Raw genomic sequence first — 72089 nt, forward strand, 5'->3', positions numbered from 1 at the left:
CCGCTCCCATACTCACTTCTTCGATACCCTGGAAGAGGTCTTTAAATGGACAGATGAAACGGTATGAGTGAAAGTACACACAACGCCAGGTCGGGAGTCGGACTCCTCATCGAGCGAAGTGGCACTGAGGGGGCCCAGGGGCCAGCCACAGAGGGGCAACAGACATTCTAGATTCTGGAGATGCTCCCTGTCCGGTGGAGCCACTTCCCGGTGGGGGCCATGCCCCTGAGAAACAACTATTGGAACCCTAATGCTTGTTGTCAATGTATTACTGTGGTGCTTATTCTTTGCCGAGTTGGTAAACGTTCTGATGTATATTCATTAGGGCAGTCAATATGTGGGCTGGGTCCCCACCTGTCTTGTGCTAGTAGGGGGCACGCCCGAAAGAAATAGGCTGTAAGTTGGTGATCCATTGGCTGGGGCGGCCCTTGTCTCCCTGTTGGGGATCAGGAGCTAACCCTGCCGCAACAGATACTTCAATGTTTATGAGGTATGGGGTGGGGGGGTTTGTTGGAGGGGTAGTTTGAGGATCTAAGTCGCACCTTCACTAGGGGTTCACTGTACTATTCACACATACCGCCACAGCCTTCCATCCACATTATGGCAATTCCCGCCCCGTATGGGTAACTGACCAGATAGAGGTCAGGTGACCACGGGCACCCTCCGTATCATCAGCTGGAACGTGCGGGGGGCCTGGACAAAATGAAATGTGGGGCCATACTTCATCAGGCAAAAAGGGCTAAAGCTTACATTCTCATGCTGCAAGAAACTCACCTAATGGGTACGAAGGCCCTATGCTTGCAGCGGTACTGGTTTCAGCAGGTCTTCCATGCAGGATTCACGAGGGGCTTGAGGGGAGTAGCGATCCTAGTGCACTGCAGAGTCCCATTCATACATGCAAAACAGTGGATTGACACCTGTTTATACGGGGTACGATTGAGGATGATCCCCTGGTGCTGGGTTGTGTGTATGCTCTTTAGTGGTCTCCGGTGGAGAAGATACTCACTTTATGGGCGGATATGCCTGATGTGATTTCCATGGTATACATTATGGATGTATCTAAGGACAGGAGTGGGATTGGGGGTAATCGGGCTGTGGCCCACCAACGAAACTATACTCCCTGGTGCTGAGTCTTGACTGGGTGGGTGTGTGGTGGCGCGTTCATGGTGATCGACCAGAGTTTACGTACCTCTCGGCGGTCCATAAGTCCTTCTCGAGGCTTGTTTATATATTTGTTCCCCGGGGGGCAGCTGGTTGGGTGGAGTCGGCTGAGATTCTCTCCCATGGCCTCTCGGATCATTCCCCAGTGTCCCATATGGGCAGGGGGCGACAATCATTCCGGTGGCACCTCTTGGTGTGCATCTACAGAAGGAATGAGGCTATCGTGCAATATCTAACCTCCAACGAGGGGTCTGTCTCAGAGCACTGAAGCCTACCTTACGGGGAGTAAACATAGCCTGGTACGCGGCGGCCTGTAGGAGGTGCTGGGAAGAGTTGACACTGCAGAGGCAGTAATAGTGGTGCTGGAGCGTCAGAGTCGGGAGGCAGGGGGAGAGCAGGCTGTGAGGCAACTGCTTCTAGCTCAACAGTCCTATGCCGCTCTCCTGATGGACGAGGCCTGACAAATATGGTTGGCAACACAAAGCAGGATATGCCAATAGGGGGACAAGTCCCGCAAGATGCTGCATCGGCTCTGCCAAGGCACCTTTCACTCCCAAGCCCTCCCGGGTGTACAGGACAAGGAAGGGGGCGCTGATTCGCCACATGCTATGCAGATATGTCTGCCGGCAAGGCGTGTCTGCCGGAGTCCACAGTAGACAAATTCATTGTGGATCTGCAGCCCAAAGCGATATCGGATGAGGCGCGTAATCGACTGGAGTTACCCCTGACAAATGAGGAATTGGGCATGGCCCTGGGTGAGCTCAACTCCGGGAAGGCACCTGGACCTAATGGGTTCCCAAGCACGTTTTTCAAATGCTACAATCTACAGCTGGCCCCATATTATTGGGCAGTGGAGGAGGACAGAAAGGAATGTCTGCTCCCCCCGCATTGGAGGCATGCAAGGGCGGGAGTGTTCTATAAGCCAGGCCGTCCCCCGGAGCAGCACGCCTCATATCGCCCTATTTCCCTCCTAAATGTGGAGGCAAAAATTTGGGCCAAAGCATTGGCCAACCCCCTCCTGGCAGATATCTCTGTCCTTATACACCCAGATCAAGCAGGGTTCATGACCCTATGCATCTGGGACCCCTGTACTAAGAAACAAAAAAGGAACGAGAACCAAAAGAAGGAGTAATATATAATATATCAAGGGAAATACGTGATAACTCATCCACTAATGATCATGTAGGATTTTCAGATGCATTGATGTCTTTTGTTGTTTTTTATTATACTGTGTTACTGGTATGAGTATGTGTGGAATTGGAATGAATGAGGTAGAGTGAGTCATAGAGAGATTGATAGCACTGTGGAGCTTTTATTTGGGGTTCAAAATTAATTTATCACTGTTAATAATGACTTTCTAGCACTGAATCAAAAAAATGTTTTTGCTTTACGTCTAAAAATACCAAAAAATGTTTTTTTCAATTTTAAAGTATGAAAATAAATGAAAAACTAAAGAATAATATGCCCATGTGAATATTTTCTATCCAGGTTGCATCTCTGTGAAATGTTTAGATTAATTCTACTTTGAATGATTAACAGGTCAGATTAGAGGTTTTGCATATGTATCTGTTGTTTATTTCTCCCCCTCTAGACCTACAAAGTAAATTCGGGAGTACCCTTATCATAAACTTTTGGACTTGCTACCCTGGACATTCTCTCGTATTATCGGGCCTCATATTTATTGGTCCTTAATGAGTGGTGGTATGGTGACAGGGGAGATCCGGCGTATGCACTGGAACGTCGACTCATGGGGCCATACACGTTACTCATGATTCTCTACTCAGCGCCACTGCGGGGCGCATTGCCATCGGTCACACGGGTAGTATTTCAAATTCGGAGGCAGGCGCTGAGGCGCATGGGCTGGTGGAACACCTTGACACAAGAGACCCCTCTCTGGCACAATGGGCGGCTGACCGGACTGGTGGCCCTGCAGGGCTTCCGGGGCTGGGATGATATTGGTATTTCAACCCTGGGCAATGTTATTAGGGATGGGACACTCAAGTCCTTCCAGGATTTACAGAAGGAATTCTATATGCCCCAGGCCCAGTATCGATACCTTCATGCTTTGTCCCCTAGTCTAGAAGGCCTGGAATCTCTCCCTGAATTCAGCCCGTTGGAGGCGCAAGTCTTCATGGGGGATCTAGAGACAAAGAAAATTTCCTGGATTTACCAATCCCTGGTTACCCATTGCTCCCCCACACTTCAGAGTCTACGGGGGGATTGGGAAGAAGATGTGGGCATGCTGGAGGAGGAGGATTGGAGGGAGGCCTTGGCAGCCCCACGGGGAGCAGTCATGGTGATGCAGCTTCGCCTCATCCAATTTAAATACCTGCACAAGATCTACTTTAGCCGGGTACGACTATGGCAGGCAGGATTGATTGCCTCCCCAGAGAGTATTCAATGTGGCCAGGAGGAGGCCACGTTCCTGCATACTGTCTGGCAGTGTGTATCCCTAGACTGGTTCTGGAGGGGATATTTTCCTGCCTGTCGGAGGTTTTGGGGCGGGAGCTCCCTCATACTCCGCGGCTGGCCCTGCTCCTTGTCATGGAGTAAATAGGGGTGACATTTATAAATGACCTCTCTTGCAATTGAGCCTCACATTGGCGAAACGGGATATCACTAAGGCATGGAAGGTTCCACTGGTCTCCTCGGTGGCTGCCTGGACAAATGTCCTGAGCTTCTGTATGGGATTAGAACAGACTATTTTTGAGGCCAGGGGATGCCCACGTAAGCACTACAAAATATGGAAACAATGGGCGGATTATCGGACACTGTGGCTGGAGCCACCAATTGCTGTGGAGGACCATACCTTGGGGTGAATACTGAGAGACGTGGGTTGGTGCTGGTGCAGGGTGTGTGTAATCATATTAAGACTTTTCTGGTCTGTATAACAATTTTGGAAAAGACTCTGTGGACACTGTGCGACTTTGGGGGGGTCAAGGGAGGGGGCGTTGGGGTGGGTTTGTATTATGTGCATGCTTTTGCCATACATCTTTGTTATCACTTTGAAAAGTCAATTGCTTCCTAGTTATTGTATGATTTGATTCTGCAGTTGCCTCTGGGGTGCAGAGCCCTGCACTGTATAAGCAATTTGACTATAAAAATATGTTTTAAAACAAAACTGATTCATGGAATAAGCACACATGGATTTCCAAAAATCTTGGTAGGTCTCAGTCCCTGGAGGGTGGATCAATGATATACTTGTGAGCTGCAGTTATGATAACCTAAGAGTGGAGTATCAGCTAGAGAATCTACTATGATATTATGCGTGAAATAAAGGTTGTATGACCAATGCAGATTTCTACCATGCATTTAAAGTAAATATCTTAAACACGTTTGAATCACACATACCAATAATACACATGCCTTAACCACACATTTTATTAATTACGCATACTTTTGAAACATTTCAATATTTTCACATTTACATTTTTTTAAAAATGTTGTCATGTTTTTTAAACCGCTTCATGAATGTATATTTTGCAGACAACAAATTCCTATAAAACAGCAAATCAAAGAATTCAGATCGACTGTGCTCTGAGGTATGTCAATATAAAAGTAGTCCTACTATTTTTACAAATGTGATCAAGTCAAAACTGTCTAAAGTGACTGAAATTCTGTGACTAGAATGCATAATTTTTTTAATTTTTAAAATGAAATTCACATTCTCACATAATTAAACACTTTTTAAACTATGTTAACAACATATTTTTAAAACATTATGGAACACCTTACAAAATACATAAATAAACTGCTGTCCACCATTTTGTTGTCAGTAGTACCCTGAATCCCTTAGTAACCACATGCATCGTTTGGAGCTGTGATTTAAAACCCACATCCTATAGGGGAAAGTGCCATCTAGCGAGATTAAAAGGTAATTTAAAAGGAATTTTTGTGGTAAAACAACCTTCCATTAACTCGATTATACATTTTTACTATATATGTTTATCAAGATCCCACAGGATCGAAACGCGTCAGGTTGATGGTGGACTGTGGCTGGAAATAAATCTACTTTGCACCTACTTGGGTCCTGGCTCCTCTGTTTCCTGCGACAACGTGTGGGCTGATCTAAGGGACGAAAGGAGTATGTTTATATGTATATATATACGTATATATATATAAATATATATATATATATATATATATATATATATATATATATATAGTAGGTGATCAATACTATGAGGTTGATTCAGATTTGGTAAAATGCCCTCCGAATAGCCGTATAGAGCTTTTTTCCCTTACGAATCGTATGCAGAACCGTACCCGTACATAAGATGTAGTATGATGTGTACCCAAAGCAGTTCTCCGTACGAATCGGATGGAAGATGTGTCCGAGGTGAATTAGCACAAATAGTGAAAGATACAGACTTTGTTCTCCTGTGCAGGAAATCCACATCTCCGTAGGGTGAATATGAAAGCAGTACACACATTATTCACTACCCTCTGGCCAATCTACATTAGACATGTCACAAATAAGCATATGAACATTTATTGAACTATGACATTACATGGCACAGGGAATATGTGTTCAGAGTTTGAATGTCTCAAATCAGCAGTGTAACTGTATAACTGCTAAACCCCCGTATGGCCTTTCCATCATTGCATGCAGTCAGGGATCTGTGGAAATAAGGATATACACCCCATTGTAGTGAAGTCAGCATGCTAGGCAGTGTCTCACACATTTACATTACCCAGCCTCAGAACAACATGTGTGCTTTGTGGCTTCAAATGAGCTGCACCAGTGTCTATGTTGCTAACCTCTCCACATACTCAAGTGCAATAAGTCCTAGGTCATGTATGGACCATGCTGTTGGCAAAATGTTGATCCATGAACATTGGCTTGCACTCAAAGGCACTTACTAATGAACAGTAACATCATGTGAGCATTCAGAGAACTCAAACTTTTACTCATACACTTACCAGTACCTCTGGAGCACCATATATCTGCCCGTACTGGGCAAGGACCTCGTCCACCAGGACCTCCAGCTCCTCTGTGGCGAAGGGACGGGCCCTGATGTTCTCTGTTCGAGCCATGATTGGGTCCAGAGTAGATACAGCAGCAGTTGGTGGTGATGAATGGCAGGCAGCAGTTTCTGAATGCAAGTGACACGTGTGGTTCTCTCACAGACATTTATAGGCCCCTAGGGTTGTTTCAGTGATAGTTGCATCTTTCAAGTGTATGCAATGCTCGTGACTGCAGTGGCGGTGCACGCCTACCGCGAGTTTCAAATATGTATCGCACTACTGCGATATCGGTTCCCATTGGCTGCAATGACATTCACATAGGTGGTATCATATCGCTAGGGCAGGTGGTCTCTACTACAAACCAGCATCTTTCAATTGAGGCCAATGCCTGTGACCACAGTGGCAATGCACGCCTACCATGAGTCTCAAATATGTATTGCACTACTGCATTGGCGGTTCCCATTGTCTTCAATGACATTTGCATAGGCGGTGTCACACAGCGGTGGCCAGATGGTCTCTACCGCAATCCGGCCTCTTTCAATTGTAGACAATGCCTGTGACCGCAGTGGTGGTGCACGCCTACAGTGAGTTTCAAATATGTATTACAATACTGCGATAGCGGTTCCCATTGGCTGCAATAACATTCGCATAGGTGGTGCCACACCGTAGGGACCAGGTGGTCTCTACCACAATATGAGAAAATATGCTAGGGGAAAGCCACTAGTATGCCAGGCGCACTGCTAGATTAAAGTATGTGCTGTACTCTAGCTAGACACATAAATTGAGTTATGCTTCACAATACGACATCTTTCAATTGTAGCCAATGGCTGTGACCGCAGTGGCGGTCTACGCATACCGCACCAATGGACACACTGTCTATAGCATTGTCACTTGGCAAATTGCATCACGGATCACTATACATTTACACTATATTGTTGTACCTGGTTGTGAAGCGAAATAAGAGTGTGAAATTCAACTTAATGAAGCCCACACATGTCATGTCAGTACACATGATCACATGCTTTGTAGTTACTCACATGTCAAGTTTGATCTTTGCATGTATACAGATTTGAAGTGTAATTGAGTCTCATTTTGGTGAAAATGCCAATGTGTGAGATGGCAACTCATAACACAGTCATGATGTAAAAAAGGCTGAAAGGCAGTAGTGTTCCCCATGAGGGAAATAACCGCACATTAATGAGATCAACGTATCTATACCTAATAGTAATGAGCGTGAGGAATGTCATTCATGTTACTATACTTCAAACAGTGTGCTAAGGTAGCTTTGAACACCTACTACCCAGAGGTGCTATCAGCACGTTATGAAATAACATGCATATCACTATACACAAAGAAGAAGCTGTTACAGCACACCACTACCATGTTGAATAATCCCAAGACCAGTATTGGACAAGTATTAAATAAATCCCAAAGTCAAATTAGTTACTACACACATGAGGATAATACAACAAGACACATGGTATATACAGCATTCAAGTAGTCCAAAAAGTCATCAATTGATAATTCCTTGTCTATTTATTGGTTTCTTAAAAATTCCCAGCACACGATTAGCCAAAAACGTGTTTCGTCTGTGCTCAGAATTTTTCAAGGCAAAATGGGAATATTGACAAAATATAATCTAATGCGGATCTGTCCATGTAGTATATCTGTTAGCGTAATCCAATGTCCACAAAGTAAGTATGTGGTGTCAGATGGTCTTACAAAAATAACAACTGTGGTACGTCAAATAACACAATAAGGCATCACATTAGTATTTTCGATTTACAAAAATCCAATGCAGACCAAGTATTGTGTTTGAAGCGTGAGACACAACCCTGATAAGTATGCAACCTCAAGATGATAGTATCTCCACAGCACAAGCACCTGTGAATGCTCGCAATTTTCAAATTGGGAGGCCACGTGGTGTGGTCGCATTCGACCGCCATTCTTCTTTCCGCGTGACCGCAGCGGTCTGAATGCATTGATTGTTCCACCAGCTCTGCCATTAATCTTTTCGGGTGACCGCAGCGGTCGGAAAAGACTTATCCTTCCGCTTGCTCCGCCATCTTATTATAATTTCACTTGCAGTCATTCATGTGGATCAGCATTTTTGGTGCTTTCCCCAGCATTTCTGTCTACCGCGGTTGGATTTTCTGTTTTTGTGGACTTTGTGGGCAGATTTTTGTGGATGTATGTTGTTACTACGCATGCTTTTACAAGGCATGCCTTTACCACGCAGGTTTTACAATGCAAGTCGTTACAACGACTTGTGTTGGGGGGCGCTGGATAGTGAATAGTTTAATTTACTATTCCAACTCCAGTCCCCGTGGATAGTAGGGAAAGTTTTGGATAGAAAATTAAACTATTCCCTATCCTACAGCGCCCCCCAGCGCAAGTCATTGTAATGACTTGCGTTGTAAAAGTTGCGTGGTAAAGGTACTGCGTGGTAAAAGTTGCGTTGTAAAAGCTGTTCCCCGATTTTTGTGGAATCCGACCACCGCAGTCGGATTTTTCAATTGTTGCATCATAATGTGACCATCGGTTTTGTAGCGGAACAAGCAGGTTTTTTTTCCGCAACCACGGTAGTCAGAGGGCTTTTCCCGTCCACTATCATAACGACCCCCTAAGTGCCAACTGTGGATATCTGGTTGCGCCTGGCCGAGACAAAGTCATACATTCAGGCAGACCTCAATAGAGCATGGGCTGTCTGCAGGGAACCAGTTAAACAAAATACATTAAATCCTGATTTGCAGAGCATTGAGAGGGCACTCGTTGAAGATGCATCGCAGAGCTGAAGCGATGCATTGGTTCCAAGATGCGGCAAGGCTGCAATACGAGGTCCTGCATTATTGTTGATGATCCCCTCAATGAGGGATTATGATGCTAAGTCCAGTGTCAAGGATTCGACTTTCAGTCGGCGTTTTGCATTGTTTCTGAGGGGCTGCGAAACTGTGATGTGGAGTCCGGTATTGTTGCTGAGGTTGCTGTCAAGGAGGGAAGTGCAGAACTGCACCGAGTATGCATCTCTCAGTGCAGTTTTTTTGGGTAGCGGGTGTGATGCAGGTCCTTGCAATGGAGGAGACTCATGCAGCAGCAATGCATCAGCTCTGCTCGGGGTTGTGCTGAGCAGCAGAAGATACGTTGATTCAGTTGGATCAACAAAGGCTGAACAGCAGCCAAGGCCCACTTCCAAGGGTCTAGAACTGGGATGGCATCACTTGGCCACGTAGACTCACATACAGCTGAGCCCTGGTGCTGGAGTCATCTGTCCCTGAGGCGCAAGTCAGGAAGCCTTGCCCAACTAGCCCTGGAGTCATTCTGAGGTCCTGGGTTCAACAGAAAAAGACACTTTTCACCCAGGCAGTAGGGCAGTAGGCAGCAGGTCAGCATAGCATGGCATCAGTACTTTCAGAGGGGCAATCCAGCAGAGTGGCAGTCCTTTCAGCAGCTCAACAGTCCTTCTTTGTGGTGGAGTCTCTACAGGTCCAGAAGTGTACTGAAGAGTTACTGGCTGAGGTCCAATATTTATACCCAGTTCTGCCTTTAAAGTGAGTGTTGCTTTTAGAGGCACTTCTTTAAAGTGCACAGGTGCCCTGTTTTTCTTGCCCCTGCTCCAGACTACATGCAGGGGGTATTTAGCCCTTTGGTGAGGCAAGACACAGCCTACTCAAGTGTAAGTGAGACTTACCCAGCTCCTCCCTCATTGCCTATTTAGCACCAGCTTTGCTGCTGCCGACTGGACTCTCTGCAACCCCTGGAAGATGTATTGAGGTGCTACTAAGTACAGAGATTTGCAGTAGTCCACCCTGCTTAGCACTTTGCTTCTCACTACAAGGGAACGTGAGTCCTTTGGTAGCAGTGGGAGTGTCCGGCGATGCATGCGCATCAAGGAGAAGCAAACGCTGGCGGTTTTGTTTGCCTGGGACTCCATTTGGAGATTATTGTCCAGCAGAACCCCCAGTTGCGCACCGTATTGACAGGAGATAGACGTTCTTCTTCAGGGGTGAGCCTAAACTCCAGTGGCAGATGCTTAGACATTTTAACCGAGGAGCAGTACACCACCTCAGTTTTTCCACCATTAAACTGCAACGAGTTTCTCCCCAGCCAACCAGCGGTCTGACGCATACACTCCTGAAACGTATCCATGGATACTGCGTGTTTCCCTTCCAGGGAAAACGCCAGTTGAGTATCTTCTCATAGTTGACTAGGTCAACTCCAAATGATTTAATGATGGGAAACAGGCGTTGCATATAGATTTTAAAAAATAGGGCTGATCGCAGAGCCCTGCGGTACCCCATAGATTACCGATGATTTGCTAGAGGTGAACGGTGCCATAGTCACCATCTGCTGTCTCTCCGATAAATAGGACTGTAGCCACTGCAGAGCCGTCCCGTCACCCCAATCTTCCTTCGTCTCTCCACCAGTATTGAATGATTCACCCTATCGAAGGCGGCCGACATATCGGGAAGCACTAAAACAGTAGCATTCCTGTCATTGGCTCGCCTACGTAAATTGTCCAGCATAGTTGCCAACGCTGTCTCAGTTCCATGGCATGGACGGACCCCAAATTGATCCCTATCCAGCAGTTGATCATACTCTAAAAAAGCCCTTTCCAAGATTTTGATTAGATAAGGTAGGAGGGAGATGGGTCTAAAGCTTGCTGGAATTGTTGGGTCCAGTGAGGGCTTCTTAATCAAAGGAGTCACCACGGCCTGCTTCCAATGATCTGGAACTATACCTTCTTCCAAAGATTGGTTACAGATCTGTCACAACCAAGGGATGGTATCTTGACCGTATGTCTTCCAGATTTTAAGTGGAAGAAGGTAAAGAGGGGAGCCCGATGACACGCTGTGAGCCAGATAAATAAAAGAAGTATCAGTGAGGATTTGAAAACTGTCCAGGAAGGTTGTCACCCCCGAGTCCGCCCTCTGCACAAGATTATCCTGGTCTCCAATAGTGTGGGGCTGGAGGCCACCAATAATTTTGGCAATTTTATCTTCGATTAAAGAGGAGATCTCATCACAGAGTTTCTGTGAAGCTACCACTTTGTTGCTCGTACAAGTCGGGGTGGATAGCTCCTTTTTTAAGTTTCAGAAAAAAGTTTATTACCAGTAAAAAAAAAGCACTTATACAAATTAAAGACAACAATGTAAATATAAAGTAAACATTAATACTAATAAGAGAAACAATCCAAAGGAAAGAAATTGCATACATAGCCAGCTATACAGAAATATACAAATATTACCAATTTGTTGATATAATGAAAAAGGATAAAATATTTATTAATATAATGTAGATAAAACACTAAAGGGAACTCAAGGAGGTTTAGCGACTTCTTGTTGAAAGGGAGATTGAGATTGAGACAAAGAGCGGAGAGCACAAGTATCAAAAAATGAGACAACTGGGTCTCATAACTGTTTTCGTTTTGGAGCCAAAGCAAGTGGATAAACAAATGTTGTGTGTAGCCTATGGTTATAGCATACAGCATACCACCAAGCTTGATACAAGATTTTAGTGAGATCCTTCCAAGCCTTAGTAATCTGCTGAAAAGCTACTGCAATAAGCAGGTCAATTATTTTTATGCTAAAAGTACAATGCTTCCAAATGGGGGAAATACTACCTAAAAAAAATATGAGAGATATGAAATGGGTGTGTAGTGGAAAAAATGGTGTTAATTTGAGACCACACCTTAACCCAAAATTCATGAACCGGACTACAATGGAAGAACAAGTGTAACAAATCTGCATGGGGTGCAGAACAAGTCCAGCAAATATGAGATAAGTCAGGGTGTCTATTACTAAGAATAAGTGGGGAAAGTAAAAGTCGATTATAAATAAAAAACAAAGTCTGGACAGTGTTTGCAGCCCTTGAGGACTTCCGTAACCTTATCCATAGCGTATCCCATAACTCAACAGACCAAGAGATACCTATGTCCACTTCCCAAGCCTCCTCCACTTTGGTCTTTGTGCGTGGTGATACTGGAGCGTGTAGCAAAGAATAAATCCTGGATGTCCTAGTCCCTCTGGTAAGGAGAGAGCGCGATTGAGAACTAATGTGAGACTCCTGAGATGATGTGGAAGGCTGCGCGATGTATCATTCATACGCTGATTGAATTGCTTGTATTAATTTGAGGTATTTAGCATGAAAAGAAGAAGGAAGATGGAAAGATGCCATAGCTTCTGAAAAAAAAATGTTACAAAATTGCTGAAATATTTGATGCACCCATGTGACGCCGCGACTCCTCCAAGACCTCCAAAAAAATGATTTATTATTAATTAATATCAACGATTTATGCCAAATAGGTTGTTCAAAAAAGGAAGAAATTAACGGAGATGGCAAGATTTTACACGTGTATTTGAGAATCGGAGTGGAAATAGACTGCGGTTGACGAGAAAAAGAAAGATATTCCAGAAAAGAAAAGGGAGATATATATGCCAGTTCTAGCGTTGTCCGCAGTGGAGAGAATATAGGAGAATCATCAATCCATCTAGAAGCCTGATTTAGTAGAAAAGATTTGTGATACAAAGAAAAATTCGGAAAGTTAACCCCACCTTCTACCTTTGGGCGCGTTAATTTAGATAGAGACATGCAAGCTTTTTTGTATCCCCACAAGAAAGAGGATAAGATGGAATTAATTCTCTTGAAATAAGATAAAGGAATAGAGAATGGAATGTTAGAAATCGTGAATAAAACCAAGGGGGAAAGCATCATTTTAATAGTATCCAATCTGCTCCACCAAGATAGATATAAAGGATGCCATTTTGTGGTGAGGTCTGTCAATTTTTTTAAGAAATCTTGCATGCAACGGGAAACCGTACCTGAGAGAGTGGGAGTAAAGTGAAGACCCAAATATTTGATAGAATTAGGGTTCCATGTGAAATCCGACTTACAAGTAAATTTATTCAAAGGTAGAATCTCACACTTGTCTTTATTTAATTCATAACCAGAAACAAAAGCAAATGAATGAACTTCCGTGAGAAAAGCAGGCAACGAAATAGTGGGCTCAGATAAAAATAATAGAACATCATCTGCATATGCTGCCATTTTAATTATGGACTGTTGAAACGAAAAACCCTTTATGGCAATATTTTTGCGAATTCGTAAAAGGAACGGTTCCAAGGCGAGGTTGAATAAGAAAAACGAGAGGGGACATCCCTGGCGAACCCCTCTGCCTAGAGAAAAATAAGAAGAAATACCACCATTTGCCGCAATAGCAGCTCTAGGATGTGAATATAAAAGAGAGATGAGGGTAGAAATTTTTGGGCCAAAGCCAAACCACTTCAATGTCTGAAAAAGATAGGGCCACTCAACTCTATCAAAAGCCTTTTCCGCGTCCAAGGCAATTGCAGCAATAGAATGAGATGAATGTGAAGTTTTAGAGAGAATATCGAAAAACAATCTAGTGTTATCAGAGAGGAGCCTACCTTTAACAAAGCCAGATTGCTCTTTCCCCAATAACTCAGGTAGAAAGGCAGAGTTTTAGAAACAATTTTGTAATCAATATTCACTAGAGAAATAGGTCTATAATTTTTACAGTCCTGTGGGTCCTTGCCTGGTTTAGGGAGGATACAAATAAGAGCATCAGAAAAGGAACCTGAAGAGGAACCGGAGTCTAAAAAATTAGAAATTAAATTACGTAATTTTGGAAGAAGTAATTCCGAAAAATGGCAAAAGAATTCCACTGTAAACGATCTGGTCCCGGGGCCTTTTTTTTTAAAGAGATTTTAGAGCACTAAGAAGTTCCTTCTGAGTAATATCTGATTCCAATGGAGAAAGATCAGGAGGGGTACGGAAAGGTGATTCAATATCAGATAGATATTGACAAATATCCTGGGACGTAGAAGTCGACTCAGAGGAATATAAAGTTTTGTAAAATTGAAGAAATTCTTTTAAGATGTCTTCATCTTTATGTTTCAGAACAAAATCGTTACTATAAATATTATCGATAATAGACTTCTTTTTTTTTACTTTTAAATAATTTGCGAGTAACTTGACAGCTTTATTTTGGCCCCCGTAGAATTTAGCACTAGAACGCAATAAGTAATTGGATGCATTATTTGTGGTGTCCTTATTAAATTGCAGTTTAGTAGCAATGAGCTCATTTACACAATCTGTAGATCTGGAAGTAAAGTAAGAATTTTCCAAGTTCTTAATCTTGGAAAGAAGATCATTAGTGATTTGTTCTGCCTTCTTGCATTTGCGGGAAACATACCCAATGATAGAGTCTCTGGCAGATGCCTTAAAAGCATCCCACACAACAGGAAAGGGTACCTACTTAGATTCATTACGTAAGAAAAAGTCATGAAAAAAGGCAGTGAAGAATGAAACAAAATTAGAATCAAGAAGCAGGGAATTATTGAAGCGCCATTTCCTAGTGAGGGTCGGTTTTTGCAAGATGTCAAGATGAATGGAAACTGGAGCGTGATCCGAAATTAAAATAGAACCAATGTCAGAGGCAAACAAAGACTCAGAAAGATGATGTGAAATGAAAAAGTAGTCTAGACGGGATTGAGTCTGATGAGGTGGAGAGAAAAAAGAATATTCTCTTAAAGTGGGATTACATAACCTCCAAGCATCAATAAATTTAAACTGATGGATGAGTTGTGTGAAAGCTTTATGTGACTTATGTGGAATATATGTGCTGGTAGAGTGTCTATCTAGAAAGGGGTCAAAAACTTCATTACAATCTCCTGCCAGGATAAAATTGTCCTCAAAATATTGGGTGATGAAAGGAGATAAAGAAGACCAAAAAGATGCGTCCCCTGAAGTTGGAGCGTATATGTTAAAAAGTGAAACTGGAGTGTTATCTACAATAAACTTAACAAATACCCATCTTCCAATCTGATCTGCCGAATGATCAAGTATCTTAACTGAGAGGGATTTATGGAATAAAACAAGAACCCCATTTAGCTTTCCGTCTCCTGGGGAAAAGAAAACCTCCCCAACCCAACCTCGCTTAAGTTTGGCAGATTCTTCGGGGGTGAGATGTGATTCTTGTAAACAATCAATGTCTGTTTTAAGCTTGGCTAAGTGTGTCAGAACTCTCTGTCTCTTTATAGGGGAATGTAAACCTCTTACGTTCCAGGAATCAATTTTTAAAGGCATTCAACAAGGTAAAGGAAAATATACAATAAGCTAAGGAAGGCTATGCAGAAATACAAGGAGATCAAAAATGAATATAAAATAATCAACATAAGTAATGAGTTCAAAGCAGCGAGGATTCTAAAATTGAGAATATATGAATAATACAAAATGCTGCAAGTTTGTATGCAGAAAAGATTGAGAACAAACAGAATATAGCATTCACTATAAAAACCTACGGAAATAACATTTAGGGAATAAACATTGTAATCAATATCAATTAAAACAAGTGAAAGAATAAGTAATGAAGGATATAAGAGTAAAAGGAAAACAAGAGAAAAGAGAAGAGAACAGGAAAACGTCCAGGAAGAAAGAGGAGAGGAGAAAAAAGCCAAAGATAAACTAGGATCCAAAGGATGTGGGGAATAAAGAAGGAAATAAAGAAAGAAATAGAGAAGACAGATATGAAGGAAAAAGAATAACTTACAGAGCATCCAAAACATGTACGGGTGAGGAGGATGGAGACCACATAGGACATTGACGGGTTTGTGACTCGGAAGGGAAGGCAGGAAGGAGAGACGGCTCAGTAGATTCCAAGAATGAGATGAGGGAAGAAGGAACACGTGGTATATTAGTCTAAAAAGGGGAAACAAAAAAGCATATGAGAAACATAACAACTAGAAGTTAGAGATGCAGACCAAGATAAGCGTTATGTAAGAACTAACAATCAAAAGCAAAAAATGCATGTGAAAAAATCCTTAAAACAGTAATAAGGAACATCAAGTAAAATGAGATGCAGATGCAACATCCATCGCAGTAGAACTATGTGAATAGAGAAAACTCTTCAGCTTTATTGGGTCCTCCTAGGTGGTTGTTTTGTTGTGAAGAGTCACCTTAAATAGACAAGGATGAAACAGGCCAAACTGCGCTCCAAGCGAACGCAGTTGTGGACGTAGGGACAAAAACTCCTTGCGCCGATCTGCAGTCGCCTTGGCATAGTCCTGAGAGAAAAACAGAGGATTGCCCGACCATGTAACTTGCTTCATGGCTCTTGCAGCCAAAATAATTTTGAGCAAATCAGTGTATTCAAGGAAGTAAATGATAACACCCCTTGGTTTCCTGGCAGCCGGAGTTGACGTTGAAGTAGGAGGGGGGCCCAAACAATGTGCTCTCTGTATTTTGAGATTAAGTACTGTCAGGAAGTGAAAGAACTTTTGGGAGGAAAGTCTTGAAAAACGCGAGGGGGTCCAACCCCTCTGAACCCTCTGGAAGACCGTAAATTCGTAGGTTGTTCCTTCTATTTCGATTTTCAAAATTTTCAATTTGTTTATGCATGAGAGAAACCTGTGCGCATAATGGGTCAACCTTAGAGACGGACGAAGTCAAGGAAGTAACATTTTGCTCCAATTGAGTAACACGACCATCTATAGTTAGTAATTTATCTGTGAGCGTCTGGAGTGTAGCTCGAGTCTCATCGATGAAAGGGCGCAGTGCCCTTATTTCCTCCAATAGGAGATCCATGGTAGCTGAGTTGGACTGCTTTGTGGGAGAAGGAGGATCTTTTTTTAACCTTTTCATAGGGCCTTTAATAGCAGAGGACGTGGATGGATTTGATGTTGGCGACGAGCGCTTAGAAGAAGACTCCATCGAATCCTCCATTGCAAGGCACTGATATCTGGAACTCGTGTGAATTAGAAATTTACGTGAAGAAGAGGGCTGTTTATGTAAGTCTTTGGACAATCTACCCATTAAGGAAAGAACAAGGTCAAAAGAGCACAGTTTGGAAGCAGGAGAAGGCAAAGTAAAACCAGTACAACTGCAATGCACTAAAAACAAAAATATGTGCAAGGCAAGTAGTGAAATAACAATGAAATAGAGTAAATATGAAGAAAAACAATGTCATTAATACAGAGATAATAAATGTAATATCTTGCTATGAATTCGGTAGTAACATATCAAAATATAAGATAATGTAATGCTGAGGCACATTTCAAACATTTACTGCAGAACCAACCAGTACGTAATAGAAAAGGAGGTCAAAGAGGGAAGAAAAATAACATGCACATATGAGACATTTTTATAGAAAGCCACGAAATAATGCAACCTGTAAGGAAAAATTATAAATGTTTGCTGTACTCAAAGTCAATGTAATATGTAGAGATATGTAGGCGCCATCTTGAGGGAATAGAAGCTATGAAGGATCAAAGTTCATGTACAAATATGAACATTGAGCATAGAATGCTGGCTAAATGCACAGGTAAACCTGAAGGCTATGGCAGCAGTAATGATTATTGGCATAAAGTCAGCTGAGACCAGAAGCAGCTCCACGGAAATGAAAAATCATAATAATCGGTTTCCCCATGCATAATTCGTAGACTGCACGTTCATGAAGAGTAGTCGTGTGGCATCAATTAATAACTGAGGGGACCATTGCTCTGAATAACAGCGTTAGAAATGAGGCAAATTTTAACAAAATACACTGTCTGCACCAGGAAACCAAGCTCCCGCTAGGAGCTGAGCTCCGTCAGTGAGGCTCGTGAAAATGGCGGCCGCGTCACCTCAGAAGCACTCTAAGTGCCTAGTAATGCATTCGGAGCGTGGCGTATGCAGAGCAAGTCGGTATGACCACAAATATAATGTCACAAAAGCATTTTCGTGAAGAATGAGCAGACCACAAGAAGCCGTTTGCTGCTAGCGTGTACAAACCGGAATACCGCTAGGAGCAGGACTCCGTCAGCGGGGACCGGGAAATTACCTCAACCTCACCAGGCTTCTTCGGTTATGTGAAGTGGAAAGACAGTCTTTTCTGGCTCCGCAAAGATGAGCTCCGGTGACGCTCCGATGACAGAAGCTCTCCCCCAGCCGAATTCACATTCTTGGCGTCTCGACTGCAAAAAGGAACCACGCCATGCCCTCCTTCACCGCCGGGTCCCGGGAGAGTCACAGAAACACCGCCATCTCCTGCGGGCGCTAGCCACACCCCCCGGGGTGGATAGCTCCTTAACAATCTTAAAGAAAGCCCTAGTACTATTGGGCGCTTGTATAATGGAATTAGCATAGAAGTCTGCCTTGGACTTAAGGATGAGCTCCTTATACTTGAACTGCGCTACTCTCAATTCTTTCTTATCTGACTCTAGATACTTCTTCCTCCATGTCCTCTCTGCTTTGTTACAGCTCAAATGTAGTAATCTCAGTTCTTTGTTATACCAAGGGGCTGTGCTTTTCCTCCTGTTTTTGAGCTTTTTTTTACCAGAATTAGCTGGTCTAAGGTGTCAATTATGTGATTATAATACGTTTTATAATTATCCGAAACTGTAGCAGTTCGGTCAAAGTGATTTTCATTAGAGAAAGTCTAGAGGGTTCTGTTTTTTTTACATTTCGCCCACTCCCTTCCTCTCCGATAAGTCACTGAACAGCTGATATTGCCCCTTAAATAGGGCAGCGTGGTATGAAGATGAATTAATGATGCTTGGTTCCAGTTGAGGGAGGACCTGGCCTGGAAGTTCGGGCTAGACTGTTCCCATTGGGGGCAGGGTCAAGACTGATTTGCATATGGCTGGGGTCAAACTGGAATGGCATGGGGAGCAAAAAAACTATGGATTTAGGCCCAGATCTCTGTAATGGGGTGAATGCATGACATTGTTCTGCATTATGTCCATCAATTGTTCTTTTTGTATTTGTCACCCTGAGTGGGCCGAATATGCCTGGACGTGGGTCCCGTGCTCACCATGCCACTGTAGTCAAGTTATCCTGGCGGATGAGGAGTGAAACCCCAAGACCGGTCCTAGGATGCTTGGTTCCAGTCCAGGGACGACCTAGCCTAGCAGTTCAAGCTGGACTGTTCCCATTGGGCGCAGGGTCAAGACTGATTTGCATATGGCTGGGCTCAAACTGGAATGGCATGGGGAGCAAAACAACAATGGATTTTGGCCCATATTTCGGTTTTGGGGTGAATGCAGGACATTGTTCTGCAATCTGTCCATCAATTGTTCTTCTGGCATTTGTCACCCCGAGTGGGACGGATATGCCCAGACATGGGTTCTGTGCTCTCCATAATAATAATAATAATAATCCACATTTGTAAAGCGCACAATCACCCATAAGGGTCTCTAGGCGCTGGAGGCCGTCGGGAAGATTAAGCAAGCTATTGCCCAGAGTCACATGGTGCTGGGCTAATCTGCCGCCGGCCCTGGGGATCGAACCGTGATCCCCAGATTCCGGAGTCAGTCACCCTGGCCGCGGCGCCACACCTCTCCATGCCACTGTAGTCAAGTTATCCTGGCTGATGAGGGGTGAAACCCTGAAACAGGTCCTAGGATTCTTGGGTCCTGTCCAGGGAGGACTTGGTCTGGCAGTTCGAGCTGAACTGTTCCCATTGGGCGCAGAGTCAATACTGATTTACATATGGCTGGGTTCAAACAGGAATGGCATGAGGAGCAAAAACACAATGGATTTAGGCTCAGATCTCTGTTTTGGGGGAATGCATGACATTGTTCTGCATTCTGTCCATCAATTGTTCTTTTTGCATTTGTCACCCGAGTGGGACGGGTATGCCCAGACGTGGGTCCTGTGCTCCCCATGCCATGGGAGTCAAGTTATACTGGCTGATGAGGGGTGAAACCCCGATTTTGGTCCTAGGATGCTTGGTTCCAGTCCAGGTAGGACCTGGCCTAGCACTTTGGGCTGGACTGTTCACATTGGGTACAGGGTCAAGACTGATTTGCATATGGCTGGGTCCAAATTGGAATGTCATGGGGAGCAAAAAACAATGGCTTTAGACCCAGATCTCTGTACTGGGATGAATGCATGACGTTGTTATGCATTTTGTCCATCAATATTTCTTTTTGCACTGGGTGGCATAAATAGTGCTGTTTTCCCACTAGTAGCATTTAATTGACAGCCCTGGGCACAGGTAGTGCTACCATACTGTGGTAGCCAATCTTACCAGGTTTTAAGGAGAAACGAAGAGCACTTTAGCACTGGTTAGCAGTGGCAACGTTTGCACTAACCAAAGGCCAGCAAAAATGAAGTCAAAAAGTTAGGGAAAAAACACGCCACGGATGCCAGGTCTAAAAACAACTTTACACTGCTTCATAGACAATGTTGTTCTTGTGTTCTGCATGATCGTCATGGACACACAGGTGTATATCCTTATGTAGAGAACTTGGGAATTGAATGATATGGGAATAACTTTGACATGCAGGTGTGGCAAATGGTTCAGCTAGAGTTCCTGGCTGCATCAGTGAGGCAGAACTTTGGCATAAATATTATACATTCCCGGGGCATAAATATTAACTACATTGTTACATGTCTGATTTTTGTATTATTTGTAAATATTATCCTTTTATGCAGACCGATAAAACTATTTGTAGGTGAAATATTAGATGGATTTTATCCAAACTACATGCAATCATATTTTTCACAACAGATGGCTAAATGTGTCAACTTTTAAATGTAGCAAAATGCGCTGGACAACTTATTGAAATTTCATAATTAGCATTTTTCACTTTGTAGAAAGATTAATATTAGAGCGTGTTAGGGATAACTTTCTACTTCTAAAAGAAAGAATTCCTCTGCATACCATCTGGCTTGCCAGGTGTTCATCATCAGATCCAGGTTGCCGTGAGAATGAAACTTGCAAAAGCTAATGTGTATTACAGCAGTAAACTAAAATGCTGTTCATTTGAAGCAGCTAACATTATCTTTAAATAGCAATGACTATAAATCTCAAAGAGTGAGAAGGAATTTTAAGGAAGAAAACACTAGTTCTAACTGGATACAGTCATAATTGTTCTTGTGACCAATACTAAAATATGTGTTTTGGAGTGTTTGCTCAATTTGTACAGCCACTTTTGACACTATCATAATCTGATGATCCGTATATTGTACATCACGGTCCTAAGTATTATGAGCTGCTCATTAGAACTACCCAGCATGCATTTGTTGACAAGCACTGGCTTAGGTCTGGTTGTAAAATATCGTGTCATTTTCTTTATGCTCAGTGCCATGCCTGTTAGTGTGGTGGCACCTCATACATCCTAAGCCTGTAGAGCAGGCTTCTCCAACTAGTAGTTTGTGTGCTACTGATATCTGTAAGTGTCTCTCATGTGTGCAGCTCAGCTTCCTAGATTAGATGCTTTTGCTTAGCTAAATTAATATATGTATAATAAAAATAAAAAGTGAAAGTGTGTTTTCGAGAATAAAAGGCTGATTTGTGGTAAAAAATGGTTGAATTTCCAAACATATTTAAAACTGATAATGGAGTGGTAAATAATGTGGCGTTGGGGAGTCTTATTACTGATATTATTTATTTGGCACCTAAGAATTTCAGCTATGGCTGTTATGTTTTGCCTATGAAAAGGCATTCCCAATTGACAACACCTTTTTTCTCTTTACTGCTGGTAACCCTGCCCAATATGTAATGTAATGTAATGTAATGTAATGATGTCTTGTATACCCTGAGGTAATCAATGCTAGTAATCTTACATAGGGTTGCCTAATGCTATCTTGTCTGATCTGGACTCTACTACAACTCTAATGATATTAGTAGCTCTGGACGATTTTCATTGAACATAAATGGCTCCTATTACAGAAAAGGTTGGAGACCACTGCTGTAGAAAATTCTTTTGATGAATGCCCCACAGAATAGTACCCCACTAGCACTGAACAATTGCAGCACAATCTTCTGGTTTGCACCAGTTATGCACTAATTGAAGCTGATTTCTAGTAAACCAGCACTGTCTGTTCAACCACTATTATTTGATTTTACATGAAAATACAATAAACAACACGCAAGCACTCATCACCAGCAGGCAGGACTATGGCAACACTCTCTATGCCAGAATTTCCAAACAACTCCTACACAGACTCCAGAACATCCAAAATTCACCCTGAAGTCCCCCACTCGACCTCCCATGCTGCACGCACATTACACTGCACAGCAGGAAGCGTCATTGGCTCCCCATTCACAAGTGCAGCCAATTCAAGTTTCTCATGCACACATGCAAAGCCCTACTCAACAAAGGACCGGAGTACCTGAACGGTTGCATATGCTTTTACCAACCCACCAGACACCTATGCTCCTCTTCACTCTCATTTGAACAGACTCATAACATCCACAATAGCAAAACTGAATGTTACTCATTATCCTACATCACACCCAAGACATGGAACGACCTCCCTCAACACATCAGAGCCTCCTCCTCACTTCTTGAGTTCTGCAAGAAGTTGAAGACCTGGCTTGTCATATAAGCACCTTGGGACCACACACCTACACACCTTGCCCAAGCCCCTGAATACCCTCTTTGTGATTAGTGTACTATGCAAATCAACATAACATACCATTATATGTAATTTGTCTTTACACAAACAGTAAGTAATACATTTCAAAGTTCTTTCCCATGGAAAACGGTTGAATTCTTTATATGATTTACCTAAAAGTCTGATTTGTTATTGAAACACCTCTACCAGCTTCTTTGTTCGGCATTGGTCTACTCCACGCCTCTATACAGCAGGTATTAAATGTAGAGCATTCCCCCAGGAAAAAGGATCGAAGTCTTAGCATAACAATTGTAAAGATGCTGTTAAAGAGCCAGTGATCTCCCTTCAAGGCGGTCAGTCTGGATATCCACTGCTAATGTAAACACCAAGAAAGTGACAAATACAAATGCTTGAAATAATAATATGAACTATTTCTTAAAAGTCTGCTAATGACTCTGGAGACTTTCCATACAATTGTGTTTTAACTTGTCTTTGACATCACAGTAGGGGACCAACCAAATGCAAATGAATAGTTATTTCTGATATAATAGAAACAGCCCAGTCCTAACATTATTTGTTAATGCACTTGGGGGGCCCTGGTGCCGAAGTCAAGCAAGGCCAGCAGCTCCAAAGCAGGCCCAAATCATCAGCCCTCTAGCACCGTGCACAGAGGGGTGTAGAAGGTTTCTAGTGATACACAGTACTTGTTTTCTCTAAACATGTCATTGTGCGTTACAGTAAACAACTCCACTTTGGTTTCTTCTGTCCAGAGGACATTGTTCCTGAAGTCTTGTCATTCACTTAGGTGTTTTTCTCAAACCTAAGAAACGTTCCCTTTATCATCATTTTATTCTATCTTATCTCAGTCACCTACCATTCGGTGTATACTTTCCTTGCACTGCAACTGTAGTTATCAATGTACCGTTACATGCTCATGCCTAAAACAGCTGAATAATACGATTTTAAAACAGAAAAGATGATCATTATGAAGAGACATACTATCTGGTTCACTGGTTACATGATTAGCATTACTTCTGAATGAAATATGAATGTCTTCAATGTAGGGTTTTTATTGAGGTCAATATGACTGATGCATTAATTTGAAAATGTGCGATTGTGAGCTTTAATACATAGGCGCAGAATCCTATTTGGATCATGAAGTCACTTCAGCTACAAGGGGTCGGGTGGAACCGTGAGATGTACTTCTCATTTTATTAACTGATTTTGCACCAGCTGCGGCAATATGACGTTGGATCAGGATTTGAATTTGTAATTATAACAAGGCTACTGGGAGCTTGGATAGACTCTGAGTAAACATTAGGGGGCAGATGTATCAAGATTCCATTTTGCACTTCTCAAATAGCGATTGTTAAGGAATCGCTATTTGAGAAGTGCAAAATGGTATGTATGTAGAATTTCGCTATTTATTAGCGATTCCTTAGAATTCCTTAATTGCGATTAGCAAATTGCTAATCGCAATTAAGGAATAATTTCCCATTCATTTCTATGGGCCCATAGGAATGAATGTAAAATTATACTCAATTTGCGATTAGCAATTAGCTAATCGCAAATTGAGAATAATTTCAAGGGTGCAAGGGTGTCTTAAGGACACCCTGCTGCACCCCTGAATTTGACATGTACATGCATATGGCGCACATACATGCCCTAAGGGCATGTTTGAGCGTCATATGGTATCTTTAGAATTTAAAAAAAGTGCTTTTTGAAAAGAATTCGCAAATTACCACCAACTACAAGTTGATGGTAATTTGCGAATTCTTAGTCAAAAATCGCAACACTGAAATGCTTGATACATTTCAAATCTAAAATCGCAATTTGCTATTTCTTAAAAGCCTTGCAATATTAAGGAATCGCTAAATTAGCGATTCCTTAATATTGCAAGGCTTTTTGCATGATACATTCCAAATCCCGTTTTTTTTGTCGCAAACGCTGCTATTTTCCGAATGGCAGCGTTTGCGACAAAAAAAACGGATGATACATCTGCCCCATACTGTGTTACAGTAACGGAAGTCTGTTTTCAATTTAAGCTATGCAAAGTGGACTTCGCACTACGTGAGCTACGCATAGCACCACGCGAACTGCGTAGTGCCCTGTTCGCGATGATTGCACAGTGCCGGATGCTTGTCCGCACTGTGCAATCAATGAAAACGGCATCTTGCACAGTGCGAGCTGTCTTTTACTGCCGCTCGAGTCGATCTTTACTTGAGCGGCAGCTTTCTCAACGCGGACTGGTAGTTTCTTATCACAAGCGGTCGCAATCATACGTGACCACTCGCAATGAGAAACCTGACCTCCCCGTGTTAAGAATCTCGCCGGGAGGTTTATTTTCCACACTTGCGATCGGCAACTTGATGTTGCTGATCGCAAATGAAGAAAAAGTCTAGCTGGGATGTCATTTTGCTTGCTCGCGGTCGCCAACTTGACGTTGAGGACTGCGAGCAAGCAAAAAATGATGGCTGCACTACGCTACGCTACGCGTGTTTGCATTGTGCTACGTGCAATTCGCGTAGTGCAAAGTAGCGCAAACTACGCGAGCGTAGCATAGTGCTTTGCTCAGGGTTAGTAAAATGTTCGCTGTGTATGGTTGCCCCATCCCCCATTCCTTATTGCACTTTTGTACTCGGCACTTAAAGATGGAGAATATGCTGTTATAAAATATATATAATTTATATCCACACGTGAAGGCGCTCTAGCAGCTTCTTTGGGCAAGGACTGCAAGATTATTGACTGCATAATGGCATCCTTTGGTGGCGATGCTTTTCATAAGAAGTACAAAATGGGCATATCAATTATTCGGAATATCCTCACTGACCTTTTTTTTTAATCTGCCTGAGAGACCACACTGTCAGTTCATTCTTCCAGGATATGAATATCGACGTTGGTTTTCACATATAAGTGTGAGTGTAATGTGGAGAAAACACCCTCATTGGGGGCTCCAAGCAGTACAGATGTTGGTTCTCTTCGGTATCAGGACACATACTAAAATCGCAAATTAATGAAAATATTTTTAAGAATCAGCTAAACCAAAGTGATCATCATACATTGTTTGCACTTGTCTTGTAACGGTAATCAATAGTGATATGTAAATGTTTCAACTGATGGTGAATGTTTCAGTCACCAGTCCTTACTGTCATGGTCATATAAAGAAATATCCTGCATAATAGTGACTGGGGATACATGTGGTTGCTGCTGTTTTTAGTTGCCTCTTTGATCCAAATATGTTTGCCGTTTACAATGAAATAATTAGCATTAATAAGGGTGTGCACATATGGAAAGCAATGCTAAGAATACATTAGTCCAACTTTCTCAGAGGAACAGTCACTGCATAGACATATTTTTCAAGTACTAGTGCTTCGGAGCTAAAACGTTTAAACAAGTCAAGGGAATCAAATAAAGTTGTTCAACTCGTTTTAAATCTTCACACAACAAGTTACAGTCATTGCCTCCAAGATGTTAATGTCTACTTTTAAGTGTTTCTTGGTGTTCTGCATGCAACTCCCCTAGGAGCTGTCATGTGGCAATAATGTCACACATATTTAAAACTCTTCAATTAGTCCCAGCGTGGTCTTTTGCCACTGGCGACAGTCTCACCGATTGACCCCTCTTGAAAGATCTGCTCCATAAAGAATTTCTGAAGCACTGTCACGACGTCAAAGCAAATAGTCCACTTTGTACAAAATAAGTGCTACCACTCACCATGGCAATGTCAAAAACACCGTCCAGTACAGTAAGCAGGGGTCTTCACATGTCACACAGCTTGATGTTCAGTAAGTGATTAAAGAAACTCTTATGTACGATTGAATATAAACCTATATTGTACCAAATAAGGATTTCATGACTTTCTTGGTTCTTGTTAAAATAATGCAGATTACATGTTTCTGGTGATAAACAGATCCAATGCGTTTATTTTCTAATTACACCACTTAATTGATAACTGCGATGATTAATTCGATTGTTTATGTACTTTTTCAACTTACATTCCATGGAGACATACCTTAATGCAGTTGGATAATTTGCCTGATGTTGGTAGTTTAAGCACGACAATCACAATATCTGAATTCAAAGCAACCAATTTTGACACATCAATTTTGCTTTCTCTTCGGATGTCAGTTTTTTTTTTTACCAATAATGTGCCTACCTACTCTTGCTCCAAACTAAACGGTCTCCTCCCTGTTGCAGTTGTGTCATATTGAAGTTCAGAAGCATTTTTGTGTTTGAGGCGTAATGGAAAAAAAGACAATTCTAGGATTTTTAATTTTATTTTTTAACATTATAATTAATCATGGTATTTCAAATGTAGAAGGGAAAACGCGTGAGCACAACTACAAGTGCAATATATATGTTACCCAAATATACAGGCGAACACAATAAATATGTGAAGCACCTCCCTGGAACAAAGACAACTAGAATAGGCTGATTGCTATGTGTAGTAAACCCATTATGCATAACAAGTACAAAGTAGGCAATGGACAGAATAAAAATGCAGAATCTAAAATTGTGTTAATAATGACATAGTGACATTAATTAATATGAATAATAAATGTAGTCAAACACAGAAAATGTGATGGCTTGTAATTCCAACCACTGGTAATCAATCAGGATAGCATTCCAACACATCCTTCTTTTGCCCACCGTGCCATCTCAGATCGGACCCAGCAGATGAAAATCAATCTTGGTCCTGCTTTGAAAGAGTAGTCCAGTTCTAACTTCCAAAACCAGGTTCTCCTGTACCATAACACAAGCAACACAAGACTAGTTTTTTAACTGATTGGGCTACTTCAAACACACTAAAGGGATGGGATAAATGCTTGCATTAAGACTTGTCACTGGCAATGTAGCCTGTTTGGTCAAGTGTATGGCCAGATGTGGGTCCCTTGCTCACTGTGCCACCTCACAAGATCCACCTCTGCCAAGTTGGAAATTATTGGGGGAGATGAATACCACCGAATTACGAAAGTTGTTGGTAATTACATGGCGGTTTTGGCGCCTACCACATCAAAATCCATATATTCTGGCAATTTTATCTCAAAACCCATAAGTACAATATGTTCAGCAACAGCAGCTACTACACATATCCCAATTCAACAGGCTGCTCGTAATGAGGGCCAAAGTAACCTCACAACTGAAGACCAGGTCAAACCCTACTTGATATGCACAGAAAATATGAGGCACATCTTTCATTATTATAAGAAGTGTGTTTACATATGCTAGTTTTCTGCTTAAAATAATCAGCAGAACACACCCATTCACATGCATGTTTCTTGTGCCACAGACTACTTTATTATTTGAAATAAGTAATGGTGTAAACAAAATAGTGTTCCTGGAATTCCATGCAAGACAAAATCATTGTCTACTGGTGGCAAACCGTTTAAATAGGATCTGGTATATATGTACACTTTTCTTAAGAAATTTTAGTATTTATCTATGCATACTGTATCAATGTGTGATGACCATCATCGATCTGCACAGGAAGTGGCATCACTGGATTTCCCGTCATCCATCTACCCAGGAAGTGGCATCACTCCTTCACACTCCTAGGACCTATTTAAAGGCAGCTGCAGAGCTGAAATGCAATAGACACCTGAAGCAGAAGCACCTCTACCATACCGAAGGTGCGCCTAATTCAAGTCAGTATGTGCCTGGACCATGGTGAGTGCCAGGAACTCTGGTCCTTCCACTTCTAACCTGCTGTGAACTGCTTCCTATCTCGACCCCACATCACTGATGGAGCATTTTCCTGAGCTTCCTACAGGTTTCAAGCTCTGATCCATACTCAGTACTCACAGCACCCTCACTGACAGCACCCAACACCCCACGTTCTCAACCCACACTCACACAGTCCTGCAACCACCCACACAAAACTCTGCACTCACATTCCTGCTTCTCAACAACCAATCACTCACCAAACATGCTACAGAGATCTGAGAGCTGCTGCATGACAGTGCGCAGACCTACTATTCCTCAAGGAAACCTGGCTGAACACTGCACCAGCACCTGACATTGCCTCAGCCATTCCATCTGCTACAAGATCTCCAGGCAGGACAGATTTCACAAGCCTAGAGGTAATGTTGGACTTAGCCTTTTTTGCAGAGTCATCCCTAAACTTCTTGCCTTTCTCCTAGCCCTTTTTCCGACATGGTGTTGGTGGTTTTAGAACTCTGGGCACTTTAGCACTGCTGTCCAGTGTAAAGTGCATGCGCTCGCTGTGTTAAATATGGTAATATTGGTCGACACCTGTTTGGCCTATTTAATTTACCTGTCAGTCCCTTGTAAAGTGGTACCTCCTATAACCAAGGCTGGTAAATTAAATGCTACTGGGGGACTTGCAGGGCTGATTGCCCCACCCACTAAAGTAGTCTTTCAAACCTATCTCAGGCTTCTGCCATTGCAGGGCCTGTGCGCGCAGTGTTACTGTCCCTGTGACGTGTCACCTAAAGTGTGTGCCAGTCTGTGACCCCTCTTTTACTGCATGTCAGTCACCCCTAAGGTAGGCCCTAGCTAGCCCTATGGGCCGGGTGCATTGTAGGTAAAAGATAGGACATGTACCTTAAGTGTGTGACATGTCCTGGTATTGACAAACAGCTATTTTGGTTTCTTACTACTGTGGGGCTGCCCTCCCATGGGAATGTATTGGGGATTCCCTGATAAGTGTTTCAGTGGTAATTCCTGATATGAGAGGAGCAGCGTGACCAAGTTTGGTATGTTTGAAATAGTAATAATAAATACTACGCAATGGTGTGCGCAGATTTATTATAACTATTTTAGAAATGCCACTTTTAGAAGTTGGCATTTCTGTGTGCTATGTGTCTGCCTGCTTGATGTGAATTGCATGTCTGGCCTTTTAGTGACAGGGGCTGGTGAGGTGTGTTTGGCTCCAGGAGGGGCAAGGTGAGTCAGCGCTAGGTTGAATGGGACATCTACATTTTGAGTAGTGGGAGTGGAAGTCCCTGGCCCTGAATAGGACTGTGCCTGCTCTAGTGAATGCTGGCTCCGCCCCCTGTGGTGTGTCAGATGTCAGAGCCCCATCTCTGAAAGGAGGGTGTGGGCACTGTATGCAGAGTGCTCCAAATTTCTCTAGAACCAGTTGCTTCTGGTTCCCCCATGCCCTGCACTACAGACAAAGGAAACTGGTATATAATTGTAGGGGCTGTGACCCCATGAGAGGTTCCTGTTCTGTTCTTGGTTGCTTACTGGGAGCCGTGAGGCTGAATGACTGCTGGGCAAGTAGGAATCGCTGTGGGACCCAGCTGTTGCTATCTGGAGGTCCCTACCTGCTGGCCTGCCTGTGCCAAGCTCTTGTCTTGGTGACATTGGACTTTTCCCCTGGTTTGCTGGGGAGCTGCCTGCCATTACACCAAAGAAGAAGCAATTGATATAAAAGTACAATATTCACAACAACATTTTTTACTAATTATAAACAATAAACAAGGCAGTTGATGAACCAATGACTGAATAACAAAGAGAGATAAAGAAAAAAGAAAAAAAAGAGAAAAATGAAGGGAGACCCATATACAATACTAATCTCTGAAAAAAGATGATAAATGTATTACATTTTATAAATATGAAAGCAGTTGAGATAGTGACGCTCAATACAATGTGCTGGTACAAAAATAGTGTATATTACAAACCAGACAAGCGGCAAACAAAAAAATACACAATACAAGGAGGGAACAGCGTAGAACAAAAAAGTGTGTCCTTCATTAATCTTATGGCCACAATGCGTCAATGGCGTTTCGACCTCTGTAGAATTACATGGTCATCATCAGGAGTGGAAATCAATTGAGCGCCCGAAAATTCTGTATAGTATAAAATGCATATGGGTCACAACATTGAAAGTAAGCTCCTTCAATAAGAAAAAGGTCTTTTAAGAAAAAAAAACATCAGAACTGAAAAAAGTGAAAAATGGAAAAACTGGAACTAGTGGTGAAAGAGAAAAGATTCAGCAAGGAACAAAGTGAAAAACTTGCCACGAAAACTATTTACCACACCGAAGAAAAGTGAAAAGGAATACTATCACCTAAGTGTCAATAATGAATGTAAAACATCACCTATTTAGAATAACAATCCAACCCTATATTGCTTGCGTGGGTTGGAATAAATTTTCCAAAATTTTTCACTAAAAATGAAAAAGTTGAATTTGTAATTTGTTGAATCTGAAACACAAAGTAAACCCTAGTGTATCAACCACTTACTTAAAATATATGATGGGCAGGCATGGGGTTAAGCCGTCCAAGGATATACAGAACGTTTCCAGGCTGGCTGCATCTGTCCATACAGTTTAACAGACCAAAGCAGACAGCAGGTGAACAAATCACCAAGATGCTTCAACACCACAATGGGCTAGAAAAATTAGAGAATATTGGAACACGTCTTAATTAATATTAAGCATGGGCGGAAAATCCGTTCCGCTCGCGGATTTCGCGGATTTTCTGTAAATTCGCGATCCGCGAATGCTTGCGAATTTACCGAAAATCCGCAAATTCGCACGCAGCGGATTTTTTTTTTCTTGGTGATACAATTTTGCGGCGTGCGGCGTAAGTTCGCAATTGCGAACATGTCGGTGCGGCGGGCAGCAACAATCTCGCACTCGCGAAATTACAAAATTTGCAATTCTGCACAAGAAATCCACTAGCAAGCAGCATAGACCTTCTGAAAATGATGATTTTTATCAGAATAACTCCTCAGGTTGACATTTGCCTGCCCTTTTTTGGATTTGAGGCCTTTTGACTTTCTTTGGATCACTTTTGGATTAGAAATCAACTTTCACAAGTAAGTTTGTTTGGGGCATTACATTTGCTGTTCTGCAGAAAAACGAGTTTTGCTAAACTGAAAGCACTCAGCAGGTGCAAAAGTTCAAATTCATCATTAGTAACCATTCCCTGTAGTGCTTCCTGACTGGGGCCCCTCCAGAGTTCAGTTGCTAGTTGCAACAATTGTATGACCCTGCTCTGACCCTCACAGCCGATCATAGAATAGCTACAAGTAGGCCACAAAGGACCTGGAAAAACAAATTGCACTACAACAGAAAGCAAATTACAGATAAGTAAGCAGGTGCCAGACTGGAATTTTAAAACAGTGACACATTAATAAATCAACCCCAAATTAGTTCATGTCAGTTGAAGCAGGGCAGGTGTGCTTGCTTTTTCCCCCCATAATCTACAGTGATGATGATGAACCAGAGGGTGGCATTGATATACCAGAGGGTGGCATGGGTGAAACAGAGGGTGGCAGTGTTGAAACAGAGGGTGCTGTGAACCTGTGATGATGAACCAGATGTAGAAACAACATAGTCCCGACCGTTGCGTGCCAACAAGTAAGTTCGCAATTGCAAACTGGTACAAAATCCTCGCGAACTGGCAGAAACCCTTGCGAACACTATAAAAACAAAAAAATCCGCATATTTGCGAGAATTCGCGGATTTTGCGGATTGCGAGTTCGCAAATACGCAAATTTGCGAACGCCAGATTCGCAAAATTCGCCCATGCTTAATTAATATGACATGGATGTATAGTCCCAATACAAAGAATCTATCAATAGACATGCCTATACATGTGTAGCTATGTATACTAGATCTAATTGACCATTACAAGCAAAAACATGAAGTATACATCTCTCGTGTTTTTCTTTTAAAAAAAGGTGGAGGTAATGGGATAACTAATCACATTGCCATTGACCATATTAGAAAGAGTCAGTTAACACCTTGGCAGCGTCGAACGTTCAGCGCCCAATGCTGAACGTTCGAATAACAGTTGCGGGCCCCGTCGGCCAATGGTCGTACGCAGCACTGGCAAGGCAGTGCTCGCGACGACCGTTGGCCGACGGCAGCACTTAAAGGGTTAACATGGAATACTAATCATATATATTCAATGGTAATATTGCGTAGCCTCCAAACAACGCGGTAGAGAAAGCAGGAATCAGAAAAGCCAAATATCAATAGTCACTGGTAAATATTCACAATCTAACATGGTGTTACTAAAATTCTGTGGGGACCAATACCGGTAAGGGCATTTACAAACTACCTCAGTGACAACAGCAAGGTCATAATGTTATTCAAGTATTCTACAAACCAAATATGATGAAGATACTTTGTTCCTTGCTGAATATTTTCTCTTTTACCACTAGTTCCCCTTTTTTCCATTTTTCACTTTTTTCAGTTCTGATTTTTCCCTTTTCTTAAAAGGTCTTTTTCTTATTGAAGGAGCTTACTTTCAATGTGACCCATATGTATTTTATACTATACCAATTTTTAGACGCTCAATTGATTTCTAGTCCTGATGATAACAGTGTAATTCTACAGAGAGCAAAACACCGTTGACAAATTGTGGCCATAGAATTAACAAAGAATACATTATTTTGTTCTATGTTGTTCCCTCCTTGTGACGTGTATTTTTTTCGTTTGCCACTTGTCTGGTTTTTATTATACACAGTATTTGTACCAGCACATTGTATTGAGCGCCACTGTCTCAACTGTCTTAATATTTATAAAATGTAATACATCTATCATATTTTTTCAGAAATTAGTATTGTATAAGGTTCTCCCTTCATTTTTCTTTTTCTTTTTCCTTTTTCTCTATCTCTCTTTGTTATTCAGTCGTTAATTCATTAACTGCCTTGCTTATTGTTTATAATTTGTAAAAAAAAATGTGTTGTGAATATTGTACTTTGATGTCAATTGCTTCTTGGACCTTTGTTAGAATCAGACTGCCCCTGGTTCAGGTGTTCTGGGCTGCCCCTGTGGCTGCTAATGATTACACCAAAGAATCACACTTGGCGCAAGGAGAACCCTGCCAGGAGTGAGGAAAGTGATCAGATGAGAGCTGGGGCTGAGCGCTTTTTGCTCCTTGCCCCCACAGTGTCCCTCACACTGTGCCTGAGTAACAGGAGTGCATGGTGGACATTTATTTGGTCTGTTTTCCTTGGGGCCCTCGGAGGGGGCTCCTGCCTTCCAGTGCTCAGGATTTCCCTGCTTGTGGCCGGAGAGAAGGGGCCGCAGGAGCAGTGGAGACTTCACTCTGAGAAGCACGGCTGGCCAGGAAGCCAAGCAACTGTGGCCTGGTGTGGGTGTGGCTGCCGGCCAAAAAGCAGGAATTTAATTTGCTGCAGCGACACGGCAGCCTGGGAATACCTGCGTTGCCTAGCAACATCCGAGGCAAAAAGAGGGAGCCGCTACTAGCCATGGGACCAGGACCCTCGCCATTGCGTGAGCAGATGAGAAGCCCTCTATCCACACCCAGGGTGCAGTTGGGGAGGCACAGATGTCAGGAGACAGACGGGGACTGGTCGAGGTCTCCCACCTCCCCCATGGGGGTCTACATAGTGTGCCAGTTACCGGTGAGGTCCCGTGGTGAGGGACTACGGAGCAAAAGCCTGGTTCTGCAGCATCCAAGGCTGGGGGGCAAGGAGGGCATTTATGGTGGGTAGCCCCTCCTTTTCTAAACCTGCATAGTGATCCACTGGGCCTCAGAGGGAAAGGGGACTTGGACACGCTCCCACTCAACTACTGAAATTACAGGAAGTTGTGGTATTGGGTTCCCAAGGCCTACATGCTCCGCAGAATGTTGGCACTGAAAACTGAAAAGTACAAAGACAAGTTTATTAAGACCCCATGGGGTGGTGGTACATTCCTACAGCACCCTTCAGCAATGCAAGAAGTATCACACCAAATGTTGGTGCGAGTCCTTCTTTTATACAGATTTACAGTAATAAAAAGGTAGGCGGTACATGGTTACAGAGTTTTAGGTACATATATGGTCATTTTTGGAACACAGCCAACTCATGGGAGGGGTTACAACACCACTGGTCAGTTTGGCGGAACATTCCTAAGGGGTGACTGGTCAGTCGGAACTGCGCATGTACAGGCTTGACTGTTACTAAAAATAGCCTGTTGCTGGGCAAACTCGAGTGGTCAGTGGCACGGAAAAAGGACTAAAGGGCATGCTGACCATGAGGCCGCTCATTCCCTAAAATGGCAGCCGTAACATACAAAATGGCGTTTTCAAATAAGGCCAAGTTAAGGGAAATAACGTGTAGCAAAGCTAAGCGCTAACCCAGCCATCGTCAAATTACGACAGACGACCCTTTTAGAGTTTAGCTGAAGCTACCTCATAGTGGACATAGTCGGGATACTCATCTTCTATATCGATTGACATAATTTGAGCCACTTCTTTATGAAGCATCAATTCATTTTGGGCAAGAGCTCGTCTAGATGGGATACAAGCCGATAAACACATGGAACATAATGAAGGGCCACATTGTATACATAAACACAAGAAAAATAATATCCCAACTATGATATATACGATTGTTCGTAGCTTCCAGCCCCATGTACTAAGCATTGACCAGAACCACCCCGAAAGGGTCCATATACCATTGTCCGGATGTATTTCAGCAGCAATTTTATGTAATTTTGATATTGCATCGTATACAGATGGTGAGTTGTCAGGAACGTACACACAACAGCTACTTCCGATAATTCTACATGCCCCCCCTCGATCAGCTAGAACTACATCCAGAACCATCCGATTCTGAAGCGTAACGATTCTAGATATCTGAAGCTCTTCAGTTATATTCCCCAACGCAAAAGCGGTGTCATTAGCTACAGCCTCAACAACAAGGGTCAGTCCTCGTATTTTCCGGCTGTTCAGAGCAGCCCCCACAAAGGAAAACAAACCCAAATTAAAATCCACATATTGTTGTAGTGCAGTATCGGTCTGATCAATGTCTTCCAGGACTACAGCACGTTTGACTCTATTTAACACAAAATCATGGTACAGTACATAGTCATTATGGTACATAGGTGGGGCAATGAATACAGGGGGCAATACAAAGGAGATATAACATGTACCTAACCATCCTAACGGGAGTTGATGATAACCTTTATTACCACAGATGAAGTACGTATTTCGGAATGCCACAAATGATATGCCATTCGGACTGTCAAATGTAAGTGTGGTATTACATTCACTTTTTCCAACAGGGATTGTACCTTTATTTCTCATGCAAAGATCAGCTTTAGTCTCTATAACATTAATGACATGAGAGCTGGACATATTAATGTTCCGTTGGTTACTGTAGATTCGGGGTGCAGACACATTGTCGGGGCGGTACTCTTCCCATTCGAATCGAGTACCCTCAGCTTGTGGATGTTGCGTGCTTATCTAGGTTCCTGATCAATACTGTGACCTTATGCCCCTATTCGGCTATAAAGCCCTTTATTCCCTATATTGGCATAACCGTTCAAGTGCGATTTTCTGTAAAGTCATCTCTGGCCTCACACGAACAGAGCCACATTCCAGCATGACTCTCTGCTACTTCCTTTGCGACCAATTAGTGCAATGACAGAGCAGCAGTCACTATCTGATATTCCTAGATAACACTCCGAGTTCTTCAACAAGATAAAAACTTAGCAAACCTGGAAATCCCCGCTTGCTATGTTTTGATTAGTAATGGAACTCTAATGAGCAACTGATAACTGTCACTTCCTAGTGACATCTTTAATTGACGTCTTATGTCCAGCAAACTTGCGTCAAACCCGGCACCTGTCAGGTATAAATATTACCAACGTTGCCTTAAGCAATGCGAAGCTGTGAGCTGTTAGCTGTGAGCTACTGTTGCTGATGCCAGCTGCCTGCATGACCCCGTGTTGGTAAAAACTAGCACTCTGTCGCTGCAGCCTGCTATCCTGTGGTGGTGAAGCTGCTGATTACCATTATCGCCGCTACAGCGCGAACTGTGGTTCAGTACGCTTGAGGAGCCGAGCAGCCGTCCTCTGCGAAGACATCCAGCCCAGCTGCCCGCGGACGCTGTCACCCCTCCTTCCTCGACGCGCTGAAGAGAGAAGCCGCTGCATTTCTCGTGCAGAGAAATCCAGTCCCGGCGCTTCCGGTTTACCCTCGCAGGTGACTGGGATATCGAGAGAGACCCCTGAAGGAGATACCAATCCTCCATCATTCTATTCAGAGGTATGGTGTTGACTAAACCCTTAGACGAGAATTCTTGAAACAAACCTTGGCAAAACCAACTTAACTTAAGCTACTTACTTACTCCCCTTTCACGTGTTAGGCTTAGGTCAGGCACACTGGGGTAGGCTTAGTTAGAAGCACCAGTTGAGTATGTTAGCCTAATGTATATATGACTGTATATATGTTTTATTACTTTTAAACCATTGTATGGCTAAGAAACCATATCAATGCTTTTACAGTTCTATTTCGCAATCCTTATCTTACTGTACGTACTTTTTATAATAACAGTTATTGCAATTGTGGCAATACATTTCTCTTGTATGAGAAGAAAGACTGTTCAATAAATGTTAACCCTTTATTGATAAACGCCCGTCTCTCTATTCTCTACATACTGTGGAAGTAAACTGCACTAGACTGACTGAGTGAAATCTATGTCTATTGTTTCACACGACCCTAGAGATCGACTCTTGATCTGAGGAGCAAAGTTGTCATGTTGCACGGTTGTTGGAAAACTGAATCCCTTCTTGTCTGTGCCAGGGAAGCTGATCACTTCCTATGCAGAGAAGAAAGTTTCCAGTGACCTCTGAGCTAGTTGGTAACACAACCCAATTAAGTTTAGCATAGTCAGTGGAGGCCTGGAATATAAGCAGTTCCACGTCGATACTACTGTTTATGTTATTCCAATGCGCAGGGCCTAGTGGGAAACTAGGAACTACACTACATGGCGCCCAAACGTTTGGTAAGGCGATAAACTAACGCAAGACTTGTAGAGTAACTCAGTCGTGCATATTTCACACCCCTTTCTCCCGTAAATACTCCAATAGACGTCTGGAGTGGGTGAAAGGTTAAAATCCGCCCGACCTTAGTAGGAAGAGATTCCTATGTAAAGCTCTGGTTTATTCAACGTTGAAGGATACAGTGTTCCAAAATATTGTGCATCTAATCTTTGTCTCCTTGGAGACCTACTCTGCAAAGCCTGCATTTCTAAAAAATGACAGACAGTGAAGAAGAAAGGGAAGCAGTTAGACTGGCTTCCATACTAATAGAGGAGGACACGAGTCTCCTACAGGCAGACCCGGATGCTATTATCATCCCGGTCCAGTTAAGAAGATCTATAACTTTAAAACTTATAGAACACGGACTGACACCTCAAGGTGGTACAGTAATTTTCGTGATAGAGGCTCACGAGTATCGGCAGACAGAGGTATTCTATTCATGGATAAACTTTCCAGCGGTAAACGCTATAACACAAGAGTTTCACTATTACAAAATAGAGGAACCTCCGGATGAGTACGCCCCTTTCGAGGAGGTTGAAATTCCACTTAAATTTCAAGAGCACCTGCTCTGGTTTAATGGCGCCCTAAAACACAATGATCACATTACCAGGCTCGGTCCACTAGGTAGACCAGGAGCCACGTGGCCGGTTCTAGCCAGCTACACACCACATCCTGACATTAAAAAAATGTCTAAGGAAGAGCTGTTAGCACAGCTAAACACATTAATAAAAATACATAGGCAATTAGTCCAATATGTAATACGGACTGCAACAGTCCAGCCAGCTGTTAATACACCACAGCTGACCCCTCATCAGGGGAACACAAATAAAATTACACCACAGAACATACAGTCATGTCTTGGTAAAACACCCATAAAATGGGAACAAATTCCTTTCTGGTTAGCCCAGAAAATCACTCAAATAGAGGCAGTATTTCCTGATACTACCCCTATTGAGAAACACAGAATCTTGACCATCTGCCTTCCTATGGGAATCGCACCACATGTGGAGGACTGTGACACTTGGGGTACAGTCTTTGCTTCCATTTACACAAAAACACACGGTGTTCCGTCTATGGCGGTAATACCAGAAGTGCTAAAACAGATTCAAAATGAATTCGGTCCAGAGCCCGCTTTAAATCTAGGTATGAAATTACTGAAAGATTTCAAGCAGGTCACGGCTATATTATTAGCCAACATAAAGGGAGAAGCAGCATCTGTGGCGATTCGCCAGAAGTTGAGGGAAACAGATATAAAAGATCCTGTTGAGCTTGCAAAAATCATAGAAAAATGCTATGAAGAATTAGGTAGAGACAGCTTGGGTGGAAAACCAGTTAAGCCCCAGCTGCTCGAAAATCCTGAAAAATTATTTATCAAAAATAATTTAAACACTCCTAAAAAGAACTGGGATGGAAATAAACAATCCACTCCCAAGGAAAAAGTTTTCCAGTCCAGAGGAAGGTCTCCTCGACGGAGGGAAAGAACTCCGACTCGAGAACGCCAGTCTCCCCAACGGGAGCCCTCTGAGAAAAGATATAACCTTAGAAATAGGGATAATATAAAAAAACCTGATAGATATCAAAGTATTGATACACGTCCCTCTCGATCTTTTCCACAGAATTCGGAAAGAAGAGGACGGTCAGACCCAGGAGAGCACACCAAGTCCAAAGACAAGGAACCTGCTCAAAATAAGAAATCTCAATTTCAGAAAAAGAAGGTAGCCAGTATTAGAGTAATCAACCATGCCGAGAATACTGAGGACACAGTTGAAAAACGGGGAGTGGGCATTGACAATGTTGGACAGTGCAGCAGAAATCAGTATAGCGCGCAAGAACTTGATGAGTCATCTGGAGACAGTGGACACGAATGAATACATTCAGGTTGAAACTGCCGACGCCAGACTTAGCGAGCCCCATAAAATATACGAAATAACATTGCGTATAGAGGGTGATAAGACTAGGAAAATTAAGGGTCTATTTTGGGATAAGCTCTCAAAAGGCTATGATATTCTGTTAGCTGAAAAAGATTGGCCCCCGGAGTTTGTCAGGGAGTGCCCTCGTGGCGAAGAAGTAATTATGCCTGCCTTCTCGAATCACATTCCGATTCACAAAAAATATACATATGCAAGGAAATGGGCAGTAGCCCAGGCACCTGCATTGTATAAAAATCATGTAGGATGGGATGAGGATTCACCGCCTCACAAAATCCAACTAAAAAGTGAACCAACTGCCCAACGGCAGTATCCCATAAAGCAAGAAGCTAAAAAACAGGTCAGGGAGATCTTAGATCAACTTGAGTACCAGGGGGTGATTGAAACATGCACCTCTCAAATGAACAATCCTTTGTTTCCTGTCTCCAAGCCAGACAATTCATATCGTCTAGTTTTGGACTACAGACATCTTAATACATGTTGCAAAACTTTTGCAGTACAAAACTCGCATAGTGCAGCCCTAATGAATAACATAGTTAGGAAAAAATATAAAACGACATTAGACATTTCTAATGGTTTCTTTTGTCAAAACATTGCACCAGAAAGCAGATACTTGACCGCTTTCTCCGCATTTGGGTCACAGAAAAAATTCTGTCGACTCCCACAGGGGTTCAAGAACAGCCCAGGACTATTCTCAGCTAGGGTAACAGAGTTACTACAAATCTATGATGATGAAGCATTATCTTACGTAGATGATATTTATCTCACAGACGACGACTTGGATACTCACTTGAAAAGAGTGAACACCATCATACTTGGGTTCGCAGCAGAGGGTTACAAATTCAACTTTAAAAAGTCTCGAATTGCCCATCTGACAGTACTATTTTTAGGGTACGAATTATCAAGTGAAGGGAAAAGCCTAGCGGACAACTTCTTAGAGAAGTGCGCTGTACTCCAAGCTCCAAAAACGCTGACGAATTTACAATCAATACTAGGTTTTCTGAATTTCGGAAGAACTTACATCCTGAATTACGCAGAGAGGGTTAAACCTCTCTACGAACTAATAAAACCTGATTTAAAACAAATCAATTGGACTCAAAAACACACAGAAATTTTGAGGTCACTGCAAACAGACATGTTAGCAAAAACAAAATTAGATACACGTGACAACACGATCGATCTTGTAATCCGAGTCATCTCAGGAAGATGTGGATTCACGTACCTGACCTCTAATGAGGGAGAAAAGGTACCAATTTCAATTAAATCTCACTTGTACACACAAGCAGAAAAAGCATTTAGTCACACAGAAAGAACTGTGAACGCAGTGCAAATCGCATTAGCAAATGAACGAGAACTAGCACACGGCAAACGGATTAATATCCTTACAGCGGAATCCGCCTTCGAGGCGCTATTCAGCCCAGTAAACCTGCCTACAGTGTCACTGGATCCGAAATGGATACAGTGCATAGATTCTCTAGGAGCGGAAGACGTGAAATACTATTTCGCCCCGCAATTTGAAGAACTGAATGATTTAGAATATGAAGAAGAATATCCTCTGCCAATCGAAATTTTGCCTCTCCCACAATACGCCTGTATAATCTATACAGATAGCTTTGTACAGCATTTCAACGTAGAGAGAAAATCCTACGATGCAGCGTGTGCGATCATTAAAGGTCGTTGGCTGTGCGGTAAATTCAGACCGAAAGTAACAAAAACTGAATCTGTAAGAAACTGTTCGGTTCAGAGAACTGAAATCAGATCTTTAAAGATGGCGCTCGAAAATGCAGAACGCGAATTCCCCACACTTATAGTGTGCGATTCTCATTTTTGCGTCAACTCTTACAACAATAAACTGCAGAGTTGGATCGAAAACGACTACAAAGATGACACAGGTGCCACAATAAAGCATAAAAAGCTCTGGAACGAGGTAGCTCTTTTACACAAAGAACTACAAAAGACTCACGTGATTCACGCACAGAGTCTTCAACGTGATGGCGTTCACGTTGCAGGGAATTCATTGGCTAATACAGCCACCGCGGAAGCAACTAACCCGGCTTCCGTAGCCACAAAAAAGCGTACAGATAAGTACATAGACGGGGAAACCATGCTGGCAGTAAAAACGACCGTAAAAGGCGACTGTGCAGCACTACCCGTAAACTATCCACTCAATTATGCATACATAATCGATGCAAACTTTTGCTCGAATCCCTGGAGTGGGGGATAGAGTAATACCAAACATGAACAGGAGAATATTTTTAATAGCAGACGCACATATGGGTTTGGGTCTAAGGCACAGAGAGATCAAGGAATCACTGACTGAATTACAATCAGTATTCTGGTGGCCGGGAATGAGTGTAGAACACCAAATATATGCAAACAACTGTGAAAACTGTAATAGGGATCGCAGTAGCGAACCTTGCTACCGGCTACCAGTCAGAAAGAGCGTAACGCTGCCTACACCCCATCCTGCGTCCTATTAACAGTTAAGACGAAAAGCACTTTAAAAATGAGGCCCCCAGCGCTCGGCTGACGCTAGAACAGTTATAAAAGATTCGCGAGTCCATATCGGCATATACGCAATTACCACGTTCCATTCTGACCAGGGTCCTGCTTTCAGCTCTCGAGCTTATAAGGAGGCCATGGCTAGCATGGGAATTGGGTTGCGGTATTCTTGTCCGTCGCACCCCGAAGGGAATAGTGTGGTAGAAAGAAAAAACCGTGACATAAAGCAATCTATAACAGCGAAGGTATTAGGTTCAGGCGCTGGGTGGGTCAAACATTTAATAAGTGTCCAGACTAGTCTTAACAACATGCCAAGAAATTCTCTAAAAGGTTTCAGCCCATACGAACTATTGTTCGGAATTAGAATGAACGTTCAGGACCTCGATAGTCAGATGTCAGTGGTACAAGAAGAAACAAAGCACTTTGATGTAAAAGACCGTTTGGCTGTTTTACAGGAACTGAATGAAACAAGAAAATCATTAAGCAACATAAAGTTAAAGCAACAGCCAAGTACCACTGACGAGGCACCACCCGCAACAGCCCCAGCAAGGCCTGTCTGGATTCCAAAGATTGGGGATCTAGTCAGAGAAAAGATCGCGGTTAAGAAGGAATTTGGGCCTTCTTACAGAAAAGCAGTACCTGTCTTAGCAGTCACCGGAACAAGATCAGTTGTGCTACCGCCCCTTGCTGGTAAAAAGGAGAACAGAGTCGTGTCTATCGATCTGGTAAAACCACAAGCATGTGGCCTATAATCAACAGTAGGCCCAGTGGACTCCCAAGAAACAACAGAATACCCAAACTTGCAACAATCCAAGAGGTTCAAACTGAAAGACTAATCACATTCGATCAGCCTGCAGTGCACAATGAAGGACTATGCAATAATGCCATGGAACTCGTGCCTCTTGAAACACAGATTGAAACAGTTCGTCAAGAAACAACACCAGTCTACAATGATGTGGCATCAGAAAGTGCTACCGAAAGACAGATTGAAAGAACAATCACATCAATTGACAGAACTGCCTCTGGTTATTTCCTCAACTTCGACAACTTCTCTGAAGATTTAAACGACCCCGAAGTGATGCCAGAAACAAAAAAGTATTTTAAAGAAAAAGCAACGGAACTCTTTCATCAACTGAAGGAAATCTACCTTATTTCCCCTTGGCTAGAGTTCTGGTTCGGTCTAGGTGTATTTTTCCTCCTGCTTTGGCTCATCATGGTACTGTGTTTGGGAAAATTCATTGAGGGAAAGTATATTACGATGGACACAGCAAGTCAGAACATCAACCTAGTCCTGAAACCACACAGATCATCCCACGTGAAGAAAAGAGAACTATCAACAGTAAATGTCACAGCAATTCCAATACCTGGTGGGGTAGTATGGGAGAAAACAGACTATGAGATCTATGGTCCGGTCGAAATCCTGAAGTATCCTCATCAACTAAAGGTTTCCTTAAGTGACTTTGTGACACCAAGTACATTCTCTGATGATTGGGACTTTAACAGTATTAATGACATGATGTCTGATTTAGTAATGTCAGCTAGATTCACAGATCATGATTATTTACAAGGTTCATCTAGTTATGAGCAGTTATTCTGTTACACCCACTATGGGGATCATTACTTGCATAAATCTGCACAGCCTAGAAATGTTTTTATGTATAATCAATGGGAACATTGTGCTACACCACCTAAAAGCAGTTCTAAAGCATTTTTTGAGAAATTCAAATACTTCTCAGGGTTTAACACCAGTAATGCAGAAACGTTTTATTATAAACTGTTAGATAAAACAGGAATGAAAACAATGCTGACAAATTCTAAATTGATCTATTCAGAAGCATTTTATGACAAAATGATGACATTTGGTTTTGATTATTGGAAACATAATATTGAAACGAAAACAATTTGGGGTACAAAAGATTGGCAGGTGCAAGGCTTAGAAGCACTGTTTAGAACCTGCATGATACCAGAACAAATGTTATTTTTAAATGACACTGTACACCAAACATCTTGTCTTGGCCTAGCTAAGAACAAAGACCTTAAAACACCGTCTATTCCAAAGCCAATACCAGAAAATGCAACAGCTGATATTGAATTAGACGTGTCACACATTTTACATTTCAACAGAACACATCCTGATTGGAAAAAATGGTTAATCTGGCCTACAGACACAAATAGCTGTCAAGATAGGTTCCTGAATAAAACACAGGGGTTAAAAATGACCAGATTAGACTCAAGATATTCCCAGAGACAACATCCAGGAATAATAACCACATACAGTGTAGGGAAACTCTGCCTAGAATGGCTAACTACATCCACACTGGCTGAAATTAAGCAACACTTGTCTTTATTAAAAGATGGTGCTGATTTGCGCGATTTCATTCTTGGACCACGCAAACAGCGTCAAAAGCGTTTCATAGCGACCAGCATCTATGCTGCTTACAACGAGGCTTGGAAAGTAAAGCAAATTGAAACTGCTGAAAAAATACGAGAAATTGATCGTATTAATTTGGAGAAATCACTTTCTGTAGTAGACAATGGGTTAATGACTCTGTCTTCCAGAATATATTCTTTGGACAATATTGTATCCTCTGCCTTTGATGTGATAGACAGAGATTTGCTAATGTTACAACATGGCCAGTCTCAATTACGCTCTATTATAGAATTAGGCTGGACGCTGCAAAATCTACGTTCAGGCTATGTGCCTTGGCGTTTAATCAACACAACGTCATTATTTTCCATTTTTAACCTTACTGATAAACAGATCAGTTTGGCACAGAAAGGAGCAGACTATACAATCTTGAGCATCGAGAAACTCGAGAGATTACCATTGACAATGTCAGAGAACCCTGTCATTGAATGGATAATACACGGAATTATCACAATTCCGATAACAACTTTCCGATTTCATAAATGCCTTGAGTACATACCTGCTGGCCAGTATGAACAATTGGGTAAGGGATATATTAAATCCGAATGGAAATTACCATACACTCATTCTTGCTATAGTGACAGCGACAAAAATGTATTTCTTAGTGGTGACAACTGTAAACACTCACTAAGCGGTATACTTTTGTGTCAGGGTATTAATTTACACGGAGCATGTGATGGAAATTCAAACAACCTCTCATGCCACCAGCTAGTCACACCTGCAACTCAGATAGAGCCCTTCTTTATGCAACTCGCAAACGGGAGTTACATTCTTAGAACGGATCACAGGTGCTGTGGCCTCGCGCCCGGACTAAGTTATCTAGTACAAGTAACGTCCATGGTCAAATGTTGTATGCAAGCATTGTTTCCGAGCGGGCCTCCAGACATAGTGACTCCCCTCTGGCCTCGTCTGAATCTCTATTCTATTCGAATTGATACATTAAGCAAAATTAAATCTGTACTTTTACAGACAACAGTGCCTATAACGTCATCTAAAGAGACGTATGATCTTCTAGTCGCAAGGACGGCTACTGAGGTCCATGACCTTTTATCAACAAATTGCCCCGTGCATTTGGTAGAAATGTTTAGCCAACTCCTTAACATGTCTAGTGCTACAAGCATCCCAGGCATATTTAAGACAGTCTTTACGGGACTGCTAACACCCTTCCAGGCAATTTTGGGAATCTTTCCTAATTTTGTGCACTCCATTTTTGGTGGTATTCCACTATTTTTGGGACTCATCGCAGGGATTCTATTTTTGACCATCCTGCTACGTTATGGCAAGCCTCGGCTCAGACATAGCTCCCATGGGAATGGAAGAGACAATCCTAGCAATGCGCTACAGGGACAGGATAACTAACGTCCTCGGATTGGCCAGGCTGAGAGATCTAAACAAGACCTGGTTCCTTTCATTCAGACCAATATGGCAAAATTGCATTTTACCTGTGCTACGGTGTATGCTTTGCGGCGATGAATGCGTGTTGGACATCTGTCTTTCACTTCCATCAGCAGTACCAATGGACGTCGATACTTTGCTAAGTCCAATAACGGCTCACGCATTGTGTTGTCCCCAGCGGCTACCAATCCTGATGACGGCATTCGTGGAGACTCCTGTACTACAGCCAAGTGGTAACAGTGGAGCGAGTGACAAAAGCAACATCATCCAGGTACAACGTTCTGTGAGCATTGCTGGTCCTGCCTTCGATGACAGCAATCATTCTCACACCTGCCAAGTTACAGCGCTATCTAATTTGGTTGAACTATCACCTGATTTTGTAGACCAATTCTTTGCGAGCCTGTCTGATACGATGTTCTCACCCATAGAGAAACAATAACTTTTGAGAAGCTTTCCGACACACAGTGTTCCCATGAACTCTGAATTCGGCCTTCAGTTTTGATCAACAATAAACTGCCAGGAGCTTTGGAAGTCTATTTTTTTGAATTGGACATTTTTAATAATTCACCTTTTTTGGCACGAACAATTCTTTGCTTAACGTAAAAACTATTCTTAGAGAACAGAAGCTTCACACTTCTATTTCTAAGCACATCTAGAGACATAACAACATAACACCAGCCTCTAGCACACATGTTATTACAATGCATTTTTATGTGATGATTTATCTCGCATTTCTTCTGTCAGAGATACTTCATGTGTAATTCTTTTTGCATAATCGTTCATTGATTTCATATGCAATACCTTTTGAATGATTACTATGCTTTAAAAAACGTACAGTACCTAAATTCCATGTATTGCAAGTACGCCTATTTCGAATGCATTTATGTATTTTGGGGTGGGCAATGTTACACATACATCTAAATGCTTAGTTTTAGTAATTTTGATGGACATGTATACGTGGAGTGGGTGTTGCGTGCTTATCTAGGTTCCTGATCGATACTGTGACCTTATGCCCCTATTCGGCTATAAAGCCCTTTATTCCCTATATTGGCATAACCGTTCAAGTGCGATTTTCTGTAAAGTCATCTCTGGCCTCACACGAACAGAGCCACATTCCAGCATGACTCTCTGCTACTTCCTTTGCGACCAATTAGTGCAATGACAGAGCAGCAGTCACTATCTGATATTCCTAGATAACACTCCGAGTTCTTCAACAAGATAAAAACTTAGCAAACCTGGAAATCCCCGCTTGCTATGTTTTGATTAGTAATGGAACTCTAATGAGCAACTGATAACTGTCACTTCCTAGTGACATCTTTAATTGACGTCTTATGTCCAGCAAACTTGCGTCAAACCCGGCACCTGTCAGGTATAAATATTACCAACGTTGCCTTAAGCAATGCGAAGCTGTGAGCTGTTAGCTGTGAGCTACTGTTGCTGATGCCAGCTGCCTGCATGACCCCGTGTTGGTAAAAACTAGCACTCTGTCGCTGCAGCCTGCTATCCTGTGGTGGTGAAGCTGCTGATTACCATTATCGCCGCTACAGCGCGAACTGTGGTTCAGTACGCTTGAGGAGCCGAGCAGCCGTCCTCTGCGAAGACATCCAGCCCAGCTGCCCGCGGACGCTGTCACCCCTCCTTCCTCGACGCGCTGAAGAGAGAAGCCGCTGCATTTCTCGTGCAGAGAAATCCAGTCCCGGCGCTTCCGGTTTACCCTCGCTGGTGACTGGGATATCGAGAGAGACCCCTGAAGGAGATACCAATCCTCCATCATTCTATTCAGAGGTATGGTGTTGACTAAACCCTTAGACGAGAATTCTTGAAACAAACCTTGGCAAAACCAACTTAACTTAAGCTACTTACTTACTCCCCTTTCACGTGTTAGGCTTAGGTCAGGCACACTGGGGTAGGCTTAGTTAGAAGCACCAGTTGAGTATGTTAGCCTAATGTATATATGACTGTATATATGTTTTATTACTTTTAAACCATTGTATGGCTAAGAAACCATATCAATGCTTTTACAGTTCTATTTCGCAATCCTTATCTTACTGTACGTACTTTTTATAATAACAGTTATTGCAATTGTGGCAATACATTTCTCTTGTATGAGAAGAAAGACTGTTCAATAAATGTTAACCCTTTATTGATAAACGCCCGTCTCTCTATTCTCTACATACTGTGGAAGTAAACTGCACTAGACTGACTGAGTGAAATCTATGTCTATTGTTTCACACGACCCTAGAGATCGACTCTTGATCTGAGGAGCAAAGTTGTCATGTTGCACGGTTGTTGGAAAACTGAATCCCTTCTTGTCTGTGCCAGGGAAGCTGATCACTTCCTATGCAGAGAAGAAAGTTTCCAGTGACCTCTGAGCTAGTTGGTAACACAACCCAATTAAGTTTAGCATAGTCAGTGGAGGCCTGGAATATAAGCAGTTCCACGTCGATACTACTGTTTATGTTATTCCAATGCGCAGGGCCTAGTGGGAAACTAGGAACTACACTACATGGATAGCCGTCCCGATCATGATAGCATATCTTGTTTAAGCGGAAAAGCACCCCCCCTTTTGTTGGCCAGCGCAAAGTGAATAGAAGAGTATACCAAGCATTGCAGGAACCATTGTGGGAAAACGGGAGTGGAATAAGTGGTGTGCCTCCTTTCTTCTGATGCCCAGGCAACATCCCACACACCCAACAGTTAGAAGTGTTCGTCATATTGTGAGTATGATGCAAGATTTGAATGAAGCTATTGTTCAAGTAAGTCTGTTGATGCCGTTCTTCATGGTAGGGTAAGGTGAAATTAAAATGTTCAGATGGAGCCGGGGTAGTCGGCAGCAAATGTTCTCGTACAGGCACCACAAGTTCTACTACCCAGGCTATCACTGCTATTACCACAATTGTCAATACAAACAATATAGCACCAAGAATTCTTTTGTCTCGTGTTGCAGAAGACGCCATAACTCAAAAGAGTTCACAATGTCTCAAATATACAACTAAAAAAAATAAAAATGTGAGTGCTGAGCTCCGAGGTAGCCGTTGTTTTCTTCTCCGGGGTCAAGACGGGTGGCGCTACTCTTGGCAGAACTGATCCCCCCCCTTGAGATTCCCGGCTTCCGTTTCACAAACCCCAGAGCGGTAACCAACCAGTCTCGCACCAAAAAAAAAAAAATCTTCTTCCTATCGTGGCCGCAGATTGTAGCGCTGTTGTCCAGAAACAGTGTGGTCCGGGAAGGCTCCCTCAGATTCGTCCGACGTCACAGCTGGGCTCTTTTCTTCGTCCAAGATATCTCTGTAGTCGAACAGCACAGTAGGATTCACCAGGTCCGGAGAGACGCGACGGCAGTGAGTTGAATGCACCCACCGCTTCCTGATGGTCACTCGCACAGCCGTTCGAGTTGCAAGCAGGACTTGCTCGGGGACACGCCACCTTGGTTCCAAGCTGTTCGCTCTCTCAAACGATTTTATCATAACGTAATCACCAGGACGAAGATTGTGAGCCTCTCCAATGGAATTGTCAGGGAGCGCTTCTCGAACCTGTTGGTGAATAGAAAGTAAATCATTTGTTAATCGTGCCAAATAATCATTCATCATTATACAAGGCACATCATGTAACAATCGCGGCTTAGGAACTCCCCATATATTCATTGGCCTTCCAAACACTATCTCATAAGGGGTGAGGCCAGTTCGAGAGTGGGGCACTGATCTAATAGAGAGTAATGCTAGCGGCAAAGCATCCGGCCACTTCAAAGACGTGGACGCCACAATCTTAGCCAGTTTTAGTTTCAACGTGGCATTGTACCGCTTGACAAGACCTGCTAATTGAGGATGGAACACAGCATGGAACTTTTGCTGGATCCCCAATCCCTTTAGCACATATTCCACAATTTTCCCAACAAAATGAGGACCATTATCGCTCCACAAAAATTTGCAAACTCCATATCGAGGAAAGTACTCTTTGAGCAAAACCTTAGCCGTTGTCAAAGCCGTATTATCCTTCGTGGGGAAGGCCTCAACCCATTTGCTAAAGGCACATACCACCACTAAGACATACTTAAGGTTATTGCAGCGCTCAAGCTGGATATAATCCATCTGAAGTACCTCGAATGGTGCAGAAGGTGGAACGAACCCTCCTTTCGGAGTATGCGTCCCTTTTGCAGGATTGTGCTGTAAACATATCAAACAAGTCTGCACTACTCTCTTAGCAGTGTTGGCAATCTCAGGATGCTCCCAAACTCGTGTTAACAGTCGAGTGATTGCAAGAGCTCCAACATGTGCCAACCCATGTGTCATCTGGACCATCGCTTGCAAGTAGGCTGCAGGCAATTTCCATCGTTCCATGTCCTTGCTCCTCCAACAACCCTCATCATCCAGTACCCCTTCTGCTGCCCATGCTACACGTTCTGCTTCAGTCGCTGATTTTTGGATGTCTAGTATCTCTGCTCTAGCATCATGCCATCGTTCGGCCTGCGACTTCACTACATACATGGGGGAGTCGTTTCGTGACATAGCTGTTTGTCTTGCTATACTGTCTGCAAAGGCGTTGCCTTGTCCCACTTTGTCAGTGACCTTTTTATGTGCACTGCATTTGATTATCGCCACTTTCTTTGGACAAAGCAACGCGTTTAGGAGATCACGCGCTAGTTCTCCGTGCATAATGTGTACTCCATGGGAGGTCAAAAACCCACGCTCTCCCCAGAGTAGGCCAAAGTCATGCGCTACTCCGAAGGCATACCGGCTGTCTGTGTAGATGTTCACACATAAGCCAGCACTCAATTCGCAGGCTCTTGTCAAAGCTATCAGCTCCGCTGCTTGGGCTGATTTCTGGGGTATTCGTGCTGTTTCTACCACTATCTTAAGCGTCGTGATCGCATATCTGGCAGCCTCAAACATGATCCATCAACCCACAGTTCCCCATCCACATCTGGAAGTGGCATATCCTGTAAGTCGACACGACCCTTTGTTTGTTCCTCGGTCAGGAAAACACAATCATGGTGTTTTTCCTCCTGACCCTCTTCAACCGGATATGGCAATAAAGTGGCAGGGTTCAGGGTAGCGCATCTTTTCAGTGTGATATGCGGCGCCAAAAGTGTGAGCTCATACCCTGTTAAACGTGCACTCGTGAGATACTGCATCTTCGTTTGATTTAACAGGGCATCTACTGCATGGGGAACTAACACCAACAATTTGTGTGACAAAACTATTCCCTCACTTTGCCGTATAGCTACTGCCGTTGCTGCAACTGCTCGGAAACACCCAGGTAACCCTCGTGCTACAGGATCAAGAATAGCGGAGAAATACGCACATGGCCTCTGCTTATCCCCGTGTGCCTGCACTAACACTGATAACGCTCACCCATCTTTCTAGTGCACGTACAACGTGAAAATCTTTGTATAATCTGGTGTACCTAACACGGGTGCAGAGCAAAGGGCCTGTCTCAATTGTTCAAAGGCATTTTGACATTCATCTGTCCATTCAAGGGGCATTGGTGTAGTTTTGGACAATAACACTAACAAAGGTTTGATAATGTGCGAAAACCTCATAATCCACTGTCTACAAAAGGACGTTAGTCCTATGAAGGCGCGTACATCTCTCTGAGTGTGGGGAACTGGCGTATCTAATATCGCTTGAATTCGATCTGATGTTAATGCACGCCCCTCCTTAGACAAAAGATAACCTAGGTAGGTCACCTTGGGTCTACAGTATTGTAACTTTTTCTTAGAGACTTTAAGATTGTTCTGAGCCAAAAAGGAAAGCAAAGCAAGTGTACTCTCTTCACATTGTGCATAGGTGTCTGCAGCCAACAGGAGATCATCAACATACTGTATAAGTGCTACTCCGGATTGTAATTCAAAGGAGTCAAGCTGTCTTTTTAAAGCCTGGCTATAGATGCTGGGACTCTCTGTGTAACCCTGGGGAACACAACAAAATCTATACGATTTATTATTTAACGTAAAACCAAACAAGTATCTACTGTCAGGATGAATGGGAATGGAAAAGAATGCGTTCTTAAGGTCAATAACAGTAAAGGTCGTTGCATTTGGGGGGACCAATGTAAGCAATGTCGTGATATCAGACACCACTGGGTATTGGGGGATGACAATTTTGTTAATTTCTCTCAAATCAATAATAAATCGATAGACTTTGTCGTCAGTGTCTTTATTAAGGATCGGAAGAATGGGGCTGGTACAGACATTGTAAGGTACTTCCTCCACTACTCCTGCAATGATCAAATCCTGAACAATGTGCGTCAGAGCAATTTCACCTTCCCTAGAGATCTTATACTGTGGTACACGTGGCAAAAGTACTCCCTCCTTGACAGTAATTCGAATAGGTGGAATAAGCATCTGTCCCACATCTGTATCTGATGTCGCCCATAACGTGTGTGGGAGAGAGGCTAATGCTTCAACTTCCTTCATTGTGCAAAATCTGTCTGAATCTGGGTAATTGTATTTCAAAATAACCCGCACTCCTTCAGGAGCGCAGCGTATCGTTGCTCGAAAATATTTGAGCAGATCAATACCCATAATGTTATCTGGAGTGTGAGGCAACAACAAAAATGTACAAAAACTGAAAAATTTGTCAATACAAAGTGCAAGAGTTGTGATAATGGGCTAGGAGAGGGTGTGCCATCAAACCCTATACATGTTATCGTTTCGCCAGACAGGGGAGCCCTTGGAACCAAGTTTTTGGACAAAGCACTACGAGTAGCTCCTGTGTCAACTAAAAACTGATCAGTAGAACCCAAAATGCCCGCTGATACATATGGACCTCTTTGATCTACTGGCACTTCAACTGATTCCGTACCCCATCCTACGCAGTCCTATGCATGCACAAAATCCTGATGCTCCACATTCTCACCCTCCGATATCTGATATTGATTCCGTCTATCAAAAGTATTTCGTTCATCCTGACCAAGACCCCTCGCTTCAAACCTACCACGATCACTTCCCTTCCGCCACCTCTCGCTCCTGAATAACTATTCCTCGACCTTCCACCTCCTCGACCACGCTGGCTACGCTGCTCACGAAGCACCGGACAATCTTCAGCCCAATGCCCAAACTCTTTACAATATGCGCATTGGTCCTCAGCAATGTCAGTACGACCGTACGACGCATTACCCCCTCCTCGCCTGCCTCTATCATTCCCTCTAGATTGCGCACCGCGAACCTGTGCCAACATCACCTTCAATTTCAATTCCTTCGTTTTCTTATCAACACTTTCCTTAGCCTCTAATTCCTGCCACTCGTAATATTGAGTCATAGTTAACAATGACGCGGGGGTCGCCGTGGTCCAGGAACTTTCACTTGTTTTCAACAGTTTTGCAATCTCCGGTAGGAGATTAGCCACATACTTATCAACAAACAAATGCCTACCCGTATCATCTGTTAATGATTGACCACTGTAATCATGAAACGCTTCTTCGAAGCGTGTAAAGAAATCAGATACCGATTCCTCTGGCTTCTGCTTGCATGAAGCCAACATAGTCCAATCGATCTTTTTAGGAGGAACAAGCATTTTTAGTTTGTTCAAAATAGCCGCTGGGAGGTCTAAAATTAAATCACATGGTTTGCATGCAGGTTCCCTGTCTAAATCAGCCTGGCTTATCTCCTTCCAAGTTGCCCCAAACATCGCTTGATCATTGGTCTTACGAATCGACCTCCACATATCAGGGGGGAGTATTAATCCAAAGAAAAGATCTATATCAACAAGAGTCATAACACAAGAGGAAATGGCCCCCTCCACCCCTTCATAGAATGCGGCCGGATTCTTAAGGAGATCAGGTAAAGCATTTTTCAATGCCATAACATCTGCTCTATTCCAAGGCGTATACACCCAATTATATATAAAATACCCCTTTGAATTTGCCGACATTTTATCTTCATCTGTACCGTCCCCTTTAGGGGGAACATACAAAGGTGCAGCTTCACGCATAGGCATAACATGCACTTTAGAATTCTTATCTGAACTCAGGATAGAACACTGTTTGGACTGCTCCGTCGACCCCGGCACGGACTCTTTGTCTGCTTTTCGTGCTTCCCGCAATCTGGACGCCTCATCCCGTAGCTGGAGCAGTCTCGTGAAAAACCCATCTGCATCTGTAAGAACAAATAAACCTTTACGCATATTCTCATGATGGACTGATATATCCTTGGGTTCTAAGTCCACTGAATTTTTACGGAATCGAGTAATAACTTCATCTGCAAAAGTATTTAAAAAAACACATCAATTCTCGTTCCGACCACTTATCCCTTTCACCTACAACTTCTGACACAGTTATATGATTCAAATTCAGTTTCCTAGCAAGACTACGCAAGTCCGCGGCTCTCTCAGCAGTTAACCTGGTACTCGATTTATCCCGATCTTCATCACCAGAATCCTCAGTCGGGGCCGTAGGCTGAACGTACGGCGTCGGAGATCGATCTAATAACGAAAAATCATCAATTTCATTATTAAGGACAGGATAAAGCGGACGTCTAAAAGGAAATTGACCGGTCGTTTGCAAATTACGTTCCCGTGCCTCCCTCTCTTTCTTCTCCTGCGCTTCTTTCTCCTCAAGCTGTAAAGCTTTATCTCGAGCAGCCTTGCGCTGCTCTTTGTCCGCCAAGGCAACCTCACGCTTCATATGTTCACGCACCGCTTTCTCCCACATTCGCACCCAATCAAATATGTCCTGTCTAGACCTGCGCTGAAACAAACATTGCTCCACAAACTGAACCTTTCGCAAATCAAACGACCCATGTAGTGGCAATTGCAGCTCAGGATCGGTTCTAGTATATTTATGCCATAATTTACTGTACAGTATAGGGGGAAGGCCGAATTTAATATACATATCGAGATTAGGTGTTGCCTCTGGGGGAGCCGGCTGAGATTCATTTAGCCTATATGTGGTACCATTTCCAAGACAGCATGTGCCGCTCAAAATACGAACACAGTTAGAGAAACATCTCTACATGCCTGCCTATGTGAAGTGCACTGCACATATGTATTCAAATTCACAAAGTCAAAATGTTAGCTAACTCAAATCATGATCACAATCATAGATCTTCAGTAAGCGTCCGCAGACTACCTTACCGATCACAAATCTTACCCAAATCTCAAATGTCCAGATTCCAACTGCCAAGGTCTTTGATCGAATCAGCCAAACGGGCACTGTACAGCAACACAGACGAGCAGGATCTCAGTCGGAGACCGGCGCCACCTGGAAGGTCAGATCAGAAGGAAGGGAAGAAAACACCGTGGGTGCCAAGACTCGGGTCACTCAGTGGCAGCGTAAGCGTCCATGGCGAGTTTCCAATCCTTCGTCACAACCTCTCCTTCGGGCATCCGAGTCGCCGATGAGTCCCTTCGTGGTCGCCAATTTGTGGTATTGGGTTCCCAAGGCCTACATGCTCCGCAGAATACCCACTTACACCAAAAGAACTGTTGGCACGGAAACTGAAAAGTACAAAGACAAGTTTATTAAGACCCCATGGGGTGGTGGTACATTCCTACAGCACCCTTCGGCAATGCAAGAAGTATCACACCAAACGTTGGTGCGAGTCCTTCTTTTATACAGATTTACAGTAATAAAAAGGTAGGCGGTACATGGTTACAGAGTTTTAGGTACATATATGGTCATTTTTGGAACACAGCCAACTCATGGGAGGGGTTACAACACCACTGGTCAGTTTGGCGGAACATTCCTAAGGGGTGACTGGTCAGTCGGAACTGCACATGTACAGGCTTGACCGTTACTAAAAATAGCCTGTTGCTGGGCAAACTCGAGTGGTCAGTGGCACGGACAAAGGACTGAAGGGCATGCTGACCACGAGGCCGCTCATTCCCTAAAATGGCCGCCGTAACATACAAAATGGCGTTTTCAAATAAGGCCAAGTTAAGGGAAATAACGTGTAGCAAAGCTAAGCGCTAACCCAGCCATCGTCAAATTACGACAAAGTGGCCAGAGCACGGGCCGCCGCAACATTGTCTACTATACCGGGGGCATTTTAAGGACCGGTGGGGGAACGGAGTGGAGCCTCGACGGAGGTCTCTGATCCTCGCATGTTTCAGATGTGTTATGGTGCACAGTTGCTGATGGGATACCTAGCATGTTATACTGGCCAGGTTTTGCCTTATAGGCTGTCCTAGGTGATGTTAGGACGTGCACCACTGGTAGTGAGGTTTACGGATCACATGTTCTGCTTCGTACCCTGGTGTGCAGTATTTATTAGGGTACAGTGCTTCTGCTTATGTTGTATGCATAATAAGCTATTCTTTGAAATGCTATGATTTCATGCCTAATGGGGTTTATACCTTATGTGTTGGATGCATAATGTGTTTATGCTCCTAGTCCGTAATGTGTTTATGCTAATGAGGTTTGGGCATAATGTGATGTATTGCCTAATGTCATGTTATGATATTTTAGGAGGGTGTCTAATGCTAAGGCGATAATGCTTAGGTCATTATAGTACCAGTAGTTACTGGTTGTGTTTTGCAATTACTTACCTGTTCCGATGGTTCTGACTGTGGCCCGATTGGCCTGGTCCTGTATATAATCCCCTGTGAATATTGTCTAGGGCCAGTTGGCACAGTGTAAATGTGTGATTATGTTTCTAATGCGTTTATGATAATATAAAGGCTACATTTGATATAACCTTGTCTGGAGTTTTCTTTTGTAGTGTGCCTAGTGTGTTGCTGCTGTGTGTGTGTGTTGGACAAACGCTTTATACATTGCCTCTGGGATAAACCTGACTGCTTGTGCCAAGATACCAAGGGGGTGAGCAGGGGTTATCTTCAGTGTGTAACTCCCTTGCCCTGACTAGAGCGGTGGTTTCTGCCTGGCTTTGGCGCAAGCCTTAGCCTACCAGAAATCCCATTTCTAACAGGTAACATTTCCATCATCTACAAAAACATCATCAGCTGCACCACTTCCATGGACATAGCATCCTCCAACTTTGAACACCTGTTGGTCAGGCTCCACATCACAGCCAAATTCACTCTAATCTATAGACCACCACGTCACCATCATGAACATCATCAGACCACTCACCTTCAATGCTAGCAATAACATCGTACTTGGAGACCTGAGCTTCAGACAAGACCACACTGACCACAAACTCAAAAGCAATTAAAGACCTTGAAAGCGGGGGACTCACCAAACAAGTAAAGGGACCTACACATGTCACTGGACACCTATTTTGATCACCTTTGGTAAAATGTGAGTTGAAGAGTCCACACAAGTCAACCTCATACAACGCCTCAACGGCGTAGGAATACAAGGAAAAGCCTTGGACTGGATCATCTCGTTCCTCGCCGGGAGAACCCAGAGAGTCCGACTCCCCCATTCAAATCAGAGGCCACCGAAGTCATCTGCAGAGTACCACAAGGATCATCACTCAGCCCCACCCTCTTCAACGTTTACATGAGTCCTCTCGCTTCCATCACGAGACAACACAACCTCAACATCATCTCATACGCAGACGACACCCAGCTGATCCTCTCCCTCACCAAAGACCCCAACACCGCCAAAACCAATCTTCATGAAGGCATGAAAGAAGTAGCCAAATGGATGAAAAACAGCCGCCTAAAACTTAACTCAGACAAAACGGAAGTCCTCATCCTAGGGTCATCCCCCTCTGCCTGGGACGACTGATGGTGGCCATCGGCCCTGGGCACAGCACCCACACCCACAGACCACGCACGTAACCTAGGCTTCATCCTAGACTCCTCCCTCTCGATGACCAGACAAGTCAACTCCGTCTCTTCCTCCTGCTTCAACGTACTTCGTATGCTCAAGAAAATCTTCCATTGAATCCCCACCGAAACAAGAAAGACGGTCACCCACGCACTGGTCACTAGCCGACTGGACTATGGAAACACCCTCTACACCGGAACCACAGCCAAATTACAGAAAAAAACTCCAACGCATACAAAATGCATCAGCCAGACTCATACTAGACATCCCTCGCCAAGCTCACATTACCGGCCACCTGAAAGACCTCCACTGGCTTCCCGTCAACAAGAGAATAACGTTCCGTCTCCTCACCCACGCACACAAAGCCCTCTACAAAATAGGACCCGAATGCCTCAACACGTGACTGTCCTTCTACACACCCGCCCGCCAACTAAGATCCTCGAATCAGTTCTCTCGCCGCAGTTCCGCGCATCCACAAATCCACCATGGGAGGAAGATCCTTCTCCTACCTGGCGGCTAAGACCTGGAATTCTCTCCCCACTCACACAGAACCACATTTCATTCAGAAAGGAACTTAAAACCTGGCTATTCGACAAATAATACACCCCCTCCCTCAAGCGCCTTGAGACCCTCTGGGTGAGTAGTGCGCTATACAAATTCCTGAACTTGAACTTGAACTTGAACTTGAACTTGGACAGACAATCTTCAGCCTGGTCCAATGCACATGCACCACTACTGGACCAGCCTGACGAAACTGGAGCAGCATCACTGAGAAGGACTGGAGCACCAAACATCCACCGGCCTAAACATTGCAGCAGTCTCCCCAAAATCATCAAGAATTTCAACAATTGGTTCACCTCCAGCCCCCTCCCCCATCAAACTCAACAATACAACAAGATCGACTGCCCAGGCCAGTTAGTGCATGGAAGACCTCAGACTGATGAAATACCACTACAAACAACTTGAACACAAATGAAAAATGAGTCAAGGCAATGCAGACATGAGCTCTTTGAAGTCCACCTTGAGATGCTACCACCAAATGATCCAGACCACCAAACACACCCATCTCTCGGCCTGCATCAATGCAGAGAACAGCAGAAGCAAAGAAATCTTAACAAATGGGAAGGATGTCACATCACCACCTGGCACCTCCAACTCAATCACCCCCTCTCCGGACCTGTGCAACAATATCTATTCTTCAACAACAAAATCACCATTTACAGCAACTTCAATCCACAACCAGACACGCCAGACTTTGCCAAATCCCCCACATTCTTATCCAAAGAACCAATGCTAACCACATGGCCTGTCATCACCCGAAAAGAAATCACCACCACCAAGAAGTTCATCCACTCATTTTAACCCTGGCTACTCCACACATACTCCAGAGAGCTGCATCTCATTAGCACCATGCTGATATCCATTCTGAATGACTACACCTCTTCTGTGACATTCCCGGATGCTCAAAACCTTCAACTGTCCTGCCAATGCTGAAGAAATCCTCCATGAATCTTCAACACTCGCCAACTACAAACCAATCCCCATGCTACCATTACCGGCCAAGGTCTTTGTGAAAATCATCAAAGGATGTCTCGCTGAATAACTCAATGACCACCAACTTCCCAACACCACTGAGTCTGGTTTCTGACCCAACCACTGAAGGGAAACAACCCTTATTTCTGCCAGAGACAACTCCCACATGATATTTGGATGAAGAGACACTGTGACCCTCATCCTCCTGGACCTGTCTGCAGCATTTGATAGGGACTCCCATTCCATCCTCATCCAATGCCTACATGACAATAGAATCCAAAGACCCATAATCTGATGGATCTGTTCTTTACTGACAGGAAGGACACATTCAGAATGTCATCATACACCTTGGATGCCTGTAATCTGATCTACAGAGTTCCGTAAGGATCCTCCTTGGGCCCAACCTTCTTCAACACATGCATGACCCCTCTAGCCAGCATCATCCACTCTCACAACATCAATGTCCTCTCCTACGCTGATGGCACACAGACAACCTCTTGCCAGCATCATCCAATTTCACAACATCAATGTCCTCTCCTACACTGATGACACACAGTTCATTCTCTCCCTTATGGACAAGATGGCTAGTATTCAAATCAAATTCATAACTGAAGTCATGCCATGGATGAAATTCAACTGTCTGAGGCTGAAAATTGACAAGACCGAAATTTTGACCTTTCAAATGAGCACTTCACGGTGAGACTCCACCTCTTAGCTAACATAGATAAGACCAACACCCACACTGACAAAGACCCCCACCACACATGCCAAGAATCTCAGGGTTGTCATCTACAACAAACTCACAACATGATGGCCCAACTCAATGCTGTTACCAGCTCATGCTTTAATTCCCAGAAGATGCTGTCTCTCAATCAGCACCCAGAAACTCATCGCGCACAAACCCATCACAAGCAAACCGGACTATGGGAAGACCCTCAATGCAGGGATAAGCAGAAAACTCACCTGCAGACCATTCAGAACTTGGTGACCAGAATCACTCTCAACCTACCAGGCAGCACTCACATTAAACCACATGTGAAGGAACTAAACTGGCTCTCCATACACACATAAGCACAATTCAAACTCCTCACCTACACTTTCAATGCACTTAATAACACTGGCCAGCATAATTCAGCAATCATGTCTGCTTTCAAAAACCTTTCAGACATTTCCGCTCTTCCAGGATTTTAAATTGTACACATCCCATGCATATTGAAAACCAGATCAGATGGTTGAGCCTTCTCCTACATCGCTCTTAAAGTGTGGCATAAACTGACTCTTTGCATAAGAGGTTCCTCCTCACCTCTTGAATTTCTCATTAGGCTGAATTTTCGAGTAGTCTCACTAAGCCTTAGGTTTGGCTAGACTCATACCTGCTCCACACCAGCATATCCTCCTGGGTGATAGTGTGCTCTACCCACCTGAATACCATACCAGTGTCGAAACAGCAAGATACTGCTGTGAAATGCTTACTAATTGACTTTTTCTTTACCTATAATTTTTAATTTGGTGCTCCATGCCTGATAATTAGGACACCTGCAAATTTGGATATGGTCTTTGATGGTCTTGGCCATTTCAGCAGGGTCTTACCCTAAGTTTTTTCCTACTCCCTCCTGTTTTGCTGACTTCATTTTTCTGGCTTTATAACTCTGTGCACTTTACAACTGCTAATATGGTAGAATTAGCATATATACAATTGGTACATTGCTCTACTTGTACATCCCTAGTAATGTTATACTGTATCTACCCAGGGCTTATAAATTCAATGCTACTAGTGGGCCTGTATCACTCATTGTCACATCCACTTAAATAGCTCTTTAAATGTGCATCAGGCCTGTCATTGCAGCCTGTGTGTACAGTTTAAGACTTCCATTTCGACCTGGCAAAAACAACCTATTGCCAAGCTCAAACCATCCTTTTTAATACATATAAGTCACCACAGCATAGGCCCTTGACAGCCCAGGGTGAGGGTGCAGTCTAGCTAAAAATGTGGACATGTACTTGTTTCACGTGTCCTGGTAGTGAGAAATTCTTAAATTCAGTTTTCATTACTGCAAGTCCTGCTTCTCCCTGAGGATAACATTTGAGTTACCTTATTGCATTCAATCACCTGTAAAAAGCTGGAACTCTTGAATGAGGACAGATAGCCAGGTCAAGCATGGTGTCTAAAGAATTCTAATTAAAAGTTCTCCTTTATGGTAAAGTCATATTTTAGTCACAATTTTGAAAATGCAACTTTTTTTTAAAATGTGACATTTCTTTGTTCTAACCATTTGGTTCCTGCACCTGGGTCACAGGACTAGGTGTAGGTAGAAGATGGTCCTTGTGCATTGCTCCGAGCAAATGAGACAAAGGGAAGCTAGGTTTTGGCAGGATGGGCCATTCTGAATTCCTTGTTGTCAACTATCTCCATGTTGACTTCTACCGGTTTGGTTTTAAAGGCTGTAATGGTAATGCTCGCCTTGAGAGCTCCTTCTGCTACTGTGATTGTTATAATCAGGTCATCTGCTAGCCATTTAGCTGTTTTTATAATTAAAATCAGCCAGTCCCTAGTGCACTTCCATGCAACTAGTGACCATTCTTCTTTGAACTGCTTGATCTCCAAGAAGATCCTTGGCATGTTGGACATAATAAGACCGTTGGGGGCTATATTAGCACGTAGGTACTCAGTCATTATTGCGCCAGGCATGATGATCTTTATCAGTTAGTGTTTGATGGCTGTGATGGAGTTGCAGTCCCCGCCTTGGTTGGTAGAAGCTGTAGCCCCGTCTGGATCCAGGAGTGAAAGAGTCCTTAAAATTTCAGTTACTAGGTCATCTCTGAATGATAATCCTTGGTTATTTTCCATCTTTGATCCAAGGATTGTGTTAGTACCTTAGTGTAAAAAATATATTGTAAAAGGTCAAAATGGCAAGATGTCCGACGACCTTGAGAATTTGAAGGAAGGTTCCATGACTGGGCCGCCGTGCAAGGTAGGTTCTCAAAAGGAGGAACGAGGAGTATTTTATCCAGGTCCTGCACAGATACTCCCAACTAAGGTATACTGAAAATGATTGGATGTGCAGCTCCTAAAGTGGAGAGGAATAGGGGGGTTTCAGGTCTCCTACGAATTGCCCTCACACACCCCGAAGGATGTCATGCTTCATCATAGGGCTTGTGCTCCTCGTCAGGCCGGCGCTGCAATGCCCGATGGGCACCGCTAAGATGTACTTTGCTGGAGATCTTTTCTGATGATGCCTTTGGGTGTGTGAGGGTATGTGGCAGAGTAGTGAGTGAGTGGTAAGAATTAAAATAGGTCTAGTGCTTTTATTCTGAGGGTGTACTAGCTTAGCTAAAGATGAGTGAGCCCTGCCTGGAGGTAATGATCCTACAGGGTTTTTCTAGTGAGGGTGGTCTTGCGGTAATTCGTCAGGACCAGTGTGTTAAAAAAGAAAGAGAAGGTGCTCTTGACTCTCTTGAGATATAGCCTAGTCAAAACTAAAAAAAAGGATAGACACCTTATTTCTCTCCATCGTTATCCTCTGCCTGCAATATATCATACTTGTTCAATTTCCTTACTTTAAAAACACTTTTTTAATCACTCCTTATGTAAAATTATTAAAAATACAGCATTTCATTGTTTCAGTCATTAAAGGAAATCCATCAGACAAAAATTCATCAAAGATTCAAAAATACTATCCATTTCTTTTTTTTTTTTTTAATTTTTAAAACCTTTATTATAAAAGAGCACACAGCTATTCAGCCTAACATCCCGGAGGCAAGGCAGCATAGACTCAGGAGGAAAATAGTGCAAGGCGATTCACATCAGAACATTGCAGGTTGTTTTTTATTTTTTAATAAAAGATAACTAAACCAAGAAAAGAAACGCCAAAAGGCGCGTAAGATTGGCAATGGAGCAACAGAGACGTATAAGAGTCGGCCAAAGGCAGAGGAGGACAGGTAGAGATTCGATAATAAGAATGAATGGTAGGATGGGGAGGGGGGGGCGGAAAGAGCAGGAGAATTACAAACAGCATAAAACAGTTGGTGTCACAGGTTACGGTGATAGGTGTTTGTCCAGGGGGACAGGTTCCGGCGGCAAGCACACATCGCCCCTGTATGCATTCCATGCCCCCCACACTTTATTCCATGTCCGAGGCCTCCCCCTGGCAACATAAACCGTCTTTTCTCTGAACATGCACCAATCCATGTTGGCTTTCCATTGTACCACCAGGGGGGCCGTAGCAGCACCCCACTTTTGAGCAATATCACGCTTGGCAATCATATTGCCCAATGTCGCCCAACGAGTCTGCGCCGTGTTGTAATCAGTCGGTTCCCAGACGTTAAGGAGGCACCTCCGCGCCTCCGCAGCCAACACCACACCAGTCACCTCTCCCATAATCCGGTGCACTCTCGCCCAGTAAGGGGCAATGACGGGGCATTCCCACAGAATATGTATAAAGGTTGCGAGAGCCCCACAACCACGACGACAAAGGCCATCGGGCGAGAATCCCATATGCTAGAGCCGAGGGCCGGTGATATACACCCGGTGAAGGATTTTGAATTGCACCAGTCGGAGACGTGAGGCGATAGCGACCTCCTTAGGGGAGGACACTGCACTCTGCCAGTCCTCATCGTCAAGTTCCAGGCCGTCCGCCATCCATTGATCTCGCAAGCACAGGAGGAGATCAGTTCGAACATTAATCAACTTTTTATAGGACAGAGATACTATCCATTTCTATGTGCCAAACCACTCTTTCAGTAGATTTTATACAGATGCCAAGTCGCTATTTTAGTTTAGGTCATATTACCTAGAAAATAAAGCTTATTGTGAAAATATTCATATTTGGAGTCTCATATCATCTTCTTGCACAACTTAATGGCATCAATTCAATTCTGTCGACACAGCATTTCTAATAATTTCTCGTTTAGTCTTAATCAGGCTACTTTTCAACTCCATAGTCTTAAGGACAATTTTCACGGAAAACACTTGTGAACCCTCCATTTCCTGGAAGAATGTAGTGCTCATAAATGAATTACCAAAATTTCTGAAGCACAAATTCTAATCCCCTTGCTCACTTACAAATATGCAAAAATAGGTGCTCCAGCAAAGGAACTTCATAGTATATTCTCGATCAGTGGCGTAGCAAAGTCAGGAGGTACCCAGTGCAGAAAATTTCGTGTCACCCCCGGCTTGACAAAATGGCAAAAATATGTGTTTAAAACACATATTTTTGCCATTTTGTCACCCCCGTCAGTGATGACACCCAGGGCTGCCCGCACCCACCGCACCCCCCTTCCTACTATGCTGTTCTTGATTTCTGTATTTTTGTCTTATATCACATTTTCCAATAAAAGATAGATTTTTTTAAGAAATGCGTCTCACTCTCTCTGGAATACCAAGTCATGTCTAAATGTGAAACTTGCACGTATCAAGAGGGAGAGAGAGGACTAGGTAGCTAGTCCGTGTCCCCGGGGGTTATATGTAATAATCAAAGAAGACTAGCTTAAAAAGACCATTAATTAAAGGACTCTTGCTTAATATGTAACGGGCACCTTATTGGTGTGATCATGAAGCCCTCACCCACCAACCTAGTTGGTGGCATGCTTCATCATCGGGCCCACCCAGTGACACCTAGTATGTCCTGGGTGAGCTACGACACCTGTTTACAGCGGAGCTGGTATGTTACTGAAAATGCAGTGTGGGGTGTTTGGTGAAGTGTCGGTTAAAACGGCTTAGCGAGGGTCCCAGTACCCGAGGGTAAATTAGACTCTAATGACTGGGCCGCCGTCAGTGGTTAAAATTAAGGCTACAGGACATTATAGGGTGGCGAGTTACTACCACCTACATCCTTCAGTTGGTCGACATGTTTCAGCCAGTGCCTTAAATTATTCTGGCTTTCCTCAGGACCTTAAAAATGAGTGTGGTGGTAAATAAATAAAGTGGGGTGTGTGTAATGCAGACTATGTGTTACACTCCCTAAGGTGTTTATCTATGTGAGAGAAGGGCATTCCCTTCTCATGCATACCTGTACATATAGACATTTAGGACATGGACAAGACATGTACATAAAGGAGAGTCAAAAAGGCGTCTTATGCACAAGGTCAAATACATAGGTGGCCGGATCTATAGTGCATGGTGGGTAGACTATAGTCGGCTAGAGTGTAATGGTAATGGTGGTACCATTATAGTGACATTTGCATCTAGTTGAGACGTGGTGTGACTAAAGCACGGATATCACACTACTATAAAGATACAAAGTGTAGCAAGGCGTAAGGGTACTGATCTTACGCTTTGATTTAGCAGCTGGTGCTTCCTGGAGAGAAGCGGTAAGGGGATGACCCTATGGGAGAAAAAGAGAGGGTGGCCACTGTGGTTAGGAACCTGTAAGGAGGGAAAACACTTGTCCCGCTGGTTGCTTGGTGGTTGTCATACTCCCAGCCTTTCTAGTCATAGCCTGCCTTGTACCTGTTGCACCGCCGTCGTTCTCCGGTAGGCTGAGCTGCTGGGATCAAGCTCGTTTAAATATGCTGGTTAATAAGGGAACGATCGGCACCTGGGGAGGGTAGTAAGCGTGGAAAGACTTCCCCGGTAGTTGCGGGAGGAAACTGCTCATGCCTCGTGGTAGAAACACTACCACACTTACCCAATAAAAATATTGGAATGTCATGTTAGTAAAATTCTGTCCCAATATTTGGACAACCATAGAAGAGCAATTTGGCTTCCGACATGCCCATGGAACAGAGACCATGTTGATCTCTGCCACTGATGAAATACGCAGGACAGACAGTGGACAACTGGTAGTACTGGTCCTCCTTGACTTCTAAGCCATGTTTGACACAGTCAGCCACTACACTCTACTGACTAGACTATTGTTAGTGGGTGTTGGAGGCACAATGTTAAACTGGCTAAATTCTTACCTGCATGACCGTTGGCAGGCTTTATCCATGCCACCCGTTTCTCTCTAAACTCTGGAACAACTCAAAGTGGTGTTCCTCAGGGCTCTTCCCTTAGCCCAAATCTGTTCAATGTCTATATCAAACAATTAATCTCCCTTATCAAGTCCTACAAGATTAAGCTTATTAATTATGCAGACAACACTCAATTCATTCTCTCTTTAAAAAAAAATCAGGCTAACTCGTATTGCAATTTTCAAGCATGCACCTTAGACATATTTAGTTGGATGAATGCAAACTCCCTTAAGATGACTGTGAGCAAAACAGAGCTCCTCTGCTGTCCTGTCATGTAGTTCCTACAAACCTATATAGGATCTTAGCATTTAGACAACATATACTGTAGGATTGGAGTCAGACTGATTCTGGACACCCCTACCGGATATGTCAGCCTATATACTAGCTAGCTCACAGGGCCATTTGAAACTCCTCTTAACAGGAAGAAAACTGTTCTTGGCAACTATCGATCATGACAACCCTGATCCCTCAGAATCGTGGAAACAGTTTTACTAGTCGCTCAGTCACTCGTGCTCACTTTGTCTCAAAAATATACACAGAATAAACAGTGGGGGCGTTTTCTCAAAAAGCATTTATTGAACCAGCCTCATTCTAGTGTAAAATAGGTCAGCTGAAACAACCGTTAGACAGTAACAGATATAAATGAGTATAAGATCTAACAGAGTAAAAGGATGGTAGATTTCTAACATCATGCTAAAACAATGAATACAGGCAAGTATATAAAATATATGACAGTAAAATGGGTACTCCTACGATGCGTTCCTAACTAGATGTACCTAAGTATATCTAGCATGTATGTGGATGTAAAGCTAAGAATCCATCTAGGATAAAGTCAACCCCATTACCTGAAGTAAGAGACTGTGGGACCCAGCCTGGTCTCAAGTTGAACACCCCACAAGCGATGTTAGACAACTGCGAGCTGGAGTGTCTGCATGCCGGAGCCTCAGCCTCTCATGTCAGTGTGTCGACATGGAAGTCCTTTTCTCCTCTGCCTACCTTAGCAAGAGATGTTGCTTATCTATCAAAGTTTTTACCCCCTGGGGATATACCGGTGTCATGTCAGGCTGGGATGACGGAAGGAATGATCCCTGTACATAGTTTTTATGCAGGAGATGGTAGGCTTGCTCTCCTGCTGTGGTTCAGAGCATCCTCATGCATAATGAATGAGGCCTAAGCTTTTGTAGAAAACCCCATGTCATCTTTGGGCATTACCGTAACTAGGTAAAAGGTCAGTACTAAGAATCGTTATGTAGTGTAATGGTCGGAAGAATATAGGTGAAAGTTTATGTGACTACCTGAGCCTACATTAGGGTACCTATATGGACCATAACAGTCTCTCTTGTAAAATCACAATATCCATACCTCCCAGCCTTTGGCCTCTACTGTCAGAGACCCCTCTGGGTAACTCAACTGTGGTCCGGAACCTTTGAAATAATCCTAGAGGAGGACCTTTCTATGGAAAAGCATGTGAATGGAGTTGTGGGAACTGCTTTGCCATGATTTGGGGTCTCAGGAAACTGTACCCAATGTTAAATGTCCAAACCAGATCCTTGATTTCCAGGGGCATCATACTAAGTAGGTTGGACTACTGTAACGTCCTCCTTTTAGGAGTGGCGCACATACATGCCCCCTAAGGGCATGTATGTGCGCCACATGGCACTTTGAAGAATGCCAAAAAGTGAATTTTTCAAAGAAATCGCAAATTAGCACCAACTTGAAGTTGGTGGTAATTTGTGATTCCTTATGACCAAATTGCACTTTTTTCTGTGCCTCTTACATTGCCTTTAAGGAATCGCAATGTGAAATTTCTTAAATGCAATAGCAAATTTGCTTTTTTTGCGAGGAGTGTTTTGTGTCATATATTGGACACTACTGGTTTGCGATCGCAAAATTGCCTTCATACATATGGCCCGGTATGCTTCAATATTTCCTAATTGGAGCATTAATAGAAAGGTCTGTGGGCTAGGATGAAAGGGCAAAATCCATGTTTTACTTACCACCATTCCCTTTTTAAAATGTAATGTTCCCTTCTTTTCTTCTCTCCTCAATACTTGATTTTAATTGGGGTTGATTTAATAATGTATTTTTTATATTCCTAATTCATAACAAAGATTTTAATTTTTGTTTTTTAGGATTGTTTTAGCTTTATTACCAGAAAATAAAGGTATCATTGGGTTTAGTTGAGTAGTTTTGTTATGTTCTAAAGTGGTCGTTATGCTCTGATAACAAGTCAGATTTGATTAATTTCCCAATACAATAAGGAAGCCAATGATTCCTGGTTTGAATCAGAAAGCTCCAGTTATTCATGCACTCTGAGTATCTCATGAAACAACTCTCCTTCTAATTAATTTCCCACTGTTGGTGGGTGGTGGTATACAATTGTGGGTATTTAATGATAACTTTGATCACTTCTACCGTGCCATGAATGATGCTCGATATGAGTAGTCCAGTCAACAAATTCATGGGTGTCAGTTACCTTTACACTGGTACTGCCAGCGTCACCTCACTAGTTGTAGAGTGATGTGAGAAAACAATGTGATAAGATTTCTGAAGGTCCTCAGTGAAATATCTTTTGGTATTGATTTGGGAAGAAGTTCTGGGCAGACTGGTAGTTGTGGTTTTTCTTCCAACACATATGTGCATATTCATTGTTATATCTTTTGAGTCATGTCTCAGAGTCCTAGACTGTGGCTACTCTGATCAATATCCTGATCCTCTTTTAAGAAATTGAGGTACTAGTGTAGGGGGGGTGAGTAGCCCCTCAAAGAATAACCACAACCCTTGTTAATGTGAACCATTCGAATCAATAACTAAACCTGTGTAAAGTTTAATAAATGAACTAACAACAAAAATCCAATAAGGGAAATTAAAGGTATGAATGTTTACATTTTAAAGGTCTAAATAATGCCAAATAGTGCCAACTGCGGTCATCTAGTTGTGCTTGACCGGTAGCCAGGTGCAAGATCAGGCCGACCATGATGGAGGTCAGGTAAGATATGGAAACCAGGTTTGACACAGTCCAACATTTTATCTTCCAACTTAGAGCCTTATTTAGAATTTGGCAGATTGACAAAATGTACTTATAATACAGAAGATAGGATATCTGTTATGTTTGTGACAGAGTAACCCATCTGCGGAATTCTAAATTAGGCCTTCGTCTCTGAAATGGAAGTCAAAAATCCTCAGCAGAACAAGGCAGCGGGCTGTGGCAGAAGAGGGCTCCATGTTAACGGACAATTGCTGGATAAGCTCTTGGTGGAGACTTTGATTTTTGGTGGAAAAAGAAAGAACAGGAGAAGTATGAAATTTGTGCCCTTGCCGGGAAGATACTTTTAGCATTTTCGCCCTGTGAAGCTTCCTACTTCATACTGTCACCACTGTACCCACACTGAGTAGATGTGTGAAAGAGTCATCATTTTTGCACTGATCAACTCCATTTTTTGACTGATACTGGTGATAACTGACTCTGACAGTAGTGGCCCATGAAAGGAGTGCCGCAGGGCAGTCAGGCGGGTGGGGGAAGGGCTGGGTGGGGGTAGTAAATTCTGGCTCACAGCTGACCGAATGTAAAGAAAGAAAGAAATAAAATTAATTTCATTTGCGCTCAGAAATGCATTTGGCAATTTTTCTGACTCGCTAAACTGCCTGAGGTGAAAGCTGTGGTCATTGCACCTATCACCACCCATATTTTGGGACAGGCAGCAGTGATTCGTCGATCTTTTGCAATGATGCATCAAAAAAACAGGCGCTGGGACTCGATGTGTGGATTTTCTCCTTAAGATCACCACGCTAAACTTCCAAGTTGCCCGGGAACTGGGTTTGGCACTACCTGGCAAATAAGAACTCTCAGCAGAAGAGCCCAGGCACTGGTATTTGAAGTGTTTGATGGTCCGAGACTATTAAACAGGAGGCAAGCATGCACAAGCCTTTAGAGAACCATGTTAGCAGGATGTAGAAAGCAAAGTCCAGTCCTTTCACTCCCAGTAAATAAGCTGCATGCTGCAGGCCAGCACAACAAGGCAACGGGCAGAGTGGCAATCCCTCAAAAAGCATCCAACTCTTCTTCCTGGCAGGATGTGCTCAGCCCATAAGTGTTCTAAATTTGGAGTGTTGGCGGTCCAGTACTTATATTTCTTTCTGCCTTTAAAGCAGGCCAACTTCAAAGCAAAGTCTTTGTACTGCACAAGACCCTGCCTTTCCCTTACCTGGGTCCAGACACACTACAGGGGGTAGAGACAGCTTTGTGTGAGGACAGGCAGAGCCAAATTCAAGTATCTGTGACAACTCCTCCCACTACTCTAGCTCCATGTGGCCCAACAGATTTGCAAGGCACACCTCAGCTCCATTTCTGTGGCTGTCTCAAGTGAATGCACAAGTGCCCAACTGTCAGCCAACCAAAACATATATTTTACAGACAGGCAGAGGCAAAGAATGGTTAAGCAAGAAAATGCCCATTTTCTAAAAGTGGCATTTTCCAACACGCGATTTAGGGCCTCAATACAATGTCGGGTGGAAACTTTCCGCCTGACACCGTCTTGGATTCAGGAACCAACCGACTTGCGGTCTACGGTCTTGCCCAGCCACTTATGATGCCCCCAAACACTGTTCGGTCGGAGTCTCATTGACCCCATGGGAGTCTATGTTCCGCCCGACAACACAGGCTCCTATGTGGAAATGGGGTGTATAAAACCCAGTACCCTTTCATGGGCACCCCATGTAGCCTGCCACACAGTGCAGGGTTTTACTGGGGGGTCCCTTAGGTACCCCCTCAGCCCCCAATCGGAGGCCTCAGAATGAAGGAGGCCATGCTAGGGGCCCCCAGAGTCACTTTCTGCCTGCCTTTTCATGTCGGACAGGCTGGCTCATAAAGGCTATTGGAAATCAACATCGTAATCGGTCAGTCGGAAACACTGTCCGTAGAGGTCTACAATGTAGTTCCTACCAACACAAATACTCCAAGAGCCAGCTGGAACCGATTCAAAATAACCACACAGTTTCCTTTTCGACCAGGAACATCGTAATGGGTTGGTCGGATTGTAAACCAACCGAGTCAGTCGGAAGAAGAACCAAAGCTTTTGTAATGTTATTGCAGCGGACTTTAAAAACAAAGTTAAACACATATATGACTCCTTTGAAGCCATCCCCACTTGCATTCTGTAGGAAGGGGGAGGCTCTAGTTGGCGCAGTGTAGCACTAGCGACAAGCAGGGACTCTCTCTTCCTCGTCAGGGCTGAGGGTTACCTTCCAGACAACCTCTGCTTACCCTCTAGGTAGTGTGGCTTAAGCAGTCTTAGGCTAATCTTTGGGGCACATAGGGTTAAACATTTGCAATATCACACCATCACAACCAACCCACCACACAATGACACCAAACTGTATTTGTAAAAATATATATCTTTATATAGATTTCAAGCAGGCTTGTAAATACAGTTGTCAAACTTTCAATAGCGGTTCCAGTTTACTCAAGTTCAGGTTGCCACAGTTCTTTCTTAGCAATAAGCAATCTTTTGGGCCTTCTGCCCAGGTTCAACAAGGTTCAGTGTCTCGTAGCGCCTCAATGCGCTTTCCGCTGTCTCTGCTCGCTTCAGAGAGGAGATCGGGCCTCGAGGACCAGGAGCTGTGCGAGCCTCGGTTTCAGAGGCGGCTCGCGTTAGGAGCAGATAGCGCGGTGCGAGCTCGAGTTGCAGGACGCTCGCACCGTGAGGATACAACACAGTACCTTTCAAATTCTTGTGGAGCGGGCGGCTTCCAGGGGAGCTGTCCCACGTCGCGTTGCTTTTCCGGGGTCGCTGTTCGCTGCGGCTCTCAGCTGGTCAGGTCACGGGTCATCCGGGGCAGCGGTGTTCTGTGGCGGCAGGGTCCTCCCTTCGTCGTTCGCTCCGACCCTGGAGGCGGCGGCTGTGTGGTGGCGGCAAGTGGCAGTACGGTCCCCAAGTGCAGGACGTACCCAGCCAAAGTGCCGGTTGCAGCTGTGCGTTCACAGCTGAGCTGTCGGGCAGGCTACCGACCAGAGGGGGGTTATCACAGGGCGGCTGTCCGTCTTCGCAGGTGGATTGACGGCTTGAAGCGCAGTCAATTCGGGAGCCTGGACCGGACGGGTCCTCCTTCACTTTGCTCTCGGGCTCCCGGTGCAGATGCGGTCACGGTGTTCGGGCCAGCGGCGGCTGGACCTCACGTTGCTCTCGCTGTTGCTTTGGGCCCCGGTCACGGTGCTTGGGGGGATGTCGATGCCTTGGATTACGGAGAGCGTGGCAGGCTTGCCCAGCGCTCCCAGACCCCTCTGTCAGTACTGCAGCGATAAGCAGCACACACAGTCGCTTTCTTCAGGGTGTAGCGCCCACTGGTCCTGGGGCGCTGGTCAGGGGGCAAGTTCAGCAGCAAGCCCTTGGAGATCTTTTAGCAGAGTTTGGCACAAAGTTTCACAAAGCAAAAGTCTTCTTGTAGTCTTTCCTTT

This window comes from Lissotriton vulgaris, chromosome 1_1 (assembly GCF_964263255.1).
Source record: "Lissotriton vulgaris chromosome 1_1, aLisVul1.2, whole genome shotgun sequence".
Classification (NCBI taxonomy): domain Eukaryota; kingdom Metazoa; phylum Chordata; class Amphibia; order Caudata; family Salamandridae; genus Lissotriton; species Lissotriton vulgaris.